This window comes from Phoenix dactylifera, chromosome 4, assembly GCF_051530095.1.
Source record: "Phoenix dactylifera cultivar Ajwa chromosome 4, Ajwa_hap1_PhDact_Kaust_v1.1, whole genome shotgun sequence".
Lineage (NCBI taxonomy): Eukaryota > Viridiplantae > Streptophyta > Magnoliopsida > Arecales > Arecaceae > Phoenix > Phoenix dactylifera.
In genome coordinates, this window is record NC_143193.1 from 45981392 (window position 1) to 46048185 (window position 66794).

General features: G+C 37.1%; 3 protein-coding genes, 1 long non-coding RNA gene and 1 other non-coding gene across 6 annotated transcripts; 4 read left to right on the forward strand and 1 right to left on the reverse strand.

The window, feature by feature from the left end:
• Positions 1 to 2497: 2497 nt before the first annotated feature.
• LOC149767813 (uncharacterized) lies at positions 2498 to 10451 on the forward strand. Of its 2 annotated transcripts, XM_089930187.1 has the most exons (4): positions 2498 to 3233; positions 4265 to 4360; positions 5595 to 7197; positions 9064 to 10451. In XM_089930187.1, the coding sequence occupies exons 3-4, from the start codon at positions 6681 to 6683 to the stop codon at positions 9555 to 9557; spliced, it is 1011 nt and encodes a 336-aa protein (XP_089786313.1). In that variant the 5' UTR covers positions 2498 to 3233; positions 4265 to 4360; positions 5595 to 6680; the 3' UTR covers positions 9558 to 10451. The 2 variants fall into 2 exon arrangements, with proteins under 2 accessions (XP_089786313.1, XP_089786312.1); XM_089930186.1 differs by lacking the exon at positions 2498 to 3233 and having other exon boundaries at positions 3502 to 4360.
• Positions 10452 to 10541: 90 nt separating this feature from the next.
• On the reverse strand, positions 10542 to 13513 carry LOC103717536 (Transmembrane amino acid transporter family protein). The gene is made up of 3 exons (XM_008805973.6): positions 13048 to 13513; positions 12340 to 12941; positions 10542 to 11246 (listed from the first exon to the last, which is right to left on the reverse strand). Exons 1-3 carry the CDS (start codon positions 13313 to 13315, stop codon positions 10710 to 10712), a joined length of 1407 nt encoding a protein of 468 aa, XP_008804195.4. The 5' UTR covers positions 13316 to 13513; the 3' UTR covers positions 10542 to 10709.
• A 14916-nt stretch (positions 13514 to 28429) lies between these two features.
• Positions 28430 to 55902, forward strand: LOC103717535 (uncharacterized). The gene is made up of 4 exons (XR_005514892.3): positions 28430 to 28793; positions 31252 to 31312; positions 55430 to 55485; positions 55577 to 55902. It is a non-coding gene; the product is annotated as an uncharacterized LOC103717535 (long non-coding RNA).
• On the forward strand, positions 35366 to 54369 carry LOC149767814 (uncharacterized). The gene is made up of 2 exons (XM_089930188.1): positions 35366 to 39628; positions 49693 to 54369. Exon 1 carries the CDS (start codon positions 35908 to 35910, stop codon positions 37096 to 37098), a length of 1191 nt encoding a protein of 396 aa, XP_089786314.1. The 5' UTR covers positions 35366 to 35907; the 3' UTR covers positions 37099 to 39628; positions 49693 to 54369.
• A 2473-nt stretch (positions 55903 to 58375) lies between the features above and the next one.
• LOC113463414 (U6 spliceosomal RNA) lies at positions 58376 to 58477 on the forward strand. The gene has a single exon (XR_003387596.4). It is a non-coding gene; the product is annotated as a U6 spliceosomal RNA (small nuclear RNA).
• Positions 58478 to 66794: the final 8317 nt, after the last annotated feature.

The following is a 66794-nucleotide window of genomic DNA, read 5'->3' on the forward strand; positions in this document are numbered from 1 at the left end:
CTATAGAAAGAGTTTCAACTGCCAATCATGGAATTCCATCACAAGATCAAGAGCAAACAAGAAAGGAAAAAAGAAAGAGTTGAACTCTACTCATTGAGATCCCAACTTTTAGAGCAATTAGACTTGAGCTTCAACGACATCAATCCAACTTTTATAGAGGTTATTGTGTATGTATCTTTCTATCCTTGTTTAGTGCACGAGATTAGGAAATCTCAACGTAAAAATCAGCTGGCTTATAAGGTTTGTTTGTACTATGAAATATCTAGGTTGTGACCGATTGTCCTGAAAAATCGACTAGATTGATTGTGAGCCCGAGTAAAACAATTAGTGTAGGTTTTGATTGATTTTCTGAAAAAATCAATTGAGTTGATTGTGATCCCATGTAAAACAATTGGACTATAATTCGGAAATGATTATAGTAAAATTTCCAAGCATGAAGTCTTAGAGAATAGACGTAGGTGTAGGGTTGGTACCGAACCACTATAAATCTTATGTGTTTGTATTATTTGTATTGCTTACATTTACTTCTTGCATATCTATTTATTACTCTCTTGCTGAAATTAATATTTATCTGTTAAGCTTCTTACTTCGTTGTATTATTAATTAAAATTTTCAAAAAAAACTCAATTCATCTTTCCCTCTTGGGCTGCATACCTAGGCAACAAAGATTATATTTAATGGCCAGCTCATTGCAATGCTAGGAGAGAACCTCTTATTGTTTGATTCACCCACTATCAAAAATTAATGCTGTGAAGGATAGAGCACGAATCCTTTGCAGCGAACGGTTTGGATCACAAAATATTGTGTAGATAGCTGCTATCAACAGATGGATGGCTATCAAAAGACATAGGCCTATCTGCCATATATGGCACATCTTGTTTGATGATCATTTATGTTTTGATAACAGCTATCGAGTGCTGTACAATACTCTACAGTGCAAACAATGCACCGTAGAGAATCCTGAGAACAACCTATCATCCTCAACATGACTTAATAAAGCTGAATAAAATGCAGTGCAGGACTTCCAAACATTTGACACTTTCCACCAAACGTCCGGAAGAAACGCGTTGCAGGACCTGGCGAGAGTCTTGAGATTTTATTCCACTGGGGGGGAAGTAAACAAATGCAGGTGTTGATCAAAGAAGTCTTTCAACCAATATGACTTCTACGGAGAGAACGTTAGACCAGGCCCATGAACAGTTTTTAATGTAATTTTCGCCTATATATGTTCTCTTCATGTTGTGCTCTCAGTACCATCCACTTGCCTCTGCAACATGGGCTGAAGCCAGATGCTTCTCTTTAATATATGCATGGCCCCTCGGCCAGTTTTCTTCCACTCAGACCCTTCAAAGGGAAGACTCTCTTCCTTTCTTCAGCACACACGAATTTCTTTTTGTAATTTTTGAGAAAGGCGAAACGCAAAGTTTATAAGATATACCTAGGAGGGTAATAGTGAGTGGTAGAATAACTTTGTTTTTTATTTTTTATTTTTGGCCTAGTGATTCACTCAGCTAGGGAGTCCAAAGTTACCTCCAATGCGATTAATGGTGGTCTTGACAGAAATAAATGCAATTATCACGAAGCACACACCAATTGTCTAGCTCAACTCAAATTAACTATTCAGTAATGTTTTCGAATAACTTATTCCCATTTTTAAACAAACAATTTGGATCCGATAGGCGTCACATTTACTACCAGTGACAAGGTAATTTATAGTACTTCATTTTCAATCTATGATAAGACAATTTGATAGTAATTAGATTAACCCAAAGTCTACATAGGTTCTCATGCACATTTTATTTTCGCCTTCAGACCAACCATGATTACTTTTTTTACTTGTGACGGAGTAATCGATAGTGTCAAGCTTCCCATCTTTGATGGGGCAATCTATAACACTACATTTGTAGCCTATGATAGGACAATATAAAAATGTAGTTAGTCCAAGTACTTAATTTCAACCATTAAATTATTCAATTTTATCATCACCAAATAAAATATAATTTAATATTATATTCTTTGCCAAATTTTAAAGTACCTAATATTATATTCCAAGCAACCAAAATCATTGATATTTGATACATGTATACAAAAAGAATCATATATTTTTATATTTATATCGACAATCATGCTATGAACAATAATCATCCTATGCAAAACTATAAATTATGGATACATGACAGATAAAATACATGAATAAACATATGTACATATAAGTGATTATATACAGAGATTTTTATTTTTGACAAACTCAAATACAGTGTGTCTAATCCACATCTAACATGCATAATTAATTTAAAATTAATATAAATCCAACTTATCCTTGATCAACCACAAATACATAAATTATTGCTAATTTTCTAATTTCAGCATTTTAATGTTTGAACTACCTCTAATTTTTTGGTCACTATTTAATTCAAATTTAAAATAAATTAGGGTTTCATCTTGATTTAAAAACTAGAGTATAAAAGTTTTTCTCAGCATCTTCTTATCCAAACAATTGCTCTCCTGTGTAACCTAAAGAAAGATTATAAAGTAATTATGGTCGTTGGTAGAAAAATTAGGAAAGGGAAACAGGGCATGGTTGGCCGAATAATGATGTCCCGCAACTTCAGCTAGAACTGGATGACTCAATCGATGGATTTCAGAGCAAGAATTCAATCCAACCAAAGATGGTACGATGGGGACTATCAATGATGAGATTTACAGGCGCCCAAGGAAGCTGGGTGAAGATGAACATGATGGATGATCATCCATGACAATTTATTAGAGTCAAGCTACGTTACTCCACTGGTCCACTATCACATGAAGCAAGAGAAAAAGAAAGAAGAGAGACAGACAGAAGGGAGAGAGCAAACGGAAGCCCTTCGGGGTCCTCTCCGAGAACGGAGGAAGAGGAGCAAAAGGGTAGGCCTAGCAGTGGCAGTGGCGAGAGAGCGGCGGCCAACGGTGATGATGGGTGGCGACGACGACTGGTGGCGACAGACTGCCGGTGGCTGTAGACGAAAAGGGAAAAAAATTGAAACAGGGGTTCGATTGAAAAGTAGGGAATCGGTTTCATCGCCGCTCAGCTTACTCCTTGGTGGCTGGGGCTTCGCCGGACCATCACAAAGCATCGAGGAGCAGCGTCCTGACATCTCGACAGCATGCGGCGGTGGCGATAGTTGCCGGAAAGAGAGAAAAGAACTAGGAAAACAAGGGCAGAATAGGGGTGGCTTGTCAGTGGAATCTGAAAGGTGGCAAGGGGCATGAAAATACTTTAAAACTCGATCAAAATTTAGTTTCTGTACGCAAAGACATGCATCATTCAATATTCTTGCTTGCAATGAGATCCCTACATTCCTAGAATTGGATCTACATGCATGCATTATTCTTGGTAAGCAAAGGACATAGTAAGGCTTGGATACAAAGTGCAGTCATGCACAGCAATGCTTGTGCGTGTTATTTCATCTTAGAACTCTATGTTGTATGCTTTCTTTCAAAGTAGCAAATATAGGATGAACTGTTGGAAAAGAATTGTTAGAAAAGAATTTGGAAATCTACTGGTCGTAAAACAGTGAGGCGATTGTAAGTCTATCTCACAAACAAATATTGCCTCCCACTAGTTTGCAATTGGGAAAAATCACTTGGCAATTTCGTTTTGGGGATACAACACTGTTTTGATTTAAATACATGCAGATTGCAAGGCTGAATGTATTTCTGAACAAAGATTTTTGTAACCATCTCCTTCTTCTGTCTCTACAACCCAAATTAATAACCAACGAATGGTTATAATCCAATGGTTGTGACTGTTCAAAAAATGAACAGTTATAGCTGTTCAAATTCAGTTAACTAACCAAAACAGTTTTTGGTAGTTGCAAATTCGAATTTAAACAAGGTAGTTAATTAACCACCACTTGTTTAATTCAAAATGGATAAGACACAAATGTACAGAAGCAAAAAATTAATGCTCCTTGGCTGATGCATAAAAATTGTTGAAATATTCCAACATGAACCTCCATAAAGTGGTAGATTCTTGGAAGGGATTATGATTGAGCTACAACTTCTCTATGAGGAATATGATGATGGTGAGCTACTGAGTCATCTGGAGATAGCCATTTAGAATTTGCAGTTTCGGAAAAAGTATGATACATGTCATGATTATGTTTTGAAGATTATTACTGATAATTCTACTTTATAGAATACAGAATGTTGTGGATTGCAGGATTGGTGAAGCTTGACATCTTGGCATTTTGGATGAGTTTTTTGAACATTTGCTTGTTTGTAGGGCATGATAGCATCTCCTGCTAAAGAAAGATATTTTGGAAACAAAGATTATTGGAAGAGACAAACCTCTTTTCTTGGATGGCCTGTCAGACATATGGTCTGTTCCTGTTTCCTTTCAATTTCGATATCTTGTTTTCTGTAATCTAGTATATTATGAAATGAAATTCATTTCTAACCTATTAATTTTTATAACTTGAGATGGTAAGCAGAAAGTTAAATGCTAAATAAAATTAATATGGTATTATTTGTTATTGTTTTCCTGGTGGAGGCACTGGATAAATGCGATTTCGCTTTCCACAAAGAAGGTATAAATTTCTCTTTCTGAGAATCCAAATATCTTATATTGTTGGGCTTGTGCTTGTGGATTAACTGTCTATACATTACTGCAATGTAACTTGTTATTATAGTTATAAATCCAGTTGCATCCCAAGTTTAATATTTTCCCCTTTGGAAGCTGTCCTAGAAAACCTTATTGACTGTGGCTGAATTATGTTTGATGCTTATGTTTTGTTTGAAATCCTGCTTTCTTAGCAGCCGGCATATCACATAACGAGACTCGAACTGTCCTGTTGGGACATCGGGAAGTGAGACACCTAAACAGAATCTTATGCCTGTTTTTACTTTATAATCTTGCATCTCAAGCTCAAGCTTTTCTTCTACTCTTTTCAGCATACTGCTGCTGATGGAGCAAAACTATACTTTAAGGATCGATTAGAAGGAGTGAAATGTTTGAAGGATCAAGTCAAACTGTTCTTCTCGATGTTCTTGTATCATCATCTATATGGTAAATGTATTTTTGCAGGCGAATTTCTGATGTTCGGGTGCAAATGGAAACATTCCAACATGCTAGTTCAGAATTTTGGAACAAACATCCATTAATTTTTGGGTTTGAATTGATGTTTAGGTTATTAGAGGTCGTTTAAGTCTTCTTAATGCCAGTGTTACACTTTTGATCCGTCTAGTTTTATGGGCTTTTTACAAGCCCAAACAAGATAGGCTAGAGTCGGGTGTCCAATGACCTTTTGTGGCCGGTTTTCATGAAACAACTCCATGCAAGAAAGGCTAGCGGCATGTATTGAGGACCAAATTTAACTCACTCTGCTTCTTATCTTCCTGTATTCTGGATACACTTCACTCTCATTCCAAGAACTTCAAGAACCATGAATAACTACTTCAACCGTTTTACCTGTTTTTAGTTAATCAGTTATCATATCTGTTAGTTGGTTATTCCGTCAATGTAATGTTATAAATAGGACATATAATGTAAGGAAGAAAGTAAGTCAATAAAGTCTTGAGTTCTTTCTCAAGCTTTCTCTGTTTTTTTTCCACAGCCTTCTTGCCTGTTTCTTTACATGGTATCAGAGCAATTGAGATCGTTCCTCCATGGTTGCTTCCACTCGCAGCGATGCCGGTTCAGCCCCTTCACCAACCTTGAGCGTGATCGAGGATCCGGCAAGCCCGTATTATTTGCATTACGGTGACAGCACAGGTTTGCAACTCACCTCCTTGATCTTGAATGAGGAGAATTACTCAACTTGGAGCAGGTCAATGTTCATGGCCTTGAGTGTCAAGAACAAAGAAGGGTTTGTCGATGGAAGCATTCCTCAACCTCTACAAAATCACCCTCATCATGCGGCCTGGAGGAGGTGTAATATAGTAATTTCTACATGGATTTTGAATTCCATCCCAAAGGAGATGAGCACCAACGTAATATACATGGAAACAGCTAGGAAAATCTGGCTGGACTTGAAAGAGAGATTTAGTCAAAGTAATGGTCCAAGAATTTATCAACTGCAGAAAACAATCTCGTCTCTCTCCCAAAATCATGGAAGTGTGATCTCCTACTTCACCCACTTGAAGGGACTTTGGGAAGAGTTGGCAAATTACAGACCCCGATAGCCAAATGAATATCAATCTGAAGAACATGTTATCCAGTTGTTGATGGGATTGGATGACTCCTACTCGAATGTTCGTGGACAAATCCTCTTAATGGACCCTCTGCCACCAGTTAATAGGGTGTTTGCTCTTGTGCTTCAAGAAGAAAGACAACGTAAGGCTGCCATGAATCAGAATCCTGAAGCTGCTGCATTTGTTAGCCACTCTAATGACAGGTCGGTCAACTCCTTTCTCAATCAAAAGCAACCTCAAAAACAAAATACCATGGGTCAACTTCACAAGAAGGATAGACCCATCTGCAATCATTATGGAAAACAAGTTCACACAAAGGATAAATGTTATAAGCTTCATGGGTTTCCGCCCGATTTTAATTTCACAAAAGGCAAAGTCTCTGCAGCGAACCAAGCTTCCAGCTGTGTTGTAACTCCAGATCTCCTATGTGATTACTCTAAGCTGACCATCACTCCGGATCAGTGTCAGAGGATCTTTCGATCCTACAACCTCAACTGCAATCTCATGGGATGACCTCTGTCACGAAGGAAGTGCCAGAGCCTTCGGTGAATCAGGTTGGAAATCTACAACTGGCAACAAATAGGACCCAAGTACCATCCATTCCAAATTTTTCAGGTAATACTATCTGCTCAATGACTGCTATTGCTCCAAATCAATGCCATGTTCCTTGGATTATAGACACCGGAGCTACAGACCATATGGTGTGCTCCATTTCTCACTTATCAACAACTACGGAAAGTATAAACGCTACTGTCAGACTCCCTACTGGTGAACGAACATCTGCAATGCATGTGGGAACAGTGAAGATCTCCGAGTTGCTCACCTTAAGAGATGTTCTCTGCGTCCCAAATTTTTCATTCAATCTTATTTCTGCCAGCAAGCTCATAAACTCGTATAATTGTTGCCTGATATTCCTACCAAAATGTTGTGTCATACAGGACCTGTTGAACTGGAAGACGATTGGAATGGGGAGGCTTGAGGATGGTTTATATCATCTTCAAGTAAATAACACACAAGCTGCAGCTGGTACTATAAATCCTCCACTATCTTCCTCATTGTGTTCCTTTGCAAATTCAACTGACAGTGCTCACAAGTTTGATCTTTGGCATCGTAGACTAGGCCATTTGTCTTTCCCTTGTTTTTGTCTTTAAACAAATCTGTATCTAAAATGGACATTAGTCTGAATAATCATTGTCAAGTTTGCCCACTTGCCAAACAACAAAGGTTGAGTTTTGCTCACAGTTCCCGTGTCTCAAGTTCAATGTTTGACTTAGTTCACTGTGATATATGGGGTCCATTCTCCACAGCTTCACTCGATGGTTCAAGATACTTCCTCACAATTGTTGATGACTATAGTAGAAGCACTTGGGTTTATCTCATGCAATTCAAGTTCCAAACTAAGGACATTATTCAGTCCTTTTACACTTTAATTGAGACTCAATTTTCAGCTAAGATAAAGGTCCTTAGATCAAACAATGGTGGGGACTTCAACATGAAAGATTTCTATGCTTCAAAGGGAATCATTCATCAACTCAGTTGTTTAGACACCCCTCAACAGAATGGGGTGGTAGAGAGAAAACACCAACTTATTCTCAATGTGGCAAGAGCACTAAGGTTTCAAGCAAACCCGCCTCTGAATTTCTGGGGGGAATGCATCCTAACTGCAGTGTATCTTATCAATAGGTTGCCGACTCCAAAACTTTCTGGCCTATCACCCCATGAGGTCTTGTTTGGTGCGAAACCCTCTTATGATCATTTGAGGGTGTTTGGATGTCTATGTTATGCCTCAACTTTAAAAAGGTTTAGGTCCAAATTTTACCCAAGGGCGTCTTCATTGGTTATCCTCATGGCATAAAGGGCTATAAACTTTACGACATTCATTCCAAAAGAGTCTTCATTTCAAGGGATGTCATATTTCATGAATTTATATTTCCCTTTCAACGTGATGATTCTCATCTTGTTATCCCTGCATTAGACTCTGCTTCTCAATCTTGTGATAAAATTTTTTCCCCATCTATCATCACCTATGATCAGCTACACTCAACTAATAAGCTGCAAGACACTCTTTCTGCACCTAATGTTAAACCTATTGTTTCAACCGGCACGCCCACTGGCACGCCCAGTGGCACGCTTGACAATCAGGTTCATTTCACTCCTTCTTTTTCACCCCCTTTCATATCAAAGTCACCAACTGTTTCTCTTCAAAATCACCCTCTTAGAAGGTCCTCTAGGCTCAATCCCACATTGATTTCAGAAGCAGCACCATCACCCCTTCCTTTATCTACCCGACAACTTAGACGATCTCTTAGAGTCCAGCAACCTCCTGCATATTTGAAGGAGTATCACTGCAGTTTGGCATCAGCAACTCCTCTGTTTCACTCACTCCATGGTCAGCAAGAGTCCCATATCAAGTCAGGACAGCCTTATGATATCTCAGCCTTTCTGGACTACAATTTTCTTCTTCACACCGAGTTTTCAGTTTGTCTATTTCTTCTGCAACTGATCCAAAGAACCATTTGGAAGCATTTAAGTCCCCTGCATGGTGTGATGCAATGAAAACTGAGCTGAAGGCACTTAATGATAATCATACTTGGACTATAACTCTATTGCCTAAAGGGAAGAAAGCAGTAGATTGCAAATGGGTCTACAAAACAAAGTTTAAGGCAGATGGGACTGAGGAAAGGAAGAAAGCAAGGCTGGTTGCAAAGGGTTACACTCAACAAGCCGGTCTGGATTACCATGATACCTTCTCCCTAGTTGCTAAAATGGTCACGGTCAAAACATTATTAGCAATTGCAGCAATTAAGAATTGGCATTTATCTCAACTTGATGTAAATAATGCGTTCTTACATGGAGATTTGACTGAAGAACTATACATGAATTTGCCTCCAGGATATGAACTTCAGGGAGAGAAGGGGAAGAAGATGGTTTGCCATTTACACAAATCTTTGTATGGGCTGAAGCAAGCTTCAAGACAGTGGTTCGCCAAGCTGTCTTCTTTCATCATATCCCAAGGCTTCATTCAGTCGAAGGCTGACTATTCTTTGTTCACACGAAAGGATGAATGCTCTTACACTGCAATTCTTGTATATGTTGATGATATAATCATTGCAGGGAATGACATTTCATATATAGATGCTCTCAAGAAAAACCTTGATGCACAATTCAAACTCAAGGATCTGGGGGTTTTAAAATTCTTTCTTGGCCTTGAGATAGCAAGAAGCTCTAAAGGGATCTCAGTGTGTCAACGAAAGTATGCTTTGGAAATCCTACAGGATGTTGGTTGTCTTGGTTCCAAGCCAGCGAAAAGTCCTATGATCCAAAACTTAAAACTCAGCAGCCTTGAGGAACATTGCTTGAAGATCCCACAGTCTATAGGCGATTAATAGGCAGGTTGCTATATCTTACTATAATAAGGCCCTATCTGAATTTCTCTGTGCAGGTTTTGAGCCAGTTTCTCGGATCACCTTGACAACCGTACTTGGAAGCTGCATATCGAGTCTTGAGATACTTGAAGGCTACACCAGGACAAGGTTTATTTTTTCCGTCAGCTTCCGAGCTTCATTTAAAGGCCTTTTGCGATGCAGATTGGGCATCTTGCTTAGATACGCGTCGATCAGTCACAGAATTTTGTGTCTTGCTCGGGCAATCTCTCATTTCATGGAAATCAAAGAAGCAGCACACCATTTTCCGATCTTCTGCGGAAGCAGAATATCGTTCCATGGCCTCCACATGCTGTGAACTTCAATGGTTAATCAATCTCCTCAAGGAGCTTGATGTCCAACATACCAAACTGGCATTGGTATTCTGTGATAATTAAGCAGCATTGCACATTGCTTCCAATCCAGTGTTTCATCAGAGAACAAAACATATCGAGATTGATTGCCATATTGTACGAGAAAAGCTTCAACTGGGCATAATTCGAACTCTTCATATTCCTGGAAGCTTACAGCTTGCCGATTTGTTAACCAAAGCACTCGGAACACATCGATTTCATACTCTCATACGCAAGATGGGTGTACACAATCTATACACTCCATCTTGAGGGGGAGTATTGAGGACCAAATTTAACTCACTCTGCTTCTTATCTTCCTGTATTCCGGATACACTTCACTCTCATTCCAAGAACTTCAAGAACCATGAATAACTACTTCAACCGTTTTACCTGTTTTTAGTTAATCAGTTATCATATCTGTTAGTTGGTTATTTCGTCTATGTAATGTTATAAATAGGACATATCATGTAAGAAAGAAAGTCAATAAAGTCTTGAGTTCTTTCTCAAGCTTTCTCTGTTTTTTTTCCACAGCTTTCTTGCCTGTTTCTTTACAGCATGCGATGTTAAGAGGCAACGCCAGAGCAGTGATGAGAAGTATAATCAAATGCATCATTCCATAATATATTTAAGATACTTCGATTCACAACTAACATGATCTTTACTTCGTCATGGACTGCAAACTTCATTCTCCTTCACGTCGTTCAGCCTTCTGCTTATTATTGGGTAATAGAAAGACCCTTAACATTAGTTTTTGTTCCGTGAGTCAAGGTGAATGGCCTCTCTGAATATTTTGCAGAAGTGCCATAGAAGATGAGATCGTTCCTACTACCCCAAATAGAGCCCCAATGACTACAACAACACCATTAAGAAGGAGAGCGGGCTTGGAGACTCTAGGCCAGCATATCTTGAGGTAGAAGGCACAGGGGAAGACCACTGAGATGGCTGTGCTTACAAGGGAGCCCGTGAGGCTGAGGACGTGCTCAAAGTATGGAATGGAGAGGGCTAGTGCCAGGATCACCAACAGCAGTGAGGACCCTATGATGCCTCTGATGAGCATTCGGACCCTGGAGCTCGTAGAAGTTAGATTCTGCTCAAGTTGGATGGCGAAGGGAGCGAATTCAAGGGCATATTTTGTCATTGGTGTGAGCACGGTTGCCCATAGAGCGATCTTGGTGACGACGAGGTGTTGAGGCATGCTGAGGGTGATCTGCGAGTTAACTGTCGGTCCAAACAGCTTCGCCCCCATGAAAGCAAGAGCTGTGTAGAGGCCAGTAACAACAGTAAAACTTGTGACAGTAACCTGCAATTGATCAAGAACATGGGGTAGGCAGCATGAGGAATACATGCAATTGGAGAATGTAAATTACTTAACCATACATGCAATATCTATGATTATCTGTTGAAAGGATGTAAAAGAGTGGATTCCTGTATAATTACATGCAGTATTCCTGTGCTCTGTAGTTTAAGGAACTTTATTTTGAAGGATTTGATCTTCAGTTATAATTATTCGGCTAATAAAAGTCAATTTATGCAATGGTAACCTCATGTGATTTATATTCTAGGCCAGGGAGTCTTGGCGCCACATCATATTCAAGTTGAATTCGATATGAATTACTCTTCACATCCAAACCCAAGAAGGATGATGGCCCCCTTTTAAGGCTTAAGATCCTAGAGCACTAGCAGTAGCAGGATGATGAACCCAATTCAGAATCAGCTTTGAGGTTGGATTTAATGCATTATCCTATTTCTTTTTCCAAATAATTTGTAAAACCCCTTTTTTAAAGCTAGCATGTATTATACAAGTGAGTTTGGATAATGATTCTTCCAAAGAAACTGGATCCCTTTTGGTTCCAAACCGAATCAAATAAGACATGAAATCTAGTTTCTTCGGATTTGAAGTATAAGGTGAGTTTTGGAAGAGATTAACAATCATCATCCTTTAGTTGACCCCAACCAGGTGGTTATGGTCCTAGATTTATGCTTCAGCTTATCATGCATACATGCATGTATATATGTGTACAACCAACTTGATAGATAAAATGAATCTTTATTAATTATTTGAAGGCAACTTTGGATGCTTCTTTTTGTACTCTTTTTATGTGAAGAAAGAGACTAGACCTCACTAGATCCACTACAGGCTGATTGCAGGAATATTTAGCAACTTGAGGAGGGGAAAGCCAAAAGGTGGCTGAGATTCTGGTTCCACTTAAGAACACCTGGCCTCATTTGTTGGATGAAGGCTTGGGGTTGAGCTTGCTTGAAAAAATCAGCCTTGCACCCACCTACATGGACTTTTGACTTGAGGGATTGTCAAGGATCCATGCTTGGACTTAATTTTACCACAAGCATATATATAACTCAAAACTTTGGTCAATTTAGTGTTAGAGATATACCTTGGTGAACTTGGAGGGATCCTTCATGGCTGTATATATGTTGGGAAAGACAATATGGCCAGCATAACTAAATATATATAGGCCAGAAATCCCTGGGATCTTGCGAAGTTGTAGTATAGGTATCCTTTGGTTACTCTTGATCCCTCCAAAGGCTGCTGTCCACCCTATGGTTATGCAGATGAGGAGCGACATTAGGATCCCTCCAAAGGAGAGGAAGGATATGGAGGAAAGATCCCTCAGCCAAATACTAGGGAGTGCCACCAACACTGCTATAGATGTCAGCAGCTGAGCTTCGGATAAGTGAAGCCATGAGAGATGAACACCGCGAAGCGCCAATGGCAAGTTATCGCTGAGAGAGATTGTGTATGACACAAGGGAAAGGAATATTTCCAAGTATATGAAGGTGGAGGTTATGATCCTTCCCTTGGTCCCAAATGCTTGCTCTCCAATGTCTTGGTAACTTTTGGAGCTAGCATCCTCCTCAAGGCACTTGCCTATAATATGTGAGGTGTATGCACACATGATTCCAAGTCCCACTAGTAGAAATGCTGAGGTCCATCCTCCATTCTCCAAAGCATAGGGAGTTGAAAGTTGCCCAAGACCTGAAGAGAGAGATCAGTAGGTAAAGAAATATGTGAAGGGCACAGAAAAGCGACTGCGAGAGTTGGTAACATGCTATAACGTTAAAAGCTCAAACCACTTATGTACCTATGAGCATTCCCACCATGTTGATCGCTGAATGAGCAAAGGAACTATCTGCCTTGGTATGGTTTTCACTCCCAAAACTTAAAACTCCACTTCCCTCCCTGCACTTGCACGCATTGTTCTCCTCCACACAAGTGTCACAGTTCGACAATTGTATTGCAAGACGGGCACCATTCACCGTCTCGCTGGCTACTTGATTCTGGTTGGTTGGCTGGTTGAACTCAGGGCATGAACACCATCGGTTTACACTTTTCACCTCCACGTTAGACATCTTCTGAATCCTTGGAGACCTGGCAGGGAAATGAGGAATTGATGGCGTATTTATAGGCTGTGGGGGTGGGGACTAAATTAAGGTGGTGAGGATGCCATTGGGGGCACTTGGGAAATGCATGTAAACACTACAGTAGTCATGTGTTGGCATGGAGCCAGGTACCAAATTGGATTGAGTGCGTTCTGGGGTTGTGGAGCCAACGAGGAATTGATATATATGGAAAGCCAGGCAATTAGGTTCTATTTGATTTTGGTTTGTGGTTGTAGTAGGGTTTGGCTTAACGCATCTATATTCTTATTCCTACTCGTCATGTTTCTTATATCATAGTTACTTTGAGATGATTTAATATAATGCACCACTTAGAGAAAATGATGCTTAACAAGGAGAAGGAACGACTGCTTCTAAATTTACCTTGCACTAGTGTCATCTCAGCCTGTTTGGATGAGACTTCAGGAAAAGGCGAGCCTCACTGCCTAAAACAAGCATCCAGCTGCACTAGTACTTGCACGTCGTATAGTGTTAGAGAGAGAGTTTAACAAACTACCATTGATCTTTTACGTCCAAACCAAAAGGTAAGAGAATGAAAATGAAGTGTTGGCACATGGGCTGCTTCCTTCATTTTATGGTATAAAATATATTTCTTAGATCATACGAGAAATTATTCATAAATAGACATGAATTTTCTGGAAGAACTTTCATTTTTATTATGCTTAAAATAATCGATACAATCTTGGCATGCATAAAGCTCTTGCTTCATCTCAGGAATATCAAAAAGATTCCTCGCCTAACTCGTCTTTCTAGTGGTTAGTGGGAAGGAGACCATTTTCCTTGAAGTTGTTCTGGATGCTCTCCATCAAACCAAGTTGATCCCATCACCATTCACTATAATCTTGGATATGAACGAAGTAAGATAATTTATCACCCTATAGTACCTAGTGGAACCAAACCTGTTCTCTAACCTGTCCATTATATTCTCTCAAGAGTCTTTATCAACTATTCAAGGAGACACAGCAGAGGAAGGAATTGCACTATGTGAGATTAAAAAAAAAAATCTTTATCTTTTATCTCTGTCCTTTTCTTTTCATGGCATGCTCTACTTCATATCAATTGTACATTTAGGAAAATGGATCAAAAGAGTTTTCTACTCCCCCAAAACCTCTTGTTTTGCTAGTATTGAGTTTGGTGCGGTTCATTTCTACATTTATGCCAACATCAGAAATAAAAGAAAAAGTAGATTTGAAGGGAAAAAAAATATTTTGATTATCATAAGTAAGGCTTATAAGTCCCATCTTCCATTCGAATAGATGCCATGGCTTTAATTAGCATTTAATGTGATTCTTGTTCATAAAGGAAATGGCTAAAGTAAATTGCATCGTGGCCGGCTGCCACCTGGGAATGAGATTCTAACGAACCATAAGGCAACATCAGACATCACATGGATCACATCTTGCCTTGGAAGCAAGAATAATGGGAGAATATTGTGGGCAGAGGAAAATTCTCTTTTAATTCTTTAACAATGGCGTCAGATTCAGTTGCCATGAGGTATAAAAGATGATCAAGTCCAATACTCGTGGAGCTATGAACAGTTTAATTCTAGAGAAGAATCCTACTCCGTAAGCTCATGATGTATATTTGGGCCATGGCGCACTGCTCAGTTGGAATCTAATGCTTCGGCGTATAGTACGTAGTCAGATATGGTTAGGTTAACAACAAACAACGAGTTCACTGATTGTGTTATGTGCCGTAACATGCTATTCTCTCTGCATATACTGACCATAACTAGTGCTACTTTGAGGATATGAATTTGCTGTTGTTTCTCTACTGTTCAAGTTGTGTGAGACTTGGCAGGAACACAATTGGTTTCTTGTGGAGGATCTGGACTAATTCTCCATGACTCAGGCTGGCTCTTAAACTTAAAGGTAAGAACCCACATGTATCTTGTTTCCTCTAGGAATGAGCTGGTAGAGTTCTGCGAAAAGCTGCATCCCCAGTCATTGGCTCTCTCAGAAAAAAAAAAGAGAAGGGCCTAATGCTTCAATGTGAAGCCAGTTCTAGGTTGGTTAGGCTAATTCACATTCTAGAAAATATCTGATGCTTAGATGCCATCAAACTGGTGAATTATGATATCTTGAGTATATTAAAATACTGTAGGGATGAATACCCCATTCCCATAAAATTAGGGGAAATATCCAGATGTTAGAGCTTTTGTTGTTTTTGCTTTATAAATTAGCTAGTCTAGACCCATATGTTCCACATGCAACCACTAGTTATGGATTGATAAAACCATTCTTTAGTTATTAATATACTAGGTTCATACATTATTGATTTTCTTGGCTCCTTGTGATTAATTTAGAGTCAGAGATATGCTATAAAGATAGTATATTAAGCTGCTGTCTTCTCACAAAAATGATTATTTTTTGGTAGTTCAATGAAATAACTTTTGGTACTAATTTTGGAGGCTATGCATTCAAACTTTTGTTATTGCCAGCATCAAATATTAAAGTTTAGAGGCATATCTGCAAATATCTGAACTTTATAGCTTTGGAACTAATGCTCTTGACTTTCCACTCCTTGAGATCTTACACAGAATCAAATTTCTCTTGCTCTCACTGAATTCGCTGTTTGGATGACAACTGCTTCTTTCCTTCCTCAAGAAAAGGAGCCATGAGGTTTTGAAGTCAATTTTATGTCAAAAACAATTCTTATTTATACAGTTTGTGATTAAACAAGTTTTACTTCATTTAGCAATTCTTATAAAAATCTTCGCATTTTTTATGACAAAAAAAATTGTAAGATGTATGTTATATAAACCTAAATCACAATGCGATTAAGATAAATTGATTCCTTTAGAAAGAAAACAATATTTTAGCTTCTCCAAACTCCTCCACCACACTAGCATCTCCTTTTCCATAGAATTGCCGGTGTAACTAATTTCTGTACACATAACGTCACGGTTTCAATTATGCATCTAAGACAAAGAAGGCTTTGTATTATGATATTATTAGTGGATATGAAAACAAGGGAGGATGAAGACACTTGGAGATACAAAGTTGCTGCTAGACTAAAATATCTCAAAGGACATGCACTTGGATTCCATTGTTCGGGATGCTTCATGTGAGCAATAGGGCTCACTTGGATCAGGAGGCCAGCTATCAAATCTTGGTGGATATGGCTCTCATGTTACATAGCATTGCTACTGTACTACAGCAATCTTGCACAAAAAAGTCACAATTAAAGCTGTTATGCAACTTGTTTATTGGTCCTCAGTGACAACCAATATTCAATGTGGTATGTACACCAAAGATATGCAATAGAAAAGCTATGCAATTTTTTTGCATGAGATATCTGTGTCATTTTTATGATTTTCCAAATTGTATTTTTTAATTAATAATCCACTCTATCAACCAAGATCTTGTTTGTCAGGTAAACTCCTCAAAGATAGCAAGCACAAAAATGAGAAACGGTCCTATTAATTTTTCAGTAATGAAAAGGAAAACCTTCAAGGGAACACCAGTTTTGGGATCATTATCAGATGAATGGGACAATAGAAGTGAATAGAATTTTCAAAATTATTACATTCTTAATTAACATTGATGTAGGGTTGTCAAAGGGCTGAAGCATGGCTCAATTTTAGCCAAGTCATCAACTCCAGACTCAAGTAATAAACAATAGAAGATGTGGCAAAAAAAGGTAATTCAATATATAATTGAACACAGAAATTATGATTAAAAGAAAAAATCAGTCAGTTTTGCTTTTTCACTGTTTTTTCTTGTAGTATATATTTGAAAATACAGATTACGTAGGTTTTTAGAAGTTGGGGAATATCAAGATTCTGGATGTTCCAGTTGCCCTTGCTGACATAGGCAATTAAAAGAATCGTTGATGAATGACACTACAAAAAGACAAGATTCTCATTCTTGCTTTTTGATAAGAAATGGGTGGTGTAGTTTTCACAGATTCTTATATGAAGGACACTTACGGTGGTAAGATTGATAGGAGTATTGGATGGAATTTGGAGGTGATTAGGACTCCATTGTTGTTGTCGTAAGGAGCTTGAGATATGGCTTTAAAAAAAAAATGCCAACATTAATGGTATAGCTTGAGATATTACTTCAAAAAAAAATTCAGTATTAAAATGCAATACTTGCAACTTCTGATTTGCATTCATCTTTACTTGATTTCAAAAAATGTAGGCTCCCATCTTTTTTTCTCTTATGTCATTTTTAATCTATAAAAAACTTATTACACACACATGTGCAAAACTCTCATGTGTGAAGAAAGATTTAGCTAATGGTTTTTTTGGATGAAACTCTCCTTAATTTGAGAGGTGATTGTATTTGATTATAAATAGGAAAGCTTACAACAATAGAATGGGAAGAAAAGTAATTACAAAGATTTTAACAACTCAATTAGAATGTTGGAAAAATTTCTTCTTTGTTTCCAACAACTCTGCATCTTCCTTATTAGTTTCCAACGGCTCTATATCTTCCTCATTGATTTTCAAATCTCTACATCTTCAATAGCATTTGATAGATTGGTGGTTTCCTTTCTTGGAGGGAATTGCATGATTGATAATTTGTTTCCAACAACTCTGCATCTTCCTTATTAGTTTCCAACGGCTCTGTATCTTCCTTATTGGTATTCAATAATTCTGCATATGACAAATTGGTGGTTTCCTAATATCCCCCCTCAAATGAAGCAGCGAGATGAGACTTAATTTGCGGCGATTGAACTCATATGCTGGTCGATCCAATGGTTTGGAAAAAATATCAGCTGTTTGGAGTTTGGATGGAACATGCTTCATGCGGAGTAAACCTTGTTGGACTTTTTCTCGAACGAAATGAAAATCAATTTCGATATGCTTGCTACGGGCATGAAAAACAGGATTGGCTGCCATGCAAATAGCACTTTGATTGTCAGTTAGGAGGAGAGGAGGGCGTTGTAGAGGAATGCCAATATCATGTAGAATGTAGGATAACCAAAGTAATTCAGCGGCAGCATTGGACAATGATTTGTATTTTGCTTCGGAGCTGGAACGAGAGACAGAAGACTATTTTTTGGCTGACCAAGAGATGATATTGCAACCAAGGAAGGTGAAATATCCTGAGGTAGATCGTCGAGTCTCCTTACAACCGGCCCAATCGGAGTCAGAAAAGCCATAAATGTTAAAAGCCGAGTGGCGGCAAAGGTGAAGTCCAAGAGTGATGGTGCCATGCACATACCTGAGGATCCTTTTGACAAGTTGATAATGTCTTTGCGTTGGAGAATGCATAAACTGCGAGACAAAATTCACACTAAAAGAGAGATCAGGTCTAGTAAATGTTAGATATTGTAAAGCGCCAACTATACTCCGATAGTGAGTAGGATCAGAAAATGGCATGGTGTCCGTGGAGGCCTTGTCCTTGGAAGACATGGAGGTGTTCACAGGCTTACACCCCTCCATTTGAGCTCGTTGAAGAATGTCTAAAGCATACTTGGACTGTGACAAGAGCAAACCATTAGGAGTACGTGTAATTTGAACACCAAGGAAGTAATGAAGAAATCCAAGATCCTTCATATCGAATTCTTTATGAAGATCAAGAATAAAATTTTGTAAAAGGGTAGGATTAGACCCTGTCAAAAGAATATCATCAACATAGAGAAGGAGCATTAAAGTGTCACTCTGTTTTTTGTAAACAAAGAGTGAAGGGTCAGCAATGCTACAGAAGAAGCCAAATTTTATAAAAAAAGAGGTAAAACGAGCAAACCATGCACGTGGTGCTTGTTTGAGACCATATAACGCTTTGTGTAATTTGCAAACATGATGTGGAAAGTGAGAATCAATGAAACCGGGAGGTTGTTCCATAAAAATAGTTTTTTGGAGAGAACTATGTAAGAAAACATTTTTAACATCAAGTTGTCGAATGTCCCAGTTTTTTGAAAGAGCAATAGAGAGCACAAGTCTTATGGTACCTTGTTTGATTACCATAGAGAAAGTTTCATGGTAATCGATGCTATAAACTTGATGATACCCTTTTGCAACCAAACGAGCCTTTTGGCGTTCTAAGGTACCATCAGAATTGAGTTTAGGTTTGTAAACCCATTTATTGCCAATGACATGCATGTGAGGCTCTCGAGGGACTAAACTCCAGGTTTCATTTTTACTTAGAGCATGTCATTCATCTTTCATAGCATTGACCCATCCCTCATGTTTTAAAGCAGTTTTAATAGTTTTTGGTATCGGAGGGATGGAGGTAACACTATAAAGATGGGCGTACTTGGGATTGGGTTTATAAATACCTGTCTTACCCCGTGTGACCATAGGATGAATGTGTTCTAAAGACATGCCGGAAGCCGAGGCCATAAGAGGACTAGATGACATCTCGGAGAAGTGATCCACAAGGATAGAAGGTCTCTGTGGCGCAGTGGTATCTGTGCTCAGGTTGGCTATTACGTCCAAAGTGGGAAGCTCGATAATGTGTGAGGGTGATTCAATTGGAGACATCATAGGGGATGCAGATGTAGGTATAGAGGGCTGCTCATCAAGCCAATCTGAAAAGGATGTAATATTTTGTGTGTCATGGGAGGTTAGATGAAGTGTGCTTTGGTTTTTGTAAGGAAAAGTCTCTTCATCAAACACCACATGTCTAGAGACAAACATTTTCTTTGATTGGGGAGAAAAACATTTGTATCCTTTATGTTTTTGGTTGTAACCCATAAAAATGCATGGCACAGTTTTGGGATCAAACTTATTAGATTTGGTGTGCCAGGTGTAAGGATAACATTTACAGCCGAAAACTCTAAAGGATGGATAATCAGGATGTTTTCCATAGACTGTATAAAAAGGAGATTCACTATGATGTGCAAGAGATGGTACATGATTAATTAAAAAGGTAGCGGTGGAAAAGGCCTCCACCCAAAATTTTTTTGGCATACCACAGTGATACAGCATAGTAAGGCCAAGCTCACGAATGGTTCAGTGACGACGTTCAACGACACCATTTTGTTCCGGAGTGTGTGGGCATGACAATTGATGGACTATACTAAGCTCCTGCAAATAATTAGTGAAAGCATTGCTAACAAACTCACCCCCACCATCACTTTGCAAAATTTTGATCTTACGAGGAAATTGTCACTCAATATAAGCAACAAAGGCACGAAAATAGTTAAAAAATTCAGATTTTTTTTGCAAGGGAACAAGCCACATATACCTACTATGATCATCAACAAGACAAGCATAGTATAAAAAATTATCATTGGAACTAATAGGTGCAGGTCCCCAAAGATCACAATGAAATTTTTCAAATAGACCATAGTCATTATTCAAATAAGTAAAAATGGTAATTTGCTAAGTTTGCCTAACTGACAACTTTCACAAACGCGAAATTTATTTTTTCCTCGCAATTGAAGAAGTCCTTTGGAATGCAAAGCTTGAACAACAGCAGCTTGTGAATGGCCAAGTCGTTGGTACCAAACTTCACTGTTCACCGCCTGAAAACGTACTGAAAAGGGGGCCTCTGGCGATGTCTTGATTGTGTGCAAATTAGCCCTCTTGATTCCTCTTAGAAGGATCCTGTTTGTCCCCCTTTCCTTAATTGCAAAGCCAACATCATCAAATTCATAATTTATAGGATAATCACTAGTTAGTTGTCCTACAGATAAAAGATGTCGTTCTAAATTTGGAACAAGCAAGACATTGTCAAGAATAAGAGTATGTGATTTATGATGCAAAATAGCTTGGCCAATATGCGTAATAGGTAACATCATACTATGGTAACATCATACTATTACCAACCATCACATGATCAGTGCCTCTATAAGGTTTGAGATTACGCAACATACTAGCATTTGACGTCATGTGAGATGATGCTCTAGTGTCAGTTGTCCACTCCTGGTCTTCTAAAGCATCACGGATTTGCAAAGCAGTAAACGCCTCTTGATTTGGGGTGTCATCATTGGACTGATCATAGCGAAACCAGCACACAGGGGCTTCATGTCCGTGCCTTTTACAAATTTGACAACGAACAGTTGCATTGGAGGAGTGACCCGAGGTCTTGGATCCAGGTGGTTTGGTTAGTGGAGCAGCATTACGATTTGCAGGCTTATTTGAAGGAGTGGGTTCTTTACCTTTGCCTGAATAATTTTTTGCTATGACCATGGAATGCACCTTTATTTTTTGTTGCCTTTGTTCTGTTGACTAAAAAATGCAGCATAGCTATGGGAGTGGTGTTTGTTGGTGTTAGTACGAATTTCGAAGGCTTGAAGTAAAGGAATTATCTCACCATAGAATGGAGTAGGTGGTTTAAGCATAGAAGAAACAAAAGATTCATATTGAGCACCTAAGCCATTTAAGATAGAAAAAACCTTTTCTTTGTCAGAGACAGGTCGTCCCACAACAGCAAGGCTATCGGAAATTCGCTTAAACTCACGAATATAATTATCAAGTGCCATCTCAGAAGTTTTGTAAAGAGAATTCAACTAATGCAGAAGCATAAACTGCCTCTCTTGGGAAGGTTGGGCATACGCCTTTTGAAGAGCACTCCAGACCTTGGCGGCTGATTCCAGTCCAATAACAAGACTGAGGGCTTCTTCAGTTAAGCTTCCAATGATCCACTCTCTTAAAAGAAGATCATTCTTCTTCCACTTGGCGTGTTCGGGGTTGGGAATGAAGCTAGTGTTGGATGATCCTGACCCAGCAATAATTCGTGTGGGTTCTGGTGTGTCGCCATCGAGATAGCCAAGCAAATCTTGGCTTGCGGCAAGGATCAGAATTTGCTCCCTCCAAAGAGGGTAGTTATCTGATTTCAGGCGGAGGGTAATAAAGTTACCGACAGCAATTGTTGTAGAAGCCATGGAAATTCTTCTTCTAATAAGGAAAGTTGCACAAAATTGAGTGGAAGAGTGGATTTTTGTGGATTGGATGATGGTTTTTTTTTGAGAGCATTAGCAATAGGCAGGCTCTGATACGATGAAGAAAGATTTAGCTAATGGTTTTTTTGGGTGAAACTCTTCTTAATTTGAGAGGTGATTGTATTTGATTATAAATAGGAAAACTTACAACAATAAAATGGGAAGAAAAGTAATTATAAAGATTTTAACAACTCAATTAGAATATTAGAAAGATTTCTTCTTTGTTTCCAACAACTCTGCATCTTCCTTATTAGTTTCCAACGGCTCTATATCTTCCTTATTGATTTTCAAATCTCTACATCTTCAATAGCATTTGATAGATTGGTGGTTTCCTTTCTTGGAGGGAATTGCATGATTGATGATTTGTTTCCAACAACTCTGCATCTTCTTTGTTAGTTTCCAACGGCTCTATATCTTCCTTATTGGTATTCAATAATTCTGCATATGACAAATTGGTGGTTTCCTAACAAGGTGTAAGAGCTAAGCTTCCATATTTCATGAAGCTTACATTATGAACGACATGAGGTCTATCTAGCTAAAGTTGGAACATTGCTAAGTTTTGATAAAGTACAAACAATAATCCAAGCATGTAGACAATTGCCGGATGGCATGTATTGGACTACTACTTGCAGCAAAATAGTGGGCGGACACAAAAATATATTTTTATTCAATTAACCATACCTTTTTTGTGACGTTGTAACTCTGAGGTTCTTGGTTAAGTAATAACGTTATGATGAAAGACTGTTCTATAGGAGATCTATACGCAATTCTATTAGGCGTAAATATACAAATTAAAAAACTTTATTTAAAATTTTATTTTATTTAAAAATTATAAAATTTTATTTTTTATCTGGACTCTACAACTAGACTCCATTATATTATTTCTATATGGACTCTTATTGGGATTTTGGGTCGATATAAATACATTAACATATACTTGAGAGCACAAGTTTTATATTATTGAGATTGAGATTCAAGAATATTGAGTTGCCTTTCCTCTGCCGTCTTCTCCTCCTTCTTCTTCTCTTTTCTTCTCCTCATTCTTCTTCCTCTTTTTTTCTCCTTCCTTTTAAATTTTGCAGAAAAAGATAAGGGGCATTTTACCAAAAAATATATATGCTTTATTTTTTGAGATTTTGCCGAGAATAGAGTACCTGTCTTTTTTCACAAAACAAGCGACATTTTTTATTGAAAATATTTTCTGCCATTCGGTTTTCCTGCCTTTAATATTAATTAATCTCTCACCATGTTTTGATTACCGTCTGGTCTCTAGGGTGGACAGATGTTGTGCCCTCTTTCATACATCGTTTAGGCTCTTTTATATAGTAGAAATTTGATACTACTATGTTATATGCACCTATGATAAAGTAAAAAATGGAAAAACAAAGGACAAAGAAGTACATTTTGGATCAACGGATCCTTATATTAATGACAGTGAAAATATGGTTCAAAAAAACAGGGAATCATGCATTAAGCTTTGAGTCATTAATTGATCTTACAGATCATTTTGCATGATCCCTTTTTTTTGATACTATTATAAATTAAGCAGTAATTTCTTGAATTTATAAATTACTATTATAAAATTTAGCATAGACTTGATTTAGCATTGTTTTGGATAAGTCTTCAGATCAGACCACAAAAGTTTTGGATATATTTCTCTCTTCGAGATTCTATCTCCAGGATATCACATCCAACACTTTGAAGGTCTCTAACGGCTCTAAGGATCTCGGGGATGAAAGCACTCACCCATTATTCTAATAATAGACAATTGCACTTGAAATACTACCTACTTAATATTTTTTGAAAGATCTTTGGCTAAGTTTCCTTGAACTCTGTTCATTAGGTTTTCAATTTATAAAGGTATTTTATAGAATTACATCTCAATTGTAGAGTGGGATTCAGCTAGGAACATCTCTATGTGATCGGTAATGGCTCCATATCTCTCTATGTTATACATCTTTTCACCAAATTATAATGATTTTGTTGTTAAAGCATCTGCAGACATTTTAGATATTCAAGAATTACTTTACATTTCAGTACAAGCTTTCTATTATAGTATTATGTTTACTACTGCCGGTAAGGTTTTTATTTTTGGAAACATATATATAAGAAATAAATTATCATAATAGACAGTGATGATTGCGTCTTTAGGCATATCAATAAAAGGAATACCTTGTAAGAAACATCTCATCCATAAAAATTGCTCGAGGGCAAGAGACATAGTAATGTACTTGGCTTCTATAAAAGAAAAAGCAACGTATGATTGCTTCATGGGAGACCACACAACTATGCCTCGTACCAAAGAAAATAAATAGCCATGCATTAGCAAATTTAGAACTATCTCTACCAGTATCACTATAACATTCCAAAACATGCCAAGTATACTTATAATGCAAAGTATAATTCGTGGTGCATTTCAAATATCTCATAACTCTAGTAAGCCTTTTCCAATATTCTTTATTAGGTTTACTTTGTAAATCTACATAACCTAGCAACATCATATGAGATATTAGGTCACATTTATTAAACTGTGTAGTCTTTTCATATTCTTTTTGTTTAACAGGTTTACCTTTATGATGAGGACCAATTGGTGCTACACTAGGCTCACAATCAAAGAAATTAAATTTTCTTAATATTCTTTCATTATAATGTGATTGGATTGAACTAGATGCATCACTTTGTTTTATTACTTCCATTCCTAAAATCACATTAACTTCATCCGAATCTATAAACACAAAACTTTTATTTAAAAAAAATTTAATCTCATTAGTACCTTCTATATTTCCACTAAAACTTAATAATTTATCACATTTATCTTCTATATTTACCATGGATCAACTCTACGTTTCCTGACCTCTTCTTTCCTTAACCACTCACAACCACCATCATGAACCTATATACTACAACTATCTGATACCACATGTAACCATTCTCTCGCAACTATAGCTGCCGGCACTGACCACTACCACCCAATACTTTCATTGTTGGTTGTCAATACCACCCCCTATCGATTGCCATATTACCTTCCAAAACAAATGCAACCAATAACACAACTTTAGTCTTACCTCAAGTAATACTCCTTTTTTTTGATGAGTCTGCTAATAATAATTGATAGTACAAGAGCTAGGGACTACCTTTTCTATAACAACTGCAGGATTGAAGAGAGTATGGCTCACAGGGGAGAACACCTCGATTCCAGATAGAGAGGCAAAATCCTACAAGTACAATTGCAAGATTTCATTAAAGAGAAGAAAAGCCAGGAAAAGGCCAAATCTTTCTTGCTTTTTTTTGCCTGGAAAAAAAAGTGAGGCAAATCCAATATGAATAACTCACTTTGACTTGTTTATCCCAGGCGAGCGAGTATGGCCCTGTCGAATTCGTAGCAGAGCTTTCCAATATTCCACTAAGAAAAGCATTCAAGAAAACATGGTGACTCAAGAAAAAAAAAGAAACGACAAATTCGAGCAAAGTAGTTCCAAGATTATGTTTGAAAACAGATTTATATCCTTCAAGATAGCGCAGGGGACTCGGACGGGATCTCCTCGGAGGAGGAGTAGGCGAGAGCCAGGGGAGAAGCGGATCCTGCAGTTGTTCTCTTCAATCCTGCAAATTTACTTATCTCATCAACCACCGAACCAAATTCGAGCAAAGTAGTTCCAAGATTATGTTTGAAAATAGATTTACATCCTTCAAGATGGCGCAGAGGACTTGGACGGGATCTCCTCGAAGGAGGAGGAGGGCGAGAGCCGGGATCTTCTCGGAGGAGGAGGGTGGCGTCGAGATTGGAGAAGCAGTCGAAGAGGAAGCGGATCCGGTTGAGAGCAGAGCGGGCAGAGCCGGGGGAGAAGCGGATCCTGCAGTTGTTCTCTTCAATCCTGCAAATTTACTTATCTCATCAACCACCGAACCAAATGAGCAGATCCAGAGGGATAACCACCCTACATGCCATCCATGCTAAGAAACAATGTCAGAGCTGCCATCGCAGCAATTACAATCCTATGATCGAAGCAAGAGAAGAAGATCCCAAACCTGGCCTTGTCCTTGTCCTTGCCGGCTCCAAACTTCAAACGCCGTGTGAGTGCTCTGCGGCGGAGGAGGAGGAAGTCGTCCACGAAGAGGAGGCCAACGGAGAGGGGGAGGAGGGGAAGGAGATGCGGCGGAGGAACACGATTTGGGATCGTTCGTAGGAGGAGATTGGCTGAGATCGGTGAAAAGGGCTGAGGACGGAGAGGGTCGGTCGTCGTGAGTTAGGGATTTAGGGCTGTGGGCTGTGGAGGGAGGGGGTCGATGGGGGGGGAGGATTGAAGTCCGACGACGCTTATAAGCGTCGTCGTATTTTTTCCTACGCCGACGCTTACAAGCGTCGGCGGAACGCTTTTTACAAGCGTCGGCAATTACCGTCGCAAGAAAAAAATTTGCCGACGCTTTTATGTAGCGTCAGCAATATGGAGTCGCCAAAACCCTTTATCGTTGTAGTGACTTTTTGCAAAGTATCTAGGATTAAAACAAGCACGGTGCATGGTGTACAATTTTTCTCTTCTTTTCTAACTATTCTTGAAACTACAATATACCAATGCGAAGTTATAATAAATAAAAAACTTCAATAGCTAAATTTCTGTTATACATTAAATAATGGACTTTAATGATGGTCAAGTAAAAACTCCAGTTATTGATACTGGCATTATTAATACAATTCATAGGATAAATGGAAAATTTTGCACAAGCTAAGTCTCCATGTAAAAACTTTCATCATTAATACTCGTCACATAAATGGCACAAAGTACAGTTATTTCTCTTTTTCAATTATTCTTGAAATGCTATACGAAAATGTTACAAATTATAATTGATAAAAGGCTTCAATAGCCAAATTACTATTGTGTATTAAGCAGAAACTTTTGTCATTAATACCGGTATTTGTACGACGAATGGAAAATTTTACACATGCTGAGCCTCCATGCAGAAACTTCTATCATTAATATTGATCTCTACATGGTGAAAAGAGAAATCTACACAAGCTAAGCTATTGAATAATAAACTTTAATGATGGCCGAGCAGAAACTCCCGTCCAGCATCCATATAGTGAAGGGAAAACTATATACAAGAGCCTCCATGTAACAATTTCTATTTAAAGAAATTCAAGATGAGAGTTGAGAGAGAGAACTTTTCATTTTCACATCATTATACATTATCATGTTTAAATATTTATACAAGTATAGCGTATTCAAAATTTAAATTTGAATGAATTTGAAATTCAAATTTTCAGCTATTAGGATAGCTAAGAATTTCTTTTCCGTTGAGTCCAAATTTGGCAGCTATTATGACAGCTAAGAATTTCTCTTCTGGTGAGTCCAAATTTGAATGAATTCGAAATTCAAATTTGAATGAATTTGAAATTCAAATTTACAGCTGTTATGACAGCTATAAATTTCTTGGATTGGGCTTCTCCTTGACTTGCGCAGAAGACTCGAACTCTTTTGGTGAGTCCATTCCAACACCATCGTTTAACACAAGCATCATTAATACAACCCTGCACAATGTATGGGATGCGGCATTTTCTCTTTTTTCTGCTCTTAAAATGTAATATAATAATATAACAAATTGTAATAGATACTTTAATAGCCAAGTTTCTATTACAACAATAAATTTTAATGATAGCCGAGCATATTAATTCTAATATCAACATGGAAAACTCTATATAAGCATATCTATCATATATTAAGAAATTAACTTTAATGAAGACCGAACATATTAATACCGGTATCTACAATGCGAATGAAGCAATATATACAAGCTAAGTCTCTATTTTTGCATATATATAATAGAAGAACCGTGTAAATCTATGATACAAAATAAATATCTTTTACATGGTGCAAATAAAATATTAATTCATATAGTCTTTTGAATCACTTACTATTTATCGTCATAGGTGCATGGTAGTTACATAATTTTGATTTGATAATTTCTTTTAAATAATTCATAAATTTCATATAGTCTTTTAAATAAAACTACTATTTTTTTCATTTACAAATAATGTTGCAACAGTTGTTATTTTAATACCAAAGGTTTCCAAACTACATTTGTAGGAAACTAATGATCATCGTAATTATTGTTAGGGTCAACAAGGGCCGCCATAACCAGTCAGATGGGCTTGGCCACTGTGCAACCCATGACCATTTCGGTGCTTGCCAGAGATGGAATAAGAGGATAAAAATCCAGAGACCATAAACGGCAAAAAAAGAAGGCCCAAACTAGCAAAACTCGGAATAACGGTTTGACGCCGTTCTCCGTGCAAGATATTTCAACAACTCGCTCTTTGTAGAACGGGAATAAAAAATAAACCAGGCTTCTTTTCTAATGGCCAGAGGCGGCCGCGATCTTGTCTAGACGGCGGAGCGCCGCCTCACCGTCATCTGCTCCCACCTCCGCCCGCCCGCTGCCGCCGCGCCGATGGCGGCGCTCCTCCGAGCCGCCCGCGGTCTCCGCTTCTTGCTGCCGTGCGGGCAGAGGCGAGGCGGGCGGGGAGGAAGGGGGCGGGAAGAAGCGCTGCGTCTTCTGTGAGATCATTCGAGGTGAATCCCCTGCTTGCAAGGTATCCGCCCTGCTGCTCTCTTCTATGGTTGATTCTTACCATATTTAATGCGAGTTTTAGTTAAAACGGTAGTTCTTTAATGGATAATGAAATTAGGGTTCATGCTGTTCTCTAACCAGTATTGGTTGCATTTAATGGATAGTAAATTTAGACTTTTATTTATTATATTTTGTTTAAGAAAAATTTGAAAGTTAAATAAAATGTTTGGCTTCATGTTATCGTGGCTTGTTTCTCTACATAGCATGACCGTGTTATATTCTGGATTTGGGGCGTTACACTAAATGGTATCAGAACGTTTAAATTCAAACATAAATACTAAAACCCATAATCCTCGATATTCAGAAAATCATTAACTACAAATTCATAATCAATTTAAAATACTAAAATTCTTCTACAAAATCATCAAGTTTGTTTGTGTAAACTCCAAGCCTGTACCATTCTTCGTTCCTATCGATCCTATTCGTCTAGAGAGAGAAAAATAAAAATAGAGATATACGAGCGACATAGTTTAGTAAGTAAATCTTACTCTATCTTATCGGATCAAGCATAATTTTTTTCATGTCAATGCATTATTTAAGAAAAAAAATAGATATTACAAAATAAAGTATTTCATAGAACAGTTTATTAAAATAAGTCATAAAGCCAATCATGCATGCATAAATTATTCATATTTCATAAATATGGTTCCAAGCTTATTTTATAAATAAATTTATAAATCATCCTTATGCCATTTAGCCATATCATAGTTTAAAATATTGCTCACAGATATTCATGCTATAGCTACTTTATACCCGCGGTAGGCCCCATGTTCATAATCGACAAAGATTTTTGTTTCGTATACCAACTTTATACCCGCTGGCGGGCTTGTGTTCATATGGATGCTAGCTTCGGACGTCGATATTTCCAATTCTAGAGATCATACAAGGTTGTAAGTGTTGTATGCGAGTGCAATCTCAGATTGCTATTGGCACGGTATGTGCCATTTCTTGCAGGTGTTGGGAATGCACTAGAACAATGCATAGACACAACATATGATAGTTCATGCCAACCAGCTCAGAAAGCATTCTAATCCTTGATAACCCAAAAACCTTGCCAAAGTAACATTGGACCATTTTGCAATAGTTTGTGGTTTATTCATGAGAAACCCATTATGCTGGTCCAAAGTTGTTTGTCTGAATTATTGCTATTCTAGGTGAAACATCGCGAAAGAAACATCTTGATTTAGATCAATTTAAGCTTGTTTTGGTTACAACCACCATCCGCTGAAAACATTCTGCTTTATACCAGTTAAGACATGCTAAAACCGAAATGGTAGCAGCTACCAATATTTTAAATGATGGTTGGATGTGAGAGAACTAGAAGAAGCATTTTGGCATTGTGAAAATTGAGGATTAGATGATGGACAACCATGCATGAAGAACCAACAATACTTGGATTCTAGGTGCCTATTTAAATTAAGAAGAGATGGCATTTATCCTTGAGCAGAAAATGTATTAGCTTGCCAGACTTGCAAGTTCACATCATAAAAATGTTTATGTGTATGTATGTATGTATACATATAGTTCGACGACACATTTTATGTTCTTTTTAAAAGGAGTTAACAATTTTAAAAATAAGGATGGGCCATCCAAATTGAAGATCCAAACCATTGAATATGATCTTTACTGAAAAAAATGCCTATAAATAATGTTCACATATTATGATGGTCTCTAACCTATGCATCAAGTTGGTACTAAAATGATTAGTATCAATTATATTAACGCAGTAAAATTCATGATAAGGCATGTGTATTGAAAATATACTTTATGGATCATGATCTACGCATCTTAAAACATTGGTAGATTTAGATTCACTAGGTTTGATGATTAGATTATAATAAAACATAGTACCATGCTATTAAAACCATCCATTTGAACACTTATTTGATGGATAGGTTAGAACACCAAAACACATGAATTTTGGTTTCTAATATTTTTTGTAGAGTGGATCATATTCAATGGTTTAGATCTTGAATCTGGATAATCCGTTATTGGTTTTGAATCATTAACTCTTTTTCAAGGAGTCAATATGAAAGTGTGTTCCAAATACATACATAAATAATCCCACCCACCTGCCCATACACACAAACACATATATATGATCATAAATAGTGGGAATGATCAACTATATAATATAATATATTTAGGAAAATTATATAATTTAACTTCTTTTTATTCAAGATTTGTAGTCATGTAGTTAACCTTTTCTTTTATTTCTTTCTTTTGTTCACCATTAAATCTTTTTTCGCCCGTGTCTAAAATTTCTTATCATTATGTGCTATGCGGACATTCTTAGGATTCATATCTTCAGTTTGCATTGTCAGATGATGGACTAATAATTTTTTATTTAGATATTGGTATATTTCAGCAATGATTGGTGATATTAATACTGATTGATTACTAAAATTTTCCATTTGCAGCTTTATGAAGATGATGTATGCCTATGCATTTTGGATTCCAATCCATTGAATTATGGTTAAGGTACTTTCTAGCTTATTAGTTTAGAATTTTTATTTTTGAAAAATGCAAGATAAGTGACTTGGAGGTCAATCTAGCATTATTGTTGAAAGGCATTGGAAACCCTTTACTAAGTGAAACATGATATTTTTGGTGCTGTCTTATGGTCATTCTTCATTTCCTCATTATAAAATCAGGAAAAACATTTCATGTTGGATCTATAAGGAATAATTCAAAACATGATAACATCATAAATTATATGTTTCGCCTGTATGTATCATAAACTCTTATTTTTTTGGTAACATGTACAATATTTTAATCTTTATATGATTGGTTTGAATTGGAATCTTGGGGGTCTTTGCCCCCTGTTCTCTTGTAATTATCTCTTTTCTTTTTTTATTTCTTTATACTCCTGTTATCTTAGTGAAGTTTAGGTGGGGCTCTCCCCCTCCTTTTCCACACACATTATATATATATATATATATATATATATATATATATATATATATTTAAATGATTGGTATAATAGTTTTCCCTTCAGAATTTTCTACTCGGTCCTTAATAGATGGTACAGGGCTTGTTTATCATGTTAAAGGTGGACTTGGAAATTTTAGCATAAGTTTATGGGTATTGTAAGCATCAATCAGTTTTTCTTTCGAAAACCTGGACCATCAGTTAGTGAAAAGAGGAAGGGAAAGGGTAAGTTGGCTGGGACACAGATTTTGTTCTTGTTATTGCTCATGTTGTTGAATTGTAACTCTTTATGAGAATTAGCCACAGCATCTAAAACTTATTTTTAGTTTATTTTCATTACTTCGGAGAGCCAAACAACCAAGCATGAATCAATTTTGATAGTAGAAGTATCAAGTCATGAAAAAGGGAAATATGCACTATAAACTTGGTTGATTTGTTTTCTAATATCTGAAAACTAATGGAATATCTACTTGTTGTGATATCGTTTCTGGATTTCTCCTTGCATTTCTTTTTGTTGGCACTCTCTTATCATTCCAAAATCACAATTTCCTTTGCTTGAAGCAACTCCTTCTCCTATGGGTCTTGTCCACTAATTCATATCAAAGCTTGCTTGTTGCTATACCTATCTGTTCACAATATTTAATTTTTTGTGACTATTTCAACTTTTCACTTGCGAGAATTTCATACAAAATATGAAACTAACCTCTTGTAGGAGGTTGGACAAGACAGTAATTGAGTTTTATATGCTTTCATCAAGTATGCTATTGAAAAAAGAGAAAATCATGTCGAATTTCTTCATCATTTTCTAAGTACAACAGTAAATGGACTCTCTCCAACTATCATTTATTCTCTTTCTGCCTGTATCTACATGGATACACCTCCTTATGCTGCTGGACCCTGTTATATACTTCTCATAATTAACTAATATCTACATAGAAAAGAAATCCTGATGTACTATCAATATCTTTACTTGACAGACTAGCTTCTCTAGCAGCCAGATTAACTAAATGAAGGCAAACAGTAGTTAGGATGATGATGTCTCAAGCTTTTCTATCTTTAATCGGCCTAGTTGAGGAGAATATTGAGTTGCCACCTAAGTTGTATAGGTGAAAACATGGACATACCTACCTACCTTCCTATACATGTACGTTTGTACATACCTACGTGCTTGAAATTATGGTTGAACCTTAAGTATAGATTTCAATATTAAAACATGCAATTTCTAACAAGATAAGCAGATTTTGTTCTAAACGAAGTAAGGAAGATATTTCAAAAAGGTTAGGCAACAAGAATGTGATAGGGATTTGAGCAGGTTAAAAGTTTTTATGCTAGTGAAAAAATATGTCATATATGATATAGTTGTGTCAAGCTAATTATTTGGACTTTTATCTCTTCTTTTGTTGACTGATGGATGTTAAATTGTTAATTTATAAAATGAGATCCTAAAACTAGATTTTAATTGATCAAGATTGCACTCTGGCTTATGATGACTCCTCTAGATGAGATCTCCTTTCTATTCTCTTAGACTTCTCATGATTTTGCTTAACATCGAGGAGACAAGATGCTTGGAGGTGAAGGTTTCACGACCTACTCCTTATTAGTCCTCAAGTAGCATTCATATTATAAAATGCAGTAGATTAGCATGTGAGGCTTTTGGAGAGAGAGCATATTACCTGTGATATCTGCAGTTCCATGGAGTCTTAAGTTGTTGATTATCATGTCACTGAATAAGGCTTCTTGATGTGCCATTGCAGCATCAGTAGCTACAAGGCCTATGTGCTGCAGTTTGGATTTTCCTGCTGTAACAGTGGTGGCAGCTCATGAAATTACTATGGAGATAATGTGGTCAGGCTTGCTTTTCAGCTATACTTCTTCTAATTGTTGTTGAAAAGAGGACTAGTCTTTTGTAAAAGAGTTAATTGTAACAAGCTTCTAGGTCATATTGGATATAAGTTCTGCTCTATAAACAAAGGTGACGAGCAAAGAGGTTTTATTCTCTGCTTCGCCTTAAGGCTAGTCTTCATGTTGATAATTGATTAAAAACATGATGAACAGTTTGCTCTTTTTCATTGATTTATACTTGCTAGGAGTTACATTGCTCCTCCATATTGTGTTTGACCTCTTTTAGTTTGACAAGCTAATGAAGTTGGAATGTTTTGAACAAGGTATGATGCTGGTTACTAGGATATTTTTAATGGGTCAAAATTTAGGGTGGCATGCCTTCTTGAACTTTTCTTGAAGTAACAAATGCATATAAATTTGTCAATGAGCTAATGGATTACAAAAAGTTTCGAATAGGGGGAAACCTCTAGTAAAACATACATATTATTATGATCAAGTCATGACAAAATATACTTATTGGAAAAGATAATTTGTTGACCCCCTAATGGATTTTGATGAACACAAAACACTAGAGTATAATTCCCTTTATCTTAACAATTTATTTGAGGATTTCAGGTGTTTAATTAAGAATATTGTTAAGAAATGTCTAGGCAAGTTTTCATATTTTTCAAGGATTTATTGAAGAATTTTTGAGATGAAGAAAACAGATCAGGGACAGCCGAGACGTCTCCGATTTGTCACAGAGACGTCTCTGGCACGAACAGGAAGAATTGGCACGTCTGGAGATGTCCCCGGCACCTGGCGAGGCGTCTCGCAGGGTCGGAGTCGACTCCTGACTCTGCGGAGTCGACTCTCTCAGAGGCGGCAGAAAGACCGATTTCAAGGAATGCGCCCGAGTCGTCTCCGAAGGACGCGGAGTCGTCCCCACGCATAAAAAGCAAACTTCCCGAGACGTCCCCAGAAAGCGCGGAGTCGACTCTCTCAGGAGATTCCAGAGGACTTGTTTTTCGGTGATAAAACTGCGGAGTCGTCCCCGACGTCGCGGAGTCGTCCCCATGCAAAAAGCGCAAACATCCCGAGACGTCCCCGTAAAGCACCGAGTCGACTCCAAACAACGTCAAAAGAAATTTTATACAGCCGAGACGTCTCGCGTTGAAGCGGAGACGTCTCCGGAGCGCCTGGGACGCGACTGACAACTTTTGCAGGTTTGGTTTGAATTTCAAATCTCTTTTACTTTATCTCTAACGGCTATATTTGCTTTTTGGGCTATAAAAGGGACCTCTTAAGTGCTTCTCAACAACTCCTCACCAACCAAACACAAGATCATTCAAGAGAGAAGAAAGAGAAAGAGGTTCAAGGGAGTTAGTGCTTTCAAGAGGAGAAATCAAGTGCATTCAAGCTTTCCCATCTGATTTCGTGCTCATCTACTCACTCCCACTTGGCAATCAAAGCTCGCATTCAAGCCAACGTGATCCACATCGGAAGAACCACCATCATCCACGCTTCCAACGGCAAAAAGGGTTCTTCCGATTTTATTGTTTCTCATTGCTATATTTGCTTTCATAAGAGCTTTTAAATCTTTGTAAAACGTTTGAATATTGAGCTTGTTCCAGTCAAGGGACTTGGAACAAAGGATAGGTGTCCCAAGCCTAAGTTAAAATTGGGGGATTGTAGGGTTCGTTGTTAGCCCGGGGTAAAACAACGAGTTGGGTAGTTCACTCGAAAAACTACCGGATTGTAGGGTTCGTTGTTAGCCCGGGATAAAACAACGAGTTGGGTAGTTCACTCAAAAAACTACCAGATTGTAGGGTTCGTTGTTAGCCCGGTGTAAAACAACGAGTTGGGTAGTGCACTTGCAAAACTACCGGACTGTAATCTGGAGGATTATAGTGAAATTCCCAAGAGGTCTTGGGGAGTGGATGTAGGTGCTGGGGTGCACTGAACCACTATATGTTTGTTGTGTTTGTGATGCTTTTTGTCATTGTCTAACTTGCTCACTTACTTACTTAGATAAATTGCTTGCTTAACTCTTATCCGCGCATCCTTTAGTTGCAAGCATATTCAATTTACTTAATCAAGTCTCATTCAATAAATCAAACTGTTGCTAAGTTTAAATTCCACTGTGCATCTATACAACTTAGCATAATTAATTGAAAAGTGTTAGAAGTAGCCTAAAAGTTTTAAAAGACCCAATTCACCCCCCCTCTTGGGTTGTATCTACTGGGCAACAAGTGGTATCAGAGCCGGTGCTCTATAATTTCTTGCCTTGTGTTTTTGACCTAACCGTCAAAGAGCCAAAGATCATGACAACTCAAATAGATAATTTTCTAGGAGAGGGACAATTAATTGATAGACCTCCACTATTTAATGGCATAAACTATACACATTGGAAAGCACGCATGCGCGTTTTCATACAATCGCTTGATTATAATTTATGGAGCATTATAGTCAATGGAACACACACAAACACTAATTATAATGAGAAAATGGCTCAACAAAATTCAAAAGCCATGAACTTATTATATTGTGCATTAGATAGGAATGAGTTTAATTGCATATCTTCTTGCATAACTGCTAAAGACATGTGGAATATGCTAGAGGCTAAATATGAAAGCACTAACATTTTTAGTGAATCTGAAATTAGCTCTAAAGAAAAAGAGAGACAAGGTGATATTGAAAACCTATGCCTTGTGGCACACAAGGACGAGGTATGTATTGAAATGCAAAGTGTCTCCTCTTCTGAATATGAAGTATATGATAAACTTGAAAATGATTTTACACTTGATGAGTTACATGATGCATTTCTTGATCTAATGAAAGAACATAAGAAACTCATTTGTAAAAACAAGAACCTGAAGAATGAAAAGAAAATCCTAGTAAATGAAACTGAAATCTTAATTAAGGAAAATAAAGAACTAAATCAGAAAAACCAACTTCTCACTGAAAGCCATGATAAACTTAAGAAAAATAATGAATTGCTTTCAGAAGATAACAAAAGATTAACTAAAGAAGTTGACAAATTAAAACCTGTTGTTGAAAGATTTACTTTGAGCTCTGAAAAGTTGAATCTAATGATAAATAATCAAAGAGCTGAATTTGATAATATTGGATTGGGATGTCAACCTTGGTACACCCAAAAATCTTTCAAGAATATGGTTGTTAAAACAGTTTCTAATCATTTTAAAATAGATTCTTATAATGCTGATAAACAGGAACAAAGGTTATGCAAAATCTCTTCTGTTCCTAAATCTGTATATTACAAATTTGATAAACCTAAAAGGCAAAAACAGAAAACTGAAGGGTTATCTACCACTCATGTTAAATCCATGTTTGTTAAATTTAATAAGAAGATGCAGAAATACACTTCTTGTAGTCCTAAAATCTGCAAGCCTATGGACAAAATAGCTATTAAGAAAATATGGGTTCCAAAAGGAACAATAATAGCTAACCTGCAAGGACCCAAAAGAGCTTGGGTTCCTAAGTTGAAAATATAAATATTTTCTGCAGGTGTGTCTAGCACTCAAGGCTCCAACAAAAGATGTTAAATTGGACATTGGGTGCTTTAGACATATATTAAAGAATGAAACTTAAAATATACTTAAGAAAAGTGACTAAAATGGAAGAAATAATGAAATTAGTAATTCTTGCATCCTCTCATACTGAAATTGTTTTATTAGTTGATTAAAACATAACTTGCAAGTATTAATCATTCTTTTCTTGTGATATAAGTGATATTTCTGATATGAAAAGAAAATATATCCAAATCACTCCATCTTTCTAGATTATGCTTTACTTATAGATGGATAATTTGGTAAATCAATTCTCCTAAGAATAACTCCATGAATTCTCTATATGCTTGACTGAGAGTTTTTATCCATGGCATTATTGTTCATTGATCATAGATATGAAAATGTGTACTTGGTATATCTTTGAATATATGCATTATAAATACTATGATCAAAGAATTCTTTTTGGCATATAAAATTAACTTATGCTAGTATGGACCTAATCTCAAAAGATCTTGTCATTGGTTTACTTAGATTATCTTCTGCAAGGTCAAAGTTTGCTATGCATGTTAACTAAGGAAACAAACAAGAATCAATTTCTAAATCTAAAGATGTTGTTTCCATCACTAAGTTTTCACAAGCTTACATTGGATTTATTCTTGGCAAGTAAAATTAAAGTATTTTCTGCATTTGCTAAATCTTGTGAAAGGGATCAAATGAAAAAGGTTTGTAAATTATGAAAGTAAAAGAAGTATCATGGCATAGTCTTGAAAACCATTTTTTTTATTAAGTTGTGCACAGAAAATAATATTGAATACAATTGTTTCTGCACCAAGAACACCATAAGTAAAATAGGATTAATAGAATCCTTGAAGAAATGAAAAAGGCAATGATGTATGATCGTCATCTACTTAAATGTTTTTTTTTAAAAAGCTATCATCATTGCTTGTCATATATATGGTTTCTATTAGATCTATTTTTGATGAAAACTCCATTTGATCTTCTGAAAAATAGAAAATGATCTGTTGCATATCTTTCATATTTTTCAGTAGTATATGTTATGCTTGATATGGTTTCTTGAAAACAATGCCAAATCTGATAAAGATATTTCTATCTTTGGATATCATTCATCAAGCAATGCATATAGAACATTCATGAAAAGATTCTAGTTGTAGAAATATGAACTCATTTTATTCTTTATGAGACTAATGATTTATTATCAAGATACTAAAATTAAATTATATATGTATATGGTTAATCTTTTACATATAACAATCTGAAAACTTGTTAATAATTAGAACCAAATTGAGTTTTTCAGAAATACACTTAATGAAGTAAAATTGATGATTACTAAAAGACTAAATTAAGAAAAGATGAAATAGATCTTGATGAAATTCTTGCATGATTAGAAGTAAAGATCACCATTATCATTTGCTTGCTTTATGAGCTTTATATTCTATCAAATGAATGTATAGAATGCACTCCTAGGTGCTTATTTTATTAAAGAAGATATATGTTAAATAACCACCATATTTGAAAACACTCATTACAAATATGATAAAGCAATATATGATTTGGAACAAGCATCAAAAGCATGATATAAAAGTTTGAGTAACTTTTTGATAGAAAGTAATAGTGATAAATCTATGCATCAAAAAGAAGAATTTGTGATATCTTATTTGCTCAAAGTATACATTGATGATATCACTTTTTGGTTCTACAAACGAGGATTTATATGAAGATTTTACTAAGCTCATGCAAGGTGAGTTTGAAAAATGTATGATGAATGAATTAACATCTTCTCTCAAACTCCAAATTAAGAGAAACAAGAAAGAGGATCTTCATTGACCAAAGTTAGTCCACAAGAAAACTTTTATAGAAGATTGGCATGAAGAAGGTATTCTATGACCTCATCTTGTAGAATTTGAAAAGAATGAGCAAGGTAGATCTATTATTTTTAAAGCTGTATTGAAGCATGATAGAATACTTATTTTATCATACAGCTAGTAGACCAGATTGTATGCTCATTATGTGCAAGATTTCAATCTAACTCTAATGAATCATAATTTATTGATAACAAATAAATCATAATCTGAATTTTGATAGAAACAACTGTTTAAGATAAGTTGATTAAAATTTAGCTAGCGTGTCTTATTGATAATTATCTTAAGCAAATAAAATCTAAACTAAATTGATTTTGAAAATAAAAAATTGATTTGACCTTGATAAATCTTCATATTGCCTCACATGCTTGTCCTTGAACCATCTTGGTTAATGAAACTATCTCTTTAGTTCAAGTGATATGTGCTTGCTTATACTTAGGCAATCTCCTGAGTAAAGTGACTCAACATTCAACTAGTGTCATATCTTGTATTGAGTCATCTAGTTAAAAATATGGTAGATGAATGTTTTGTATCTTGAAGAAACTAATGACTTTCTTTCAAGAAAGAAAAGGAGTTTGCAGGATCCTTGAGCAAGAAAATGGGAGATTTCAACTTGAAGGACACCTCCATAAAAGGTACAATAAACATTCACATGCAAACAAGAGAGAGGACTTTTTTTAGCCAAAAGGTTACACATAAGAAATCTAGTAGGTATTTGACTTGAAGAATGCAGAATGATTCGGTAATTTTAGATACCTCTCTCATAAATTAGCTGAGCAAAGTCATTAACTTAAATCTTACTATGGCATGATTAAAGTCTTTAATTATTAATTTCTTGATATCATGTCTATATATGTATTGATTGACTTGTGCTTTTAGAAATTGTTTCATGGTTTGCCCAAACTAAAATATATCTTTATCTATGTCATAACCATGAACTACACAAGTTTATACTTAGAATTTTGATTTAAAATGACTTGTGAGAAGCTATGAATTCTTGAGCATAATGAAAATGTGTTCGCATGATATACCTCTATATGATACATTTGATTATTTCTTTATTCTGCTCTTTCAAGAAAATTACTTGAGAATAACAAAAAGAAAGAGAGATAAAGGAGAGATAATGAATATTATTCAAGAGAAGTAAAATCTAAGTAAAGGCAAATACTCCAATCTTAAGAAAAAGCAAAACAAGCGTAATATATTCACCACATTTGTAAGACTTGTGTGAGCATTCTTTTGGAAGGATAAAATCCGTAATGAATTATACTTAAATAGAGGGAGAGTTTAAAGTAAATATTTTAACCTTTCTATATTGCTCATCATAGGGATGGTGCCAATGGGGAGGCTAGTGGTAGTACCCGGCACTATTTGATCCAACTATTCGGTGTAGGGCATATTAGGGACGGCACAAGAGGGAGGCTAGTGGTAGTACCTCGTGCCCCTTCCAACTCCACCGGATAGGGAGCAAATAGAGTATAGAGTATAAGAAAGTAAAAATGAATGACAAAGTAAATGAAAGTATATAAGAAGAATCAAGTCAAGCTTTAATCACTTGAAAACACATTTCAAGGATGAAATCAGTGCAAAATTATATTTAAATAGGGGGAGTTTATTTGAAAAGAATTGATTTTGATCCTTGACATTCTTTTTCTTATTATTTTAATGCATGACTTAACACATAATATATTTTGCATGTGGCATGATGTCTTGAATTATGAGTTCTCAATATTTTGTAATGCTCCATGCTTGGATAATTTGATTGAATGTTTGAAATACTATATGAAGTTATTTTATGGTATTATTGAAAAGAAATTTTAAATTTGTCGTTCACAATCATCTTTGAAATCTGAAAGTTGAATAAATTTGTAAAAAGGAGAAGAGAAGTATATCTCTAATTAGGCAAAATGAATTGATTTTGTTTTATCTTTCAACTTGCCTAACCTTGGTATATAATGTTCTAATTCATACCAAAACTCAACATAAATACAAATATTCTGAATATGCTCTTATATGTTTGAAATATGTGTTTTCAATAGTAATGATTTAAGATGAGCTACAATGTGGAAGATACATATCTCAAATTATGATTTTGAAAGCCTCTATTGAAAATCTTTATGAAATTCAGAATCTGATTTTGTATAAAAGCTTAAACTCAATATGATTTATAGATAAAAACTACAGTTTAAGAAAAATAGAGAAATTCTGATGCCTTGATTGTTTGCCCCGATACGCATCTGAAACATATCATTTCTTATCTTTAAAGTGTACTAATATTGGTCCAAATGATGTGTCTTTCGATGATCTTGATTGCAAACAAAAAAAAAAAAAATTTCTAAATATATGATTTTATTTTGATATTAAAAGATTTATTGTGCTTCATGTATACATTGCTTTGAGCTCTATAAATATATATACCTCAATGGTAATCTATATGTTTTTCTCTCCTACATTCTTAAAGACTTCCATCAGAATATATATAGAGTGAATGATCTTAAAGTTAGAAATATTTCAGCTCACTCAAACGATTCTAAAAGAAAGAAAATGTAAATGCTTTTGAAAGAAACTGAGCTTCAAATGAATCATTTTCTGATTAATATTTATATACATTTTCTCTAAGATTAAGAGAAAGCATAACTTGTTCTTGAAGGATTAGAAAGAGTAATTGCTACAAATTTTGAATAACACTAGATTACTCTACATTCTCGATATCATAGAAAAGAATGATTAAAGAAGAATGCATCTTTTGAGGGGGAGCTTTAGATATTCAGTATCTCATACCTTGATTTTTATGGATTGATTTTGATGAACCTCCTTATATTGCAAGACTTGCTTTAATTATATAATAAGCTTATACCTTGTGATGAGTTCTATAAAGGTTGTCTTATCTCAAACGTTGAGTCTTATGAAAATAAGCTGAAACTTATAGAAAATATATATTTTTTTTGAGATTGACAATTTTATTGAACATTATCTTCAAATTTTAAACTCTTAAATGGAATGATCAATTGAGGGGGAGAAAGAAAATCTCAGAAGGAGAGATCTTATGGAACTTAATCGCATAAATCTATAACTAAAGGAGAGAGAAAGCATACTAAATGAAAAGTGATTCTAATGCTCTCCAATATGTATCATCTGAAATTTAAATCTGAAAATCTTTATGATACACCTTGAGGCTTATTATTTGGTTAATATATCTTATGCATAAATCATGAACCAAATTGCAATTCAAACAGTTGATCTTAAGAGCCTCTAACTTAATGAAAAAGCGGGAGAATAATGAAAACCAATTTTTGGAATTTACTGATGAGTTCTTATTGGCTTGTTCTCTAGAACTTCAATTTTTATGCCAATTCATTATTATATGTACCAAAATGTGTTTCCTTTTTAAAGGATTAAAGTCTTTATAAGAACCTTCAAAGCTTTGAATTTTATGTATGCTCTAAGATATATCATAAATTGCATGAATTCATGTTTTTGGCATTTATGCCATAATATTTTTACACCATAAAAGAACTTTGCAATCATACTTAATATACTGCTCTTATACTCTGAAAATTAGTTAAATTGCTCTCATGTTGATAAAATACTTAATATATTGGGCAAAAGATCTTAAATGAACAAGCTTTCATACTTATTATTGAAGAGAGGTTAGATTTCCATTCGTGCTTTCCTTGAATATCATTTGTGGTACTTCTTGAATTAACTTAAGAAAGATTCCATCTACACTTGAGTTGAAAACTATCCTTGGAATCACATTAGATGTGCTCTCATCATAATTTGCTCTGAAATTATCCGAAATGGCTCTGATCTATGCTCATTTATCTTTTTCTAACATTATTGCCTTGAGCATTCTTATCTTTGTGCTTAATGTTTCACTATCTTTTTGATGTTGTCAAAAAGGGGGAGAAATATCTGAGTATATGCTCATAATGCTTTATGTGTTGCATTTACTCCAAGTTTTGTCAAAAAGGGGGAGTAGAACCAATATGGAATGCAAAATGCAAAATTTAAACTCATACTTGAAATTCTAATTAGAATCAACAAAATGAAAAGATAAAATTGAAGAATATTGGCTTTAAGACAATTGTCCTTCTGGAAAAGAAAGGGGGAGTCAAAAGTATTTGGTTTTTAATTGTTGTTAGCATCAATATTTCATTAATTTACATCTTAACTTGATTCAAATTCAGTTGATATGCTAAAATTGCTCAAGAGCTACTAAGATCAATACTTATGCATAAGGATAGAACTGAAAGTTGACTATTTTGAATTATGCACACTGTATCTAGCTCTAACCAAAACACAATACTTGTACATCTGATCAAATACTGTGTATATGTTTAAATTTCGAATTTTGCATATACTCAGTGTTTTGTCATCATCAAAAAGGGGGAGATTGTTGACCCCCTAATGGATTTTGATGAACACAAAACACTAGAGTATAATTCCCTTTATCTTAACAATTTATTTGAGGATTTCAGGTGTTTAATTAAGAATATTGTTAAGAAATGTCTAGGCAAGTTTCCATATTTTTCAAGGATTTATTGAAGAATTTTTGAGATGAAGAAAACAGATCAGGGACAGCCGAGACGTCTCCGATTTGTCACAGAGACGTCTCTGGCACGAACAGGAAGAATTGGCACGTCTGGAGACGTTCCCGGCACCTGGCGAGGCGTCTCGCAGGGTCGAAGTCAACTCCTGACTCTGTGGAGTCGACTCTCTCAGAGGCGGCAGAAAGACCGATTTCAAGGGATGCGCCCGAGTCGTCTCCGAAGGACGCGGAGTCGTCCCCACGCATAAAAAGCAAACTTCCCGAGACGTCCCCAGAAAGCGCGGAGTCGACTCTCTCAGGAGATTCCAGAGGACTTGTTTTTCGGTGATAAAACTGCGGAGTCGTCCCCGACGTCGCGGAGTCGTCCCCATGCAAAAAGCGCAAACATCCCGAGACGTCCCCGTAAAGCACCGAGTCGACTCCAAACAACGTCAAAAGAAATTTTATACAGCCGAGACGTCTCGCGTTGAAGCGGAGACGTCTCCGGAGCGCCTGGGACGCGACTGACAACTTTTGCAGGTTTGGTTTGAATTTCAAATCTCTTTTACTTTATCTCTAACGGCTATATTTGCTTTTTGGGCTATAAAAGGGACCTCTTAAGTGCTTCTCAACAACTCCTCACCAACCAAACACAAGATCATTCAAGAGAGAAGAAAGAGAAAGAGGTTCAAGGGAGTTAGTGCTTTCAAGAGGAGAAATCAAGTGCATTCAAGCTTTCCCATCTGATTTCGTGCTCATCTACTCACTCCCACTTGGCAATCAAAGCTCGCATTCAAGCCAACGTGATCCACATCGGAAGAACCACCATCATCCACGCTTCCAACGGCAAAAAGGGTTCTTCCGATTTTATTGTTTCTCATTGCTATATTTGCTTTCATAAGAGCTTTTAAATCTTTGTAAAACGTTTGAATATTGAGCTTGTTCCAGTCAAGGGACTTGGAACAAAGGATAGGTGTCCCAAGCCTAAGTTAAAATTGGGGGATTGTAGGGTTCGTTGTTAGCCCGGGGTAAAACAACGAGTTGGGTAGTTCACTCGAAAAACTACCGGATTATAGGGTTCGTTGTTAGCCCGGGGTAAAACAACGAGTTGGGTAGTTCACTCAAAAAACTACCGGATTGTAGGGTTCGTTGTTAGCCCGGTGTAAAACAACGAGTTGGGTAGTGCACTCGCAAAACTATCGGACTGTAATCTGGAGGATTATAGTGAAATTCCCAAGAGGTCTTGGGGAGTGGATGTAGGTGCTGGGGTGCACTGAACCACTATATGTTTGTTGTGTTTGTGATGCTTTTTGTTATTGTCTAACTTGCTCACTTACTTACTTAGATAAATTGCTTGCTTAACTCTTATCCGCGCATCCTTTAGTTGCAAGCATATTCAATTTACTTAATCAAGTCTCATTCAATAAATCAAACTGTTGCTAAGTTTAAATTCCACTGTGCATCTATACAACTTAGCATAATTAATTGAAAAGTGTTAGAAGTAGCCTAAAAGTTTTAAAAGACCCAATTCACCCCCCCTCTTGGATTGTATCTACTGGGCAACATAATTGGGATAGTTCCATGAAGTTTTTATAATATCACTGGAACCTCCATTTTATAGATATAAACCCAGCTGGCATCATATTTATTGGGGAATCATGGCTTTTATCTTAAGAATTGCAATTTCTCATGGTCCACAGTTATAATCAAGTGCCTGTTCTGGTCTTGGAGTCACCTTGGTTCAGCATTTGTGGATCAAAGTCTTTTCCTTAAAACAATATCTCAAAGTTGACCTTTATTAGGCATAATATTTTTGTCTTAACTTATATGAATTTCTTCTCTTTAAGATGCATTTTGTTAATTAGAATTTAGAAGGATTCGTCATAACTGCCTGTGGGCCCTTGAGCTTGTTGGTCTCTCATATCATCATTCCAAAGATCATATGCATGACTAAATCCCCATTGAACTAGATATACTAATTTTAGAGTAGATTTTCTAGAGATACACGCCCCTTATCCATCTATGGGTCATCCCACTACTAATTGTTTGTCATGTCCACTGCTGAATTGCCTTAGCTCTTCAATATATATGTATATATATATTAGAGGCTCTTTGTTTGCATGTAATTGGACAAGTTTGCAGTTGCAGCTATTGTAATTGTATTATAGTTATCTTTTGGATCCCTACAATTGCAACTACAGAGCTGCATTGTTGAACTGCAAAAAAGGGCCCAAATCTTGTAATTGGAATCGTATACAAAATTGATTGGCCTTGGTTCTAAATAAGATTTGTTGCCATTAGAAACTCAAATGTGTCCCCTCACCAATCTCCAACTATTGACATCTAATGTTTTTAATCTTGACATACTAAATATATTACTTATTTTAGTAAATATATTATAAAAATATAAATTTATTATAATAATAGTATAATTCTTATAATATCGAATAAATTTTATAATATTATATTAGTATGATATAATATTATTATATTACATCAAATATTTATATAAAATTATTTTATGATTTTATAGTATTATTATATCAGTATAGTAATTATTATTTTAATGTTAATAAAATAAATATTATTTTTATGATTTCTATTGTACCATAATCATTCTTATTATAATCTATATATAACGACAAATTATTTTATAGTGATATAATTACTAGTAATTATCTTTATAATAATATACGAATAATTTAATTATAATATTGTTTTTAATTATTATAAAAACATTATGATAGGAAAATTTTAGGTTCTTTGTAAACAAAGAGAATGATGTAAAAGATGTCTTTATTGCTAAGTCATGTTGTCATATTATGCTGATGGTTGTCGAACTGCCCAAGCAGCCCTTCACAATGACGTATTGCTGTGAGGACTTGTGCGGGCATGTGTTTAGTCCCACATCGGTTATTTGTTGGATAGATCTTGGGTACTTATACAGGATCAAGGAACCCAAATAATATCTTCCGGCTAGCCATTTTGGTGAGATCCTGGGTTGTTACAAATGGTATTAGAGCGGACCCAGCCTATAACCTATGTGGACTAGGGAACACTGCAGCACAGATCCATTAGAGCTGACCACGGATCGATCGTGGTATTTGTTATTAGATTTGATGGATTTGAACCCTTAGACTGACGAGGACGTCAGGGCTTGAATGGGGGGGAGTATCACTACAGGAAAACAGGCCTTTCTCGGCATTTTTTATAGCCTATGCCGACGCTTATAAGCGTCGGTGAAAGCAAAGCCCTCGCTACGGAAAGCGTCGCAAAAGCGTCGGCGTATGCGGTTCTTCCGACGCAAAAGAGCGTCGACATAAACTAGAACTGGGCGTGGCGGATAGTGGCGGGATTTTTTCCGACGGTTATGGCAAGTTTTTCCCGACGGTTTATAGCGTCGCTTAAACATTTTTACTGACGCTTTCAGAGCGTCGGCGAAAGCGTACGGGCCAGAGGATTTTTAACGACGCTTTAAACCGTCGGGAGTGGATTTTTTTTTTAAAAAAAGAAAAACAAATACATATTATAGCAAAATGAACCTGCATTACATTTACATCAAAACAAGCATTCAGATCATTCAAAAAATTCATATTGTCATATATGATGAAATTTACATAATAAGTTTAGAATTACAATGTAATTTGAAAAATATAAGAAAGATACATATAAAACTCCTTAAATAACAGTCTAAAAAGTATCATGGACCGGATTTAGCGCCATCATCATCTCTACGAGCTGTTGAAGTATCAGGAATCTAAAAAAAAAAAAGAAACTTTAAAAGTTAGAAATATGAAAATCATTAACTCATGCAAAATAAGTGATAATTATGTAAAGTCATCGAATACATATAGTTATTTACCTGAGGAGGGAGAAATCGCTGTAACATAGATGAAATATGCTCAAGCTGAGACTGCAAAGTTTGTTGGTTCTGCTTCAACTCCGCCAACTCTGCCTAATGGCGATCCTTCATATCTTCAATTGTTGCCTGAAGTTTACTAATTTCTGCATTGCTACTGCCTTCTCCAGCATTTCTTATATACATGCCCACCGCAGACAACTGAGTGGGGGTAACTCCAACGCCATAACCCCTCACTCTACCATAACGCTCTGGTCCCAATAATTCAGCGAGCCCTGAGCTTCGACATGACTGGTCGTGTCGGATGATGATGACTCCCCGACGCGCTCTGAAATAAGAGTTGTTGCTCTGTCCTATATCTCTCAAAAGAAAAAGTCATATTAATGTATGCCAATAATAGAACTAATAAAAATATCGTTGAAAGATTCAAAGATGAATACATACAACTATATCTCTTGCCTCCTCTCGAACAAAACTGCCATCTCGGTGGGTGTGAGTCATCTTATAAAACTCCACCTTACCAGGCTCCCTCCCGTTATCATCCATCTACAACAAAAGGTATATTGGCAAGCTAGTTATTATGATATATGCTATATGCTATATGATAGAACAGTTTAAAATAGTTTCAAAGAGTTTTAAAAAAACTTACGAATTCAGCTTTACGTCGAGCATAACTCATCGAGCTTGAAGTATGAGGAACAGTCTGAGAGGCTCGTGCAACTCTACCAATGTTGGAATATGTCTTCCCAAAAAAAGAATAAACAATATAAATTTGTAATCTAAATTATTAGTGAATACAATCTAAGGTATTGAAAAAATATACACAACCTGAGCTTTCTCGGAAAACCAATAGTGGACAAGCTCCTTCCACTGATGAGGGATTACATCAGGAGGACAAACACGGGCAACCTCCTCTTCTGTCATACCATCGTGCTTCCAGTCCGCCTTTAACTTGGCCCTATATTCTTTCCACTTGCGGTTGACGGACTTCAGTACCCAATCATGGCTCTCTTTAGGGAGCAAAAACTTTTTCTACACCAAAGTAATTAAAGAATGTTATAACAATGTTAAATCAAAAAATAAAATTGTGATAGTAAGCAAATTCAATTCTTTACCTCAATAACTTTAAGAAGCTCAACCTTATACGAAGAAAGCATTTCATTCCATTTCGTATAGTTGAGCGGACACAACTGACCCTTCTGCGCAACCGATCCTAGAAAAGTCGATAAAATGCTTGCAGCCCTCTTGATGGGCTGTCCCAGTTCATTGCAATGTACCACGATCTTCTCATCCTCGCGTAGACTCCACACGTCCTTTGCTCGAGTGGGTCCTCGTGTCCTCCTCACTCTCCCTAGTCCATCTATAAAATAAAATAAAATATCCATTAATTAAAACATTAAAGGCAAATTATTTAATATAATTAGAATGTAAGAAAAATTAATATATAAAATGTAAATCAAATTACCCTGGATATGCACGTCATCCATGTCTGGACAATCAGCAGGTGGCACGTGCTCAGACTGAGACTCGTGCTGAGTATGGGACTCATACTGAGAATGAGACTCGTGCTGCTGGGGCTCGTCGGGCTACTGGGACTGCAGGGACTGATCGGAAGAAGATTCCACGGATGTGTGCTGAAACTCAACATCTCTGAATCGTTTTCCTCGCGGCATGTTGTTACCTAGCAATCCTATAATCACAAAGGACCTTTCTATCGCCAACATGGCATACGGCAAATGGCATAAAGAGAGATTGGCACAATTCATAGTGTTAACAAGATTGGCACTTGTTTTTATTAATTCTCCTTGTCTTTTTGTAAGCATAAACATGGACAAAATGACAAATTGAGGTTATGGCACAATTGAGGGTAGGTGCTTAATTTATATGCTAGTTAGAATGATTGATACTATCCTATTATTAAGTATCTCAAAGATCCTTCAACCAAAGTTGATAGAAAGTTAGAACTCCATGTCATAAATTATTTGGTCCTAGGAGATGAGCTGTACCAAAAGAATGCAGATGGACTTCTCTTGAGGCTAAAATGAAATGAAACCAGACACTATTGATCTTCCCATGAGCAAAATATCATGAAAACTCGATACATTATTTTAGAAGACAAAATATAACATGAACCATGAGCATAGGATACAATAAAGCACTCTAGATCAACTACCATCTTTCAATCAAACAGCATATTTCTCCATCATAGCATTTATGGCAGGTAAAGTGAGTAGCAAGCAAATAACGAATAATTATAATCCATGGTTAATTAGCTAATCTACACTATTCTTGGCTTCATTATTTTGCAGATAACTAAGCAGATTCACATCGTTGATGATATATATAGACTGCATGGTCTTCCTGAATTTTATAAGGTATGCTTCTAAAAATGAACAAACAAATAAGTAAACTAATTGCATTGGCACTAGAGCCACCAGAAGCATAAAGCCATTCCTCCATTGCGGATATGTTAGTTTCCTGCCTCAGGGATGTCTGAAGAATGGATCTTGTCTTAATATTAGGACTTTATGTACCAGTAGAAGAGAACCAAATCAAGGTGATGGACAAATACTAAAATAGATGTCCCAGAAAATGCGTTTAATGTATACATTGGTTTGTATCATAAGGCTTTGGTGAACTGATTCTAGACAGTCCACAAGTCCATCAAAGCAGAACCATAAGTTATGAGGCAAATGGCCAGTCTGCCATTGATGGGGTAGGGGACCATGGCCAGACCTACTTTCTTAAAATTGTGGATACACATGCTGTTCAATCATCTCCTAGGATGTCCAGCGTGTCAAGTGACAAGAGTGGCCTTGCATATTGGATAGGATATGAAGTTATGATCATCCTAGCAAAGCAAGAGGTCATCACCACTGCTACATTTGTTTTTTAAATGGCACACGGAATGTCTACAGCGGACATCCAACATCCCTAGGACAGTGTGTTCTTCCATGCAGTTCAGTTCAATCATGTAATGACATTCAACATCTAAAAAAGACTGATTTATGTGTATTTACAAGAACGAGCATATATAATTTGAGTGGACATTGATGTGGATAAGACCAAACTTGAATATTAAATCCAAGCCTCCCAGAGGATTAGCCCGATCCTCTTATAATAAGCACTTCTCCCAAAGTAATCCTCTCTCCGCTTCATGGGGTGCAAGCCAAGCCCTGAGAAATCCAAAGGCCCAAAGTTTCAAGGGATCTAACATATATAATTTGTCGGACCACAGGTGATGTGAGATTTGATTGTCTTTGCTAGCATACTTCCATTAACATTACTCAAATTCAAGAAATGCAGTAATACCCGGTTGAAACAAATAGAAACTGTCGCCAAAACCGTTAATTTCATAAGCACACTACAAATTCCTTCTAAAATAAGCATTCAGCATACGAATCATTAAGATGCAAGGCTTCATTTTTGTAACCTATCTTTGCCTCTAAAAATCTTTTGAATTACCTCTTTCTCAGGCGGAGGGAGATGGGGACGGCCGGTTGGCGCCGCAGACGAGGAAGGAGGAGAGGAGGATGTGGACGGTTGCTCGGCGCCGGAGAGGAGGAAGGAGGAGAGGAGCTTGCCGTCGGACGTCGCTCGGCGCCGGAGACGACAAGGGCCGGTCGTTCATCGTCGGAGAGAAGGGAGGAGGAGAGGAGCTAGGGCTTAATCGATCGGGATGCAAAATGAGGAAGAGGGGGCCGTGAAGGGTTCTAGCATGCTATAATGGGCAGCGGAAGCTAGGAATTTTAAGAATTTCTTGATAAAGTTCCTTAACATAAAATCCTTATAAGCCAAGATCACCTTAATGGAAGCAATCAAATAATATAATATAAATGCAGAAATAGAAGAATACCTCTAACGCTAATCCAATATGTAGAATTTTCACTAGGTGCCCAAGTGTTCACCCTCCAACGTTGATCCACACGAAAACTTGATTTAAGTCTTAAGCTCCAAAGACTTTGATCCTTAATGCAGAATTCTTCTAAAGAATTCTAATGGCTTGCTTTCCTTTCTTTCTATTTTTCTTTAACCTTCTAAAATCACTTCTAATCCTTTTGTCCTAAAGAAGACCACCTTGTCTTGGCTTAGGACACACTAGAAGCAATGCTAGAAAGAAAAAAACTAATGTAAGAAAGAAAGAAGAGAGGAGTGGGGTGGAGTTGGAATGATGAAACCCATGGAGTGCATCCCATCCACACATCCTCTCATGAAAGGGCATCATCTAAAGGGCCATATCAAATAAGAGGAGGTGCAAATCAAGTGAGGAGGTGTATCAAATGATATATCCTTTCATGTGGTGCTATATTTTGACCAAGTCAACATCACATGCTAATCACATGTCCATCACGCCTCACCTCTTGATCTTTCATGATGATGATCCAAGGGCTCCAATGCAAGGCGCCATTCACTTGACCCATTATGTCTTCATCCAATGGTGGGATTAAGATCCAATGGTCAATTATGATAGCCATCCTCTAACCCAATCCAATTGGGTTAAACCAACTCTCCATTATGTCTTCATCCAACGTTAGATCAAGATCTAACGGTCTAGATTGAATGATTTATTAAATCTAATTCAATTAGACTCAAACCAAGCCAATTAGGTGCCAACTCTTGGCTAACCCATATTAGAACATGATCTAATCAAATTAGATCAATTAGGAATCGGATTCGAATCCAATTCGAATCAAGAGCTAAGGGTTTGCAACACATGCTAGGATGTCTATCTTGCAAACATGATCTAATCCAATTAGATCCTTAATAAGTTTTCTTGTGTGTGACCCATTGGGTTCCATACTTAGCCAGCAATAGGTGTGAGTGCGAGTTGACCCAACTTGATTAGAACTCTTCTAATTGATTTAAGTCCAAACTGCGCGAACCCGAACTTAACAATTAGAATCCTTTCTAATTGGTGATCGAATTAAACTCTTTAATTCGATCAAACCTATAAGACAAGATTGACGTCTAGCAATGTGTCATGTCTACCCGGAAAATATGAAATTTGGTGGAAATACCAAAAATACCCTTCAGTGGCAAGTTACCGTGCAATTCAATCCTTTAAACAAACTGCATCCCGAATATGTATATGAGTATGAATATATGGCAAACTCAATTTCATATTCATATATTTCTCTATCTTCTAACGATAATTCGAATAATGAAATATTAGAAACTCTTTCTAATTTTCATTGTGCTTTGATCAAAGGCTTCCTGAATTATCATATGATTAGAATAAATAGGATGTGATCTTCTCTTACTAGAAGTGATTAATTTCTTGTTGACCTACTCATAACCTTCGTACACATTCCACCATATCCAGAAGACCTCGTACATAACTTATTGTCATGAATGAGTGGAAACCAAAATATGGATTTATGTGCACAGGATACTATGGTGATCTCAGGTCAAAGGATCAGTTGCACAACTCCCACTAAGAGAATCATCTTTTGACATGTAAGTAAGACTTCATAAGATTTCTCTTTGTAGGTCAATTCAGTGAACTCATTTCTCTAATGAGCACCCACATCTTTGTATTAGTGTCTCCACACAAGTGATTGTGAGATCAATCACCCTTTGCATCGAGCATACATAAGATGTGCCAGTCTTTCCGGTAAACATTGATCCCCGACTCAATGTACCAATGACTGGAAATATTTAAGATTAGGATTTTAGGATTTTAGGTCTCACTAGTATGATCTCATCATAGCCTCAAAATCATTGCCTTAATCTAAGGGGTTCATCACAAATATAATCAACAGCATATGATGAAACACAATGCCTTTATTTATATTGAATGTCATGTACATGATTTGGAAAATCAAAAGAAAATCCTTCACAATACATATTGCGATTGGCTTGTAGGGCATCTACTCTTTCAGGCCGGCCGCTTGGTTTTGATGTTAATTTGACTTTTGACGACGCTTATACGCGTCGTCGTAGGAGGCGAGTACGACGACGCTAATAAGCGTCGTTTATTCCTACGCTTTTTAATAACGCGTCGGCTTTTTCTGTAAGATTACGACGACTCTTTTACGCGTCGTCTATTATTGACAATTACCGACGCTTAGTTAAAGCGTCGGCGAAGTTTGGCTTTCTTCTGTTTTTCCCGATGCTTGTCCCTAGCGTCGGGAAAAAACCATCGGCAAAGGCCAATTTTCCTGTAGTGTATGCGGGCATGTGTTTAGTCCCACATCAGTTATTTGCTGGGTAGATCTTGGGTACTTATACAGGATCAAGAAATCCAAATAATACCTTCCAGCTAGCCATTTTGGTGAGATCCTGGGTTGTTACAATTGCCCAGGCATTTGGCTTGACATATAAGTTACTCAACCATCATTTGATTCATATGCTTCTTTCTATTAACAAATGTGGTTTTTTGTTAACAACATTTTAACATTCCTTAAGTAATAGAAACTGAAAATTTTACATAAATCCTTGTTAACAATTAAGAGTGCTTCAGCCTATACTATGCCTTTTAGAATTTTCTGTAAACTTATAAAAGAAAGGGAGTAATAACATATTTTTCATTGAATAGTGGATATTTTCAAGCATCTTTGGCTGTCTGACTTGTTGGAGTTTGGGTTTCAGATCTATTGTTTTGAGTGAAGACCTATGGGTATCAGTTGCTCAGAACTTAAAATTATTGTTCTTTTTCTAATGTAATGATTTGTCCTTGTAATCCAGCTTGGTACAATGGGTGCTAATGAACGAGGTCATATTGGACCAAATAAAAGAAAGATTGCTTGTATACATAAATATATACTTACCATACAAAAAGAGAGAAACGGACAGACGGACACTTGTATGCCCGTGTGACTATTGTGCTTTCTCAGACAGGCGAGGCTTGAGGGTCAGCTAAGCTTTTGAAGGCTTATCTACCACCCATAACAACTATGGTTTTACTCTCTTAGTTTGTACATGATATGTACTTTGTATCCTAAAACTTCTGCTCTCATTAGTGTACTTTTATTGCATGCCTGCAACTAGTTCGCCTTTGCTACTTTGTTTCGTTGTATCATGACAATACAGGTGCAGTAGCGTCAACTGGAGACTGATCATATATATTATGGTATATCGGCTCATTATTACCCAATATCTAGAATTGCACGTGACTTGTATTTCCTAAATTACAATACTGTCAATATCTTGTTGAAATTTTCTGGAATTTGGATATTCAATCATGCTGGCCAGTATTGGAAAGACCATTAAATTTCAGTATTGACCTTTTCTTTTGAAGGTTACACAAGATTTTCCAAGTATTGATGAACTTAGAGCCTAGTAAGATAGGGACTGATGTCCACCTGGCTTGCTTGGTGCATAATGTGGTTTCGCTCATCGAGCAATCTGGACCACTTTAGATCTTACCAGAATCCTTGCAACTTTTCTTCTTTATTATGACTTCTGAGAGAGCTAAGCTCCATAACCATCAGATCTCTTGTTATAAGCCTGACGAAGCCACAAGCCCTAATAATTTTTTTGGACAACAACCAGGTGTTTTGAGGTCTCTTGATCCCCTCCTTCGGTCTCCTTCTAACATTTTCACTATTTTATATTAAGTTGTTATTTGGTTTCCCTACCGGATAAATTTTTTATTTTATATTTTATAGGCTCGTAAGCTATGTTTCTTCCATCTCTTCTCTGAGATTGTTTGTTTTAACTCTCAAGGGACAAAATTTCTTCTATTTGGCTATTTCTTTTTCTTCGCATTGAATTAGATTATTGGTTGTTCTTGTCACTCTTGTTCTTCTATGCGATCTTATTTAAATGACACTATATGTAGATTGTAGACCAACTATCCTTAATGAAAACTTTAGAAATCATGTAGAAGTGGTAGTGAGATGCAGCACCCCAGCTTTGGTTGAACAAGTTCTTCAAAATCTTAGGAACACCATAATGCCTCTCCTAAATCCATTTGCTTAGGAAATTGGTTAAATTAAAAGGGAAAACTGTATGGACTGTCCTGAATTAAATTCTTTTTTATATCAAACAATTGCTTGTTTTTCAAAGTTCGGTTTTTCTTCAATTGGTTGCGTGATTTTGCAGATTCTTTCAATTTGCCGATCAACAACGGATTAGCTACAGGACAAGTAATATTTCATGTATGTTATATCATCAAATTCAGTTTGCATGACATATTTAGTAAATCTTTCATCTATTTGATGCATCTCATGTAATATATATTAATTGCAGGCTCATTTCCACATAATTCCTCGTAAAGCAGATGACCAGCTATGGTCTTCTGAGGTGAGAGGATTCACACTACATTCATCTTGGCTTAACTTATTCCGTTGACTTTTAAACACAAAATTTTCAGTGTTGCTGTCAATCTTGTGAATTGCATTCAAGAATGGCTTTCTTCTCTTTCTAGTGATAGTTGCAGAACTCTGGACTTCTGCTTCCAAAATGTGTACAAGCTTAGGGGTCTCAATTTGTATTTTATGTACACCAGGCTCTCTTAAATATTTGTTCAAATAATATCTATTCAGGTTAATTTTAGGAAATTAATTATTTCGTAACTTTTGTGACAGTGACAATGAATCTCAAAGTGATCAATATTGTAAGAAACAGTGGTTAAGGTGGTAAAGGGACAGTCCACAGGCCATATGTCCGAAACAGTGGTTCCTATCCAGAAAGCGATTGTATGTTAATTTTTCCAGTTATTGTTAAGGTGGTAAAGGGACAGTCCACAGGCCATATGTCCGAAACAGTGGTTCCTATCCAGAAAGCGATACTAATCAGAAAAAAGTTTAGGTCTTGTTTTGTACTTTGCTTTTGTTTCCTGTTTTGTTTTCAAGAATTCAAGAAGAAAATTGAACTAGACTCGACAAACATGTATCCCAAAATGTTTTTATGTTTTAAATTGTCTGTATAAATTTAAGTACTTAATTTTGGTTGAAAAATTTTATGGCTTTCAAGAAAGCGAAGATAAAAGCAAGGAATGGAAGAAGTTTAGTGCAACTGCTGTCTCCAACATCAAACACCATGTGGTACTTCGCTAATTCGTAGGGAAAGAAAAACACAAAAACGACGACTGTATCAAACAGGCCCTGAAATTTCTGATCTAGGCTTCAGATTTTCTACTCCGACATACAATAAGATTGACACTGTAAAACATTCCTCAGACAGAGAACTATATATCCAACCAATTTCAATGCTTTTAAAAACTCCCTTTTTATTGTTACAACTTGCCTCCTCTGGTTGTGGTAGGTTACTAATGTTATCAATAATTCATGGATCAGCCATAGAGGCTGGAGCTATATCTGACACGAGAGGTTTTGGCGCTTGGATGGTAGAGGTACCAACGAAAATGAGGGTCCGAATGTGTATTTTGCTGCAGAAAATTCAAGCGATATCAACAGACAAGGGACTAAGTGGAAGTTACCAGTTAGTAAAATTGAACTGAGGGGACTTCTCATGGGTTCGATACACGGCTTTGCATGTAGAGGTAATTTTTTTTTTTTATTGTGGTGGCTGATATGGCTTTAGTTGGTCATACAGAGGAGCTGTATCATCAAAAATGGATGCATATTTGTCGTTTGACATTAGTTTTTTCAAGAAAAATATTAAAAGGAAAAAAAAAAATGTTTCTTGCACTGGATGTTTTCCCGTCTCCATAGCTTAAACATGCATAAGTTCAGCTTATTGCTTGTCTAGATATATTTTTTTCTCGAAACATTTTTATGAAATAATTTGGTAAGTATGATTTCACCTTTGATTGGTCCATTTCTTTTAATCGATGAGAGGGCAAAATTCTAAACATAGCGGCATATCTGTCCAAAAAATGATAGTCTACGGATGAGAGTGGAAATGTAAGCAATGCCTTCCAATCCAGGAAGCTAGTGTCATAACAGTAGACATTTTAGCTTACAGCTTATACATAAGGGAGCTGGTTTGATCCATGCCGGATGATATGGTGGTTCGCCAGTATCATATGGTTGATGCATGTGATGGATGACGTTTATTGGTGCATTAAGACATAGTTCAAATGATGTTGCAGGGGGGAATCTCCAGGTCATTTAGGGCCTCTAGCTGGTGATCCATTCCAATACTGCCAGAGTTGAGACCATGTCAGGTTAAGCTGTCTTCTACTAGCCCAACAAGAGCAATTACTCAATAAAAAAGGTGTTAAATAGTTACATCAATGCAATTTCCTTTCATCTCTCCCATATGCACTGAATAAAAAGGTGTTAAATAGTTCCATAGAAGTTACAGGTTAGACCTTGGCAACATGTTCATATCAATTGGATTGAAGTTTACTTAAGACCCCCTTCTTGGGATAATACTTTAGTAAGCTTCATGTAGAATATAGAATTTAAGAATGGATTCCATGTGAGACAAGGCAGAAAGGGGCCTTTCTTATAACCAAATCTTTCATGCAAACCCCAGCTCAGAATCTCAGCTTTATTCGCAACATTGACGAGCCATAACTTTTGTCCTTTTCTCCGCTTGGAAAGGCAAAGAAACTACAATGTCACGTGACCCCTAACTTTTTCACGCTAGAGACCGGTCAAACTTCGGAACGCTCAAAGCAGAAGCAGTACCTTAACATAAAAAAAAAAAAAGAAAACAAGAGAGCGTGAGGATGGTATCTTAGCAGAGAAAAAACTTTCTTTTGAAACCGGACCAGCCTTCATCTAAAATTCTTTGTTGCATGTTTAGGTAACATCATGACTACCACATGCACCATTACTATTAACACCAAAAGACAAATGTCAAGTAGGAGATCAACTTGCCATGGCCGACAACCTCACCATTGAGAAGACTAAGTGAATAAACACCATAATAATCTCCCAACTTGCTAACAATTATAAAGTAATCCAAACATGGTCTTGATGTCGGCTGTCGAGTCCTCAGGGAATTTTGGAAATGCAAACCTTAATATGAAGCTTATATTTGCTATAAATTTTTCAAAAGTTTAGGTTAGTAAGTATCGTACCCTTAATCAAATAGACACCATATGTGAGCATCTTAAATAAAGTGTAATAACCCAGGAATTCACCCAAACCGATAAAATTGGAACGATATAGAGAAGATTAACATGGCTCCTGCGCAAGGATGATGCACATAAATCAAGAAATAGATTTGAACCTTTAACCTGGCGAGGACGCCAGGATTTGAATGGGGGGGAGTATGTGAGGACCCGTGTAGGTGTATGTTTAGTTCCACATCGATTAATCGTTGGAAAGATTTTAGGTACTTAGATAGGATCAAAGAACCCAAATAATATATTCTAGCTAGCCATTTCAAATCATGTTACTATAGTTGTAAACTAAGTAAATACCTTCAACATACTTGAGTTGAAGGAATTTTATATGGCGACTTATGGAGCTAAACTGATGGTTTGCTTGATGGATCAAGGGAATAGACTGATGGTTTGCTTGAGAGTTTTAGATTAAGTAAGACCAAGATAGAATACAAGTAACAAAGTTTATTAAAATGAGAAATAAAAATGAAGGTGAAATAAAAATTAAGGATTATAAAGTTTCTAAGAGTGATTACTTTCATTATTTATGTTGGATATTCAAAAGAAAGGAAAGATTTAAGAGAATAATATCCACAAGATTAAAGCAAATTGGATAAAATGGAAGATAATATATATGTGATATCATGTGATACTTGCTAATTTGAAGAAAAAAATCTTATAGGATGACCATATGATCAGCTATGCTTTATTTTACAGAATATTGGAAAGCTAGAAAATAGTATGCGCACAAGATGAGAATACTGAGATGAATGTATGGTAATACAATAAAAGATACAATAAAATTGAAGTCATTCTTAAAAATATGAAGGTAGAATCAATTGAGGATAAATTGAGAACAGACAACTTAAATTGCTTGTATATGTGAAAGATAGGCTGAGAGATGCATCAGTATGAAGGGACGATTTGATATATATAGAAGGAATGAAAATGAGTAGAGGTAGATCAAAAATTATATAGAATGAAACATTAAGGAGTACTTGATATCTTAACATTAACGTATAGGCTTTAAACTATGTAGATGGGGGAAAAGGATTCATGTAGGTGACCCTAACTAGTTTGGATTTAAGACTTAGTTAAGTTGAGCTGAATTTTACCTGTTGAGATAAACTTGTAACTTGGTTCTCTCGATTTTATTTAACCTAGTTGTAGATTCTCCTCTTTGAAAACGGGTGCTTAAAATTATTAAGGTCTTGTATAAGGCTGGGATTTGGTTTTATAGATCTTTGGGTTGGTGATGAACCCTAGCCTCCTAATTTCACCAACAATGACACATAAGAATTTTTGGTTTCTACCCCATTAAAATAGAACATGATAGATATAGGATCTAAAATCAACCAGCATCAAATTTATAGACAAACCATAGGTCTAATCTCTTGATGTTCTCAATATTTAACTATGGGCAATGCTATAGACAGGTAAGCATTAGCCATGGGAGAAGATTAGATGAAATGAGATATATCGATATTCAGGCTTAAGCCCAACGTGAACTGGTACATTTTTGGCTTTCTTGTTGCCTATAAACCATAGAGAAATGCATATCTTTATCTCTTATTGCAATACAAATTTTGGTGTTCAATTACTCCACCAAGTTCGACTCTACTATAATTTTTCTATTCTTTAAAATCATAAAGACCATCAATCGCCAACCATTGCTCTCCTATATCTTTTATATGCATAGTTACATGCATTGCATGTGCACATGCTAGTTTTTATAATACAAACTCAAAGGAGGTGTGTCTCCACCCATGAGTTTGGCTCCACCTAGTGTGTCCGTCTTTTATCCCCTTTCTTTGTTGCACATTCTACTCATGGTAGCGCTAGCTGGCAACTTTCAATTGAACCAAATAGAGAAAGATTTGCTTCTTTCAATCCCCTTGAATCTCTTTCAAAATAAAAGAAACAATGTACCAACATGAGCTTTTTTGTAGTAAGGTGGAACATAGGTTTTGCTTTATTTACTTTTTTTCAAACGGTTGAAATTTTTCAAAAAATAATAATACAAATATCACTGAAAATGTCTGGAGGTTGGATCTTGGTTTCTATATCAAGTTTGTCTTTTGTTATATCATCAATTTTTTCATTAATTATGAGTTATGCTCTAGTCAGCTTTACCATAAATAATAAGTCCAGTTTGACTAGGCACTACAGAGCACTAAATAGTTTTAGATTAGGAATATCATTCTGCCCTTGATGAGTATGAATTTCAAAAAGTTATCCAATGTCAAAAAAAATACTGAAAATGGGCATCCTATATAATAATTATGCCCTTTAAAAGCTTTGGTGTACAAACTGACTTTAGATATTGCAGATCTTGTCCCAAAACATTGTCTGAACCTCTATGAAGTGTCATAGTAGATCTGGTGATCCTCCTAGATTATCAAGTCATGAAATATAGGCATGGCCTCCTCTTCCTCCTACTCCAGTCAAGGCCTCAAGAGAATTGCATGCATTCATATGCAACTTTTATCCGTACAACCAATCCCACTTGTCTAAATCTTGATTGATTATAGACAACATTTGAGAATTTGTGAATGAGAAAACAAGATCCCACAACTGTATGTGAAACCTCGTTAAAATGGGGAACAAATTAGTGAGAAATCTATGTTTTGTTTGCTTATGCAAAACTTTGATATTAACATGTTGAATGGCACTTTAACTATCACCTAAAAAGTGCCAATGTGGTGATAGAGGAATGCAAGATTTATCAAGTCTCACAACTAGACAACTTTAGCTACACCATTTGCCATAGCATGGCACCAAGCCTTTGTGTTGGATTGTGATACCAGAACTTGTTACTCAAAGTTGGAATTCTCAGACTCAAGGTTCTCAATGTGTTGGAAAAGGTGCTATTATTGCAAAATATAGTTTTCTTTGTTATATTTCTTTTTTACTGGGTAATGGCAGGACTATCAGGTTTTGGAAGGATAGACGGTTGGATGAATTTTCTCTACAGGATTTATTTCTAAATCTAATTGAGAAGGTTACCGATCAGGATATTTTAGTGGCGTTTGTTTTTGTTTCTTCTTCCAGTGGTCTTGCCGATTGGAATTTGGATTTTAAGAGAAATTTACAGCTATAGGATTTGATAGGTACATGATCTTGAGTTTATAAGCTCCAAAGAGCTAAATAGGGACTTTTTTCCCGGAGTGGAGCTAGTGAAGCGGAGCGAAAAAAGTCATCTCAAGCCACTACACTTGTAGCAGAGGGGAAAAGGTCCTCTCGAGTTGTTATCCTTATTTTGTATGGGTCATATAATTAGATGGCCGGGGTGCTGGGGCGGAGCCCCAATAGGCCGGACTAACCTAATTATTTTAGAATACTAGTTCGAGTTCCAATTGGCTTATTCTATTGTATATATCTTCAGTAACCCTAAAAGAAGACAACAATTGAATATTTTAAAGTTCGAGTAGATTGAGGGCAAGGATTTGGGTGGAAACTTTTACTTTGTAATATTCAGTTTTCTCTACTCGTGAATGTAGATCAATAGGCTGAATCATATAAATATTGTGTGCTGTTATTTTTTTTATTTTTCTTTTTATTTCGTTATTCTTCCTTCCTGTCGTAACAGGATTTGATGGAGTTTAATGAGCTTAATCATGTGTTACAGTCTGCTGTACCTTCAGATTCTTCTGGCTAGTCAGGTTTTTTCTATTAATTCTTTTTATATATTTTCAAATTTTGGTGGATTATCTGACAGGGAGCTGATAGGCAACTAAAAGTAAGATCTTAACAACTGACAATTTAAAGAAAATGAATTGGACTTGTCCACAATCTTGTGTCTTAATCAGACTCTGGAAACTGCTTCATATGTTCTCTTGAGATGTTCTTTTACAAAGTAAGGGAAGGAGAGAAATTCTCGAATTTTCAGAATTTGAAGCTAGAATGGTGGGCCTTTTAATTGAATGAATTTCAAGATTATGGAAGCTTTAGGCTCCGTTTGGTCGTAAAAAACAATCCATGCAAAGACATCACCCTCAGAAAATGTGCTTTTCTATTTAATTGCTCCTTTTCTGTCTTTGTATCTTTTGACATTTCATGGACTTAATGAAATGTTGATGGGACTTTTATCCCGTCTTTTTTCTTTACTCCTCCAAGATATAATAATCCACTCTGAGGGGTTTAAGACCTCCTAAATGTCTCCAACACAACTACCCCAATCCGCTTTGAGGGACTTTTATCCCGTATTTTTCCACCCCCTTTATAGCCGTCTCTAATACTTAAATTACAAACAATCAACATTTTCCAGGAATCGTGCAACTAAATAACGCGGAACATACAAACAAATCCAGATCCCTTTTGCATAGCTTATGTGTCACGCCTCTGCCTGCGCGGGGCACGTGAGGCACCCAGTGCCCACGTGGGGGCCACATGAGGAGGGATCGCGAGGCTCTCCTGCCAGATATTATCCAGTTCTGGAGCTTCACGCAAGCGTCCTTCACCCCTTTCCGGTTTTGTTTTCCACCCAAAATGCGTCTGCAGGATTAGGAGACACCCGCCTCATATGCCCAGGCTTTGGAACGAGTCTTTCCGATGTGGGACTATTGGGCCTCACACCCTTTCCACCATCGGACAAGAACCGTCCTCGGCTCTGATACCAAATGTCACGCCCCCGCCTCTGCGAGGCACGTGAGGCACCTAGTGCCCACGTGGGGGCCACATGAGGGGGGGACACGGGGCTCCCCTGCCAGATATTGTCCGGTTTTGGGACTTCATCTGTCTAGAGGCATAGGCTACTACTTTATCATATCATTCTGCATTAGTACACAGCCCAATCCTTTCTTGGAGGCATCACTATGGATGATGAAACCCCCAGTACTGGTTGGCAAAGTAAGAATAGGAGCAGATACCAGCCTTTGCTTTAGCTCTTGAAAACTTTGCTCACAATCTCCACTCCATACAAACTTTGCTCGTTTCTGCGTTAAACGAGTCAAAGGAGTAGGGATCCGAGAGAATCCTTCCACAAATCTTCTATAATAACCAGCCAAACCAAAGAAGCTTCTGATTTCAGTGACATTAGTAGGACGAGGCCAATCTACCACTGCTTCTATTTTCTTTGGGTCCACTGATACCCCTTCTTTAGAGATTACATGACCAAGAAATGCAATACTATCCAGCCAGAAATCACATTTGCTCAGTTTGGCATATAATCTATTCTTCTGAAGAATCTGTAATACCACTCTCAAGTGATCTTCATGTTCTTCTTTGCTCTTAGAATAGATCAGTATATCATCAATGAAAACAATAACAAACTGATCCAAATACTGCTTAAAGACCCTGTTCATCAGATCCATAAAAGCAGCTGGCGCATTGGTTAGTCCAAATGGCATAACTAAAAATTCATAGTGCCCATACCTGGTTCGAAATGCAGTCTTCGGCACATCATCTACTAGGATTTTCAATTGATGATACCCAGATCGCAGATCTATCTTGGAGAAGACTTGGGCACCTTATAGCTGATCAAATAAATCATCAATCCGGGGTAGAGGGGATTTGTTCTTCACTGTCACCTTGTTCAACTCCCGGTAATCAATACACAGCCGCATACTTCCATCCTTCTGCTTGACAAATAGTACAGGAGCTCCCCATGGTGAAACACTCGGGCGGATGAATTTCTTCTCTAGAAGTTCCTGCAGCTGAACCTTCAACTCTCTCAGCTCTGCCGGGGCCATCCGATAAGGAGCCTTCGAGATAGGCCCAACACCCGGTAAGAGATCGATCCGAAAATCAATCTCCCGATCATGAGGTAATCCAGGTAGATCATCAGGGAATACTTCTGGATACTCTCTCACAACAGGGATATCCTCTAGCCTTGTTTCTTTTGTAGTGTCTACCACACAAGCTAGGTAGGCCTGACACCCTTTTCTGAGGGCCTTCCTTGCACTCATTGCAGAGATAATGTGCAAAGAGGGATTCATAGTGGGTGCATCACCCTGATAGAAGATTTCCTGTTCACCAGGTATCTGAAACACTACCCTCTTGCCAAAGCAATCAATGTGAGCATGATATTTAGACAACCAATTCATACCAAAGATGACATCAAAATCATACATGTCTAACAGTACTAAGTCAACCAATAATTTTCTGTCCTCTATCTGAATTATGCAGTTTTTATGAACAGAATCCACCACTACTGTCTTCTTGAGAGGGATAGCAACAAGTAAAGGCTCATCTAACTTATCAGGCATAAGATGCAAGGATGCAGAGAACTTGGGGGATATAAAGGAATGTGTAGCGCCAGAATCAAATAGTACTAAAGAATCAACAGAGTTGATGGGAATCATACCTGCCACAACTCTGTCACTGTCACTAGCATCCTGTCGTGTCAGTGCGTACACCCGTGCAGCTCCTCTCTGCATTTGATCAGTTGGTCTAGAAGGTCCAGACTCAACCTTCTTTTTGTTCGGGCAATCTCTGGCTATGTGTCCTGGCTGCCCACATATAAAACAGGCTCCCATCCTCTTCAAGCAAGGACCAAAATGCATTTTGTCACAGTAATAACAAGCCTTAAATTTCTACTTCTTGTTAGGAGGGCCTTCAAAGTTTCTTGGTCGGTTCATCAGATTTCTTGACGTCTCGGCCCTTTTCTGCTCACCTCTTTCCTTCCCTGATTTCTTTAGATCTGCTTCTACCTTCAGTGCTCTCTCCAGGGCCTCTCCGTAGCTGGTAAAAATCAGAACTGACAATCGGGATCGAATTTCATCCCTCAAGCCTTGCTCAATTCTTTTAGCCTTGCTTCTCTTAATCTCTATCATCTGAGGGCAGAACCGACCCAGCTTAGTAAATTTGTTGGCATATTCTAGCACAGTCATATCATATGTCTGCCTCATAGATAAAAATTCATTTTCTTTAGATATTTTGACTGACTCAGAAAAATACTGGTCATAAAACATCTTCTTGAATTCCTCCCATGTCGGTAGCTCGTCCTCACCCTCGAGTGCAGCTTCAATAGCCGTCCACCAGAATTCTGCATTCCCTTTTAGCATAGAGATAGCCAATCTGACCTTCACTTCTTCGGGATATTGCAAGGCTTTGAACATCTTCTCTACCTCCCGAATCCAGGTCTCAGCAACCAGAGGGTCAGCTCCACCATCAAACATAGGTGGGTTGAGCCTACGAAATCGCTCATAGTAGGACTTAATGGACTGTGCAGGTCGGGCAGTGGTCTGCACCTGCTGCTGCACATGCTGCTGCATCTGCATCTGCTGCAGCACCTGTTGCTGCATCTGCATCTGCTGCTGTATCTGCTGCTGCATCTGTTGTTGCATCTCCTGCTGCATCTGAAGGAGCTGAGTCATCATCTGACTTGCTCTGGCAAAATCGGCCTGGGTGGCAGCTGGGTTCGGAGTTTGCTCAGCTAGCTGCCTGGGAAGTCCTCTCCCTCTTGCTCCTCTCCTCCGAGCTGCAATATTTGCCAAGACTTCCTCCTCTCTATTCCTCATTTTCTCCTATCAAAAATATTAGCATAATTCAATTAATTAATTTTCTTTCTTTTGAATATGCCGAATTTAATTGAACGAGGATTAACTACCCATTTCCCCTACTATTTTTTTTTTACTCTTGATTAAACCTATTGCTCTGATACCACTAAATGGCACCTCCCCTCCCCGGTTTTGTTTTCCACCCAAAACGCATCTGTAGGATTAGGAGATACCCGCCTCATATGCCCAGGCTCTGAAACGAGTCTTTCCGATGTGGGACTATTGGGCTTCACACCCTTCCCACCATCGGACAAGAGTCGTCCTCGGCTCTGATACCAAATGTCACGCCCCCGCCTCTGCGAGGCACGTGAGGCACCTAGTGCCCATGTGGGGGCTACATGAGGGGAGAACACGGGGCTTCCCTGCCAGATATTGTCCGGTTCTGGGGCTTCACGCAAGCATCCTTCACCCCTCCCCGGTTTTGTTTTCCATCCAAAACGCGTCTGCAGGATTTGGAGACACCCGCGTTATATGCCCAGGCTCTTGAACGAGTCTTTCCAATGTGGGACTATTGGGCCTCACACCAATGTCACGCCCCCGCCTCTGCGAGGCACGTGAGGCACCTAGTGCCCACGTGGGGGCCACATGAGGGGAGAACACGGGGCTCCCCTGCCAGATATTGTTCGGTTCTGGGGCTTCACGCAAGCATCCTTCACCCCTCTCCGGTTTTGTTTTCCACCCAAAACGCGTTTGCAGGATTTGGAGACACCCGCCTCATATGCTTAGGCTCTGAAACGAGTCTTTCCGATATGGGACTATTGGGCCTCACACCCTTTCCACCATCGAACAAGAGCCGTCCTCGGCTCTGATACCAAATGTCACGCCTCCGCCTGCATAGGGCACGTGAGGCACCCAGTGCCCACGTGGGGGCCACATGAGGAGGGACCGCGGGGCTCCCCTGCCAGATATTGTTCGGTTCTGAAGCTTCACGCAAGCATCCTTCACC

Bases quoted from the DNA above. Each gene is read 5' to 3' on its own strand.
- LOC103717536 (XM_008805973.6), bottom strand. From the start codon at position 13,315: ATGTCTAACGTGGAGGTGAAAAGTGTAAACCGATGGTGTTCATGCCCT. The intron at 12,942-13,047 runs GTACATAAGTGG...CTCTCTCTTCAG, and splicing joins CATGGTGGGAATGCTCATAG to GTCTTGGGCAACTTTCAACT. The intron at 11,247-12,339 runs GTATATCTCTAA...GATCAATTGCAG, and splicing joins ATCCCTCCAAGTTCACCAAG to GTTACTGTCACAAGTTTTAC.
- LOC149767813 (XM_089930187.1), top strand. From the start codon at position 6,681: ATGACCTCTGTCACGAAGGAAGTGCCAGAGCCTTCGGTGAATCAGGTT. The intron at 7,198-9,063 runs GTACTATAAATC...ATTTGCCTCCAG, and splicing joins TAACACACAAGCTGCAGCTG to GATATGAACTTCAGGGAGAG.
- LOC149767814 (XM_089930188.1), top strand. From the start codon at position 35,908: ATGACAACTCAAATAGATAATTTTCTAGGAGAGGGACAATTAATTGAT.